Below are 69,345 nucleotides of genomic sequence, written 5' to 3'. Positions count from 1 at the left end.
GCTCCCATTGGGTTCCATTAACTTTGATTACTCCTCATTATTTACTTACAGCTCTGCCACTATTATTGCTTCACACACACACACACACACACACACACACACACACACACACACACACACACACACACACACACACACACACACACACACAGTGTACAACGAGGGCGGAGGGGTTGATTCAAATAGGGAAAACACATATACAGAGTTATATAGCAACAAACACATAAAGACTGAGTAAGATACGCATAACAGTAGCAAGTGTAAGTAATAAAGAGCAGCAACAAAAAAAGATTAACACAACGAGAACAGAGATGGCAGAACGTTTGCTCTGTGTGTGTGTGTTCATGAGAAGAAAATGATTGTAAAAAGAAAACACATTACATCATTACCGGCAGAACAGGGAACGTACATGAATGTAATAAGGGAGAGTTTGAGTCAACATGGAGAAAGAAACTGGACAACATAATATCACGTCTGTGGATCTGATGTGAAGCATCAGGCAGATACGGCACGGAGCCTCGTCTTACTTATCAGAGGCAGCCAAGCTCTGGGTTTTGCAGCTGTCAATCAAAACCCAAAGTTGAACGCTTTGTTTAGCTTTACAGCAGTAAAGACTCCTTATGACACAGGAACGAGCCCATTCAAACTCCTGAGCAAACGTTTTATTCACTTTCCCGACGACACTTGTGTGTTCAATGAACCCCCTCACCACACAAGCCCCCCCCCCCCCCCCCCCCCCCCCCCCCCCCCCCCCCCCCCCCCCCCCCCCCCCATATGTACTGTAAAGAGCAAACAGCGTGTCCAGACGCTGGAGTGGCGTTGGTTGTGGTTGTTTTGGGGCCGTGCCCAGTGCTCAGGGCCAAAGCCACCGGGGCCCAGACGCTGCGTGACACCACACCTGCATCAGAGATGCCACTGTTTCGCCTCTGAACCTTTAGACGACGACCGGAGAAGGAGCGAGAGATAAAACCGGGAGAGGAGGAGTAAAAAAAAAAAGAGCAGCGGGAGACGAACGGAGCTCTAAGGCCTAATTTCACCGCACTGTCCCTCACCTAATTGCTAAAATCCCTCCGTCTCTCCGTTCCCTCCCCGCCGCCTGTCTCTGCGGCGCTCCGAGGTAAAAAAGAAGTCGGGTTCTAATTTCATTTCGGTTTGTCTTAGGACAACTCTTAGATGTTTAATTCTATCCCAATTTCATGTAATCAGGCAGAGGACCTCCCTGGAGGCAGGGCCGCGCAGGCCAGGACCAGGCCGTGTGCTATTTGCAAATGTAATTGGTCCACCTTTATTCTCTCCTCCCTGATCTTCATTCGCAGCTCGTCCTTTTTCCCTCTTTTATCCTCCATTATCTCCATATCTTTTTCAGCAGCACTGCATTCTTTTCCTCCTATCGCTCCTCTCTCCGCCTCCCCCCCGTCCCTCCCCTCCCCTCCAGGCGAAGCCAGCGCGTTGTTATTGTGATTTCATATTTTCTTCTCATCCCTGTCTCTGCAGCCTCTGGACATTGACTACAAAATCCATTATCATTTGTATATTTTAATTATGCAAATGAGGATAGCTCAGCTGGCCTGTTGGATGCTGCAGGGGAGAAAGCAGGAACTCCATTGCGGGTGATTACAATTCATCCGCTCGTCTCGCTTTAATTGTAACAAGCTAATTACCTTGTTTCCATTTAGTTTGAACAATGCCAAAAAGAAAAGGGAGCAGTGATAGCTTTGGCTAGCTCACGCGGAGCAGCTAGCGGACAGGCCCGGAGACGGGATGGAGAGACGGCAGCGAGATGCCACCGCGGCAAATTATGGTCCGGGACCTTTAGGTGACATGAGAACCTGCGAACGAGGGCTGTGCAAGGCTTCTACCTTATATATGTATATATACAAATTTTAGTTTTACAGTAAATCTGTGTGGAACTGATAGGTGTTAAAAAAGACATCCCAATTGATAATGTCCTAAATATCCTCAAGCCTTCATTTCCTTGGAACAGGAAAATTGAGGATTAATGTCAGAAAACGTTCCCCTACAAAAACAGAACAAAGGGTATCATCCTGGGCTTCTATAGGCTTTTAGTCCATAACAGGCTTATGGTCCGTTTCAATCCCTCCGCTTCAGACCAGGTTTGTGTTTCTGCCAGAGGTGTCGAGGCTCGTATTCACTCCGTTCAGAGGTTTCTCACTGAAATGAGTCCAGGGCTTCTGGGGATCAGGACCAGGCCTCAGCTGAACAAGATCTCATTATCTCTCCCTCACATGGACCCTTGCACACACACACACACACACACACACACACACACACACACACACACACACACACACACACACACACACGCGCGCGGTGAGGTGTTCACACATGCACGCAGCCTGTCATGCCATAATGAGCAGCATGACACAATGAGGGACCCTGTATGTATGTCACAGTGAACAAGACACCCCTAATGTCAAACCAGTTCTTTTACTAGGTCTCACCTGCTTCTGCTTGTTCTTCCCTTCTTGCTAAGCAAAGCATCTTTATAGACGCCTTCAGATGACCGGGCCTGAATGCACCGAAGGCATGAACTGTGTATATCTCGTCCAGGCGCTTCCTTCTCGCCAGCTCCCACCTTCTCCATGCCTACCTACTTTGCAGTGCCATCAGGGAGAGACTTGAAAGGTATTTGAAACTGTCTTCCTTAATCATTTCCCGGATCCCACAGGATGCACTGTGACGTGACAGGGAAGGGACAGCGGGAGGGAAGGAAGGAGGACGACGAGGAGGGAGGAGACAGGTGGGATGCTGGAGATTAGTCAGGTCTTCTCCAAGGGTTCATGAGAAACGCCCACTGACTTAGATGGAAAGCGAGGAACTAAAACGTCCCTCCATGAGTGATTTTACTGTAGATTTCACTAGGAAGTATAACTATTTCCATAGTGGAGCTGCAGCAATGAATGTTTCCTCGGTCCTGATGTTATCCCGTTGAGTGAGCTCTAATCTGGGTCACAGGCTCTTTTTCTGCCATCACCTCCGTGTTTTACTAGTTGTGTTTTATAATGACATTAATTTAACTCATCGCGAGTCAAACCTGGTCACCATGGCTGTAGACCTGCACCAGCTGCTAAAATGAACTAACGTCATGAACCTGACGTGTCTCGATCACTGTCTACATCTTCACATTTATACCTTCTGCTGTCCTTCGCCTCTGTCCATGGTTCTGAAAAGTAAAGTATTACAGTCAACTGGAATGCAAAACAAATATTGTTATTTAGAGTTTTTGGTTTTAAAATGACCGTCCAATATATTAGTCCATAATACAACAATACAATACATACATAAATATATGCAGTTAAGATATAATTTTATTAATAGAATATATTTATTTTTTTCTCAACAAAGGCTTAGAAATTAATATAATAATTGTATATTAATACAACAAATCTCACAGCACTAATCAATACGAAAAACTAGTAATGTAAGTGTATTGCACTACAGGAGGATTCTAGTCCAAATCTGGAAAGTTTTCTATTTTTTCCCATTCAGTCGGATTTTCCTTTTTAGATGTGTGAAAATTTGCAGCTGTTCATTTCAGCATTTAATGAATAAAGACATTCTAAAGGAAAATGCTGTGATTACGCATTTACGTCAGTATGAAGACGCTTTGGTAATACAGTAGTTAAAGCTCATCATAATAGGTTTAACACGTCTTAATGTGCTGCACAGAGACAAAAAAGTGATGCAATATTCTTGATGAATATGCAGGAGATCATGCAGCTCAGCAGCTGAGTGACTTGATGCCTGTGACCTACATAGAAACCAGTAACCGTAGAATCCTTCTACTTTCTCTCTTCTCTGGATGAAACATTACAAGTGTTGGTAATTCCTTTCCTTTCCTTTGCTTGAGTGCTTTATTTTCACTCAATAACAAACAATCTCATTGTTTTTAAAATGCAGTTCATTTCCACAGCACACAGATCTGAATTTCAGAACATCTACGACAAACGTCCACTCGAAGTCACGATGAACCAATATCAAACCATATTGACTTGTTGACGGAGACATAAAACAGCAAGGCGGCCATTCTGTATTTGTACAATAAGCTTTACTGTCATCTCTTTAGCCACACAACACATCCTTACCCAGAAAAATATTACCATGAAATACTTTACCAGAATCTCTAATAGCTTTACATGCTCTTAAAGTGAGAGTATGCCCCCTGTGATTCAAATACAACTCAGAGGTTTATCACTCAAATACTATAGAAGGATGAGGATGAGGATAATCGCTATACTGAATGTTTTTATATTTAGAGCCAGAACTCAAAGAAGGGACATGTATCTACAAACTAGCTGGAGGTTTTTGCACCTTTTATACCTGGTTACATTTTTCTTCCTAATTCAGATTGATTTAAACTGGTTGACTTTGGTTTATTATCATTTCTGAATCTTCACAGACATGTTGTGCTCACACATAAACCTCAACTATTGCCTGTTGGTTCCATTCACAGCTTGAAATCTATTAGCGACCGTTAGCCATCTTAGTGAGGAAACCAGCAGACGGATCATTTAAAGATCTACTTTCTCTTAAATATCTTGTTTGTGGCCTCTGGGTTTCAAATACAGCTCAGAGGTTTACCCGCAGTTTGGGATCAGAGGAAGATGAGAGAGATTAAAATCTGTAATGTTCACTCCGAGGATCAACTTTAAACTATCCCATGAAAAATAACCATTTTAATCGCCTTAAGATTTTTTGCGCCACGGGATCTTGCGTTTCTTTGCTGTATTCACGATTTGTACAGTCGGAACTTAACTAAAGCCACAGGACGTAGTCACAACCAGGATGAAGTTTAAAAGCACTTAGATGAACACAGACTGGGCCATAAGATAAGATTGTTTGCGTTAATGCCTTTTTCCAAACATCTGTATTTGTGTGTATCACTTCCTGTTCCAGCCACACGGAGCACTTTCATTGTTTCTAATGCTCTGCTTTAACATTCTCATGATTAAACTTCTGGGCCAATCAGAATGGCAGGAGGCCTGGGATTACCGCCGCAACATCTGGGGACTTTGCTAATGGACTGCATATGTTTTTAAGGTTTAGATGCAGAAGTCAACATGTTGCTTTTAATTTCATCTCAGGGAGGAAGACGGGGCGAGAGAGGCGGGAGCCGGATGATAACTCTCTCTTTTAAAATAAGTAAATCACGGCATAGTGCAGCTGTCATCATTAACCAAAGTACCACTGATGACAAGAGACCCACCCAAACACTGTGTGAGTGTCTCTGTGCACTTAAGGAAACCCAAATAGCCCCATCTGTCAATTCTACACTCACATATCCCCTGTAAGTGTAATATTCTACAGGGATTTCATAAAACAGAAAAAACAAATACACACAATATAAGAAACACAAACATATTTGTGCTCTCAGCTGTGATTTTAATCCATCTTTTAGAGATAAACTGAAGAGTATTTTAAGAGAAATTTGAATATCTTCTGTGTCATTAGCTTTCAAGATAACGTATAAAGACAAATATCAGCGCTAGGTTCAATAGAAGCGTCTGCATTTAGCTGGTTTGTAACTTCTACATCTTCTGGAGCTGTATCAAGTTGACGTGTGATGCTGCTCTGAGGTCTCCTTCATGCCGGGCTGATTAGCCCCCTGCTAAAGCCACAGAGCAGCGCCGCCGCTGCCCGATCCTCCACCTGTAGCTGCAGACGTGGCGTCAGCGGTGATGAGCAGTGCTCGGTGCTCGCCAGAATTCACGCGGTGCCTGGAGTTCTGCCCGAACAGTTCAATTTGCGTCTCATCAGAGCACAGTTTTCCTCACGCACTTCTTTAATGCCATTTGACAAATGAGCTGTCATGTGTTTTATAGTAAAGAGGATTCTACGTGAACATAAAGGCCTCATTGATCGGGTAATGCTTCTTCTACCTCTGCAAACGGCTCCTCAAGTTCTAGACTGACTGCTTTGTTCTTGGACCTTTGACCTGAGGGTCCACGTACTGAGGTTCTATGTTCATTCACAGAGCGAATCCTGGGACCAGTATATACAAATATTAAAGGAATAGAAATTTGAAAAGCTCGCAAAGAGAACATTTATTGTATTTTGTTAATGTGGCTTAATTTTTTTTTTTTTGCTTAAATGTAATGAATCTAACGCAGCACAAACTGATGATGAACCTCTTAGTAGATGTTCAATGCAGTTGTTTTTATTCTCCTATTTATGCACAACATCTGTCATTTGGTAGTAAAAAAATAGATTATATTAATGTTGAAGAGGACATAATCCACCACAAACAAATATCTTGTAGAGTGTCTGTGTTAAAACCAGAGCATGTTTGTGCGTCTACTTAAGTCACTGAGCATGCGTTGAATGTGTGTTTATAAGTTTGTACATGATTTAAGCTTGTTTGTATGACACCACCAAAAAAAAGCACAAAGGCTCATATTTCCGTCATCATTAGTGCTGTCAGCTCAGTGGAACGGATCCTGGATGTCTCCCTTTCAGCCGCGCTGTTAATCCCCTGGTTCTCACGCGTTGTAGAAGGGTATTTACGCCTCAGTGGATCAGCAGTCATTCAGGGAGCAATCAAACAGAATAATAACAACAATAACGGAGGTAAGAGCTGTTTTGATGCTGATGTTTAATGTGGGATTAACACTTCAAAAACAATACAGATATCAAATCTGCCCATATATGGAACCTGTAATCCTATTTAATCTTATTTAGAAGATTCAGCAAAAGTTGTTGTGTCAAAAAAGAAGGTGTCTTGTTTGTTTTTGTTCATATAAAGTAACAAAAAAAAACTAAAAGCGATTAAAAATACACTAAAAGGTTTGAGTGATTTATTTGGTTATTAAAATAATCGAGTTGATGAAATCCAGTAGGTTATTTATCTGCTCAGTCGCCTGTTGGTGTGTGTGTGTGTGTGTGTGTGTGTGTGTGTGTGTGTGTGTGTGTGTGTGTGTGTGTGTGTGTGTGTGTGTGTGTGTGTGTGTGTGTGTGTGTGTGTGTGTGTGTGTGTGTTGCCTGTCCTGCATACATGAATTAACTCACACACTGTTGTCTGACAGAAACAAAGACAGCTAATATTCATTGTTATTTAAACACCAGTGCAGATAGGCGGCTGAACAATAATTATTTTCTGGAACAATAATTATTACCATTTAAATCTGTTGTTTACAATTTTGCCCGGTGGCTCCTCTTTAAACGCTGGCCTTTATCTATAATGGTGAGCCCTTGAGCAGAACTGCATTTAACACAAATATCAAATAATTAAAAAGCAAATCATTAAAAATATATGTAATTTTGATTCTGATGGAATTTTTCATTTCTTTATTGTGGAGCCTAAACTGTAACTGCTAATGAAACATGTAAACCTTTTCCAGACTCTGTTGTGTGTTTCTGTTTTCATGTTCTACAGTAGAATAAAGTGACTCCTCACTTTGTTTTAACAGCCATGTTCCTCCGTCTTTAATATCAGCAAATGTTTATTTGGACCTTTATTTTCTGTATTTCACTCTGCAGTTGTGGATTTTGTACGTTTGGGGGGATTACACGTCAGATGGTAGGATTACACATTTAAAGCTTGCCCGTGTAAAGGAAGGGCTGTAAACATGTGTCCGGGCTCAGCACTGTGAAAATGTGCTGACACAGGATTCGTGTCTTCTTCTACATTAGCGTCTGCCAAGTGATGGACCATTACAGGCGGCAGCTCAGCTCCTGAAGCTGATGCACAGGACTGGAAGCAGCAGAATTAGCTACTGTACGTGAGGTCTGAACATCTGGCCCCGACTCTCATGCTCCACCCAAGTGTCTGCAACGGGACGAGTATCAGGTGTTTGGTTCAGTTTACCTGGGATGGCAGCAGAATGCATTGTGGGTAGAACACACCCATGGCGCCAGTGTGTAACTTCAATAAAGGTGTTGTCCGAGGTTTAGGATGCTTCATGGGCCTGAAAGCCTTGTTGAACATCTGGATGCGTATCGCGAGGCCGCTGCTGCTGTGGTGTAACTTCTCCTTTGACTAAGTCAACACATGCGTAGACAGAGATGGATGTCTTCCACGGGGACCAATAAAAAGGGTTTTTACACATCCTCATGCTGCTTGATAATTATAGTGGATGAAGTCACTGACACAGGGGTCTAACTCTTTATCTCTCTGACTTTCTCTCTTTGGTTTCTGCGGTAAGTCCACTTATTTCACTGTATGCGTGTGCTGCCCCTCCATCATCTGCATCCCTCTCTATGTTGCCTGGTGATTAAGCGGTAGATTAACTTCCAGTCCTCATTAATAATAGACAAATAGAAAAAGCCCCAGTTGTTCCGCTTCCTGTCTGCAGCACTAATAGAGCCCTTAACGCTCGCATTAACATACCTCTTGTTTACGCGGCCAGATGGACGGACATGTCAGGAACATGGACGAGGAGAAGGACGAGAGGCGGACGCGTCGTGTGTCTACTTTAATGCACACCTGCGCCCCGTGAGGTCTGCTTCAAATGGACACGTCTTCTCTCTGCTGGGACAACAGCCTTTCCAGGCCTCAGGCAGTCAGATGTGTAGAAGGGATGAGGTCATGCAAGTCCTCCTATTGTTGGTCGGATGTCAGGGCTAAGAGCAACAGGTTGCGAGGTCAAAATAAATAACACGCACAGCTTTTTCATGTTAAATGCTGCATGTGAGCTGAAGCACAGTGCAAAGAACGGCAAGAAGCTGGTCCCTGCTTTTATTCCTCCATCAAATGTGCTCATAATTGTCTACAATGAGCACAGGGTTAATAACGAAGGAGCTGAAGTCGTGTTGAAAGAACAACCTCCCTCACACACACACACACACACACACACACACACACACACACACACACACAGAAAAACTACTGAGCAAAGGTCTTATGGGATGACATTTGTGGTAATTCATTCAGAATCCATTTTACCACATCGTGCAGGCCTAAGTGCCAATCTTCCTTTTTGGTGGGTTTCCATGATTTTATGTCCCATATAAAACGATACCGTTTGCTCCACAATGGCCTATTTAAGTTACATTACAGCCAAATATTCCCCAGTAAAGAAAATTAAGCCGCGATACTGTGAGATCATCTCGGTTAGTTATCTTCTCCCCGCAGAGATATGTTGCTTTGACGCCCCGCGGAGAACGGAATGATTCCGTTGGACGAGGGATAATAGCGTTATCCCACTTGCCTCCGATCTTTGCCTGATTCTTCTCCTCATTTTACAAACCGGATCCAAAAATTCAAGCTTTATGTTTTGTGTTAATGGTGTAAAGCACAAATGGATGAAGAAGGGATCAACAGAGTAAACAAGACCAATATAGTAACAGACTGTTTTGTTAAATCTTCCAGATATTTAAAAAGACTATATTTAATGTAACTATATAAATGTACCATTAGTTCTACTGACTTTAGTGGATGGAACATTACAGCATCACGTCGGTGGTTTTACATGTTGTAGCCCATTAACCTCAAATTGTATTGTAAACCATACATTACTGCCAACTGTTCTCTATAGCATAGCATCAGCTTTTTAATAGATTTCCCGGCTCAGATTGATATCAGGGCTTTCCCACAAGCACTTGAATGTAGAAAAAAAAGGTTGTTGTCAGATCAGACCTGCTCTCAGGTCCATTATGAAAAGAGGATAATGAATCGCTGACCACAAAGCGAAGGCAGCTAAATATTCACAGGAACACGTTTGACATGTCGAGCAACTGTTAAAGCTGCTGTTGGGAACGATTTGCATTGGATTCGGTGGACATCGCAAAACTCACACGTGGCTTTAACAGTGAAGCAGTGTTGTCGTCACTGTTTTACATCTTACATTCATCAAACACCGAGGTGTGTCCCAGAGAACTTTAAGCATCACACACACACACACACACACACACACACGCTGCCCTGCCCCCTCTGACCTTGCAGGCTTTCTGTGCCTTTAAAGCGCTGTAGCGCCCAGCAGTCTGTCTGCACGGCAGCTAATTGGCTTCAGCTCAGTGTTCACTGTTAACGTCTCATTACTCATTCCACTTAGAATAACTTGCACAAGTTTGCTTGTGTTCAGGGGTCATTAAAAGTCAAGCAAGCCTTTAATTATGAACCCAGATCGTTCAGTAAGTAAAGTCCATTGGGCAGCTTCAGTGCAGTGCCCTTCACAGCCCCGATCGCACCCAAAACACAACCAGAGTCATCACTTCACATGGATTCTGTAAAGACTCAAACACCAATGTTAAATTAGCTCATCATGGAAAACCACCATATATATTTATTCATGAATATTTAATCATGCTTCATCCCGATCTCTCAGTCCGGTTGTCTATATCTATTTGCACCAGTTGTGTACTTAATTTCTTAACTCTTAAGATGTTTTCAGTGTCTGCATGAAGCACAAGAATGTGATGTTTTTGTCTTATTTTACTGGTTGACTCTGTTTACAGTCTGCAAACACCGAGTAAATAATCAGCTACAGTCTCAGAGGACATTGTCTATTGAAGTGAGGAGATTGTTTAAATTAATATTGAGCAAGCAGAGTTTGTTCATATTGGAGAAGCTGCTTATATTGTGGTACAACAAGGTCTGGACAAACTTTAAATGAAATTCTTTGACTGATATTTCTTGGGCAAAACAATGAGACTGTCTCAGAATCAAGTAAAGGCTTCTGTGATTCTAAACCCATTCCTCTTAGAGTTCAGGTTTTATATTCTGTTTTAATTCTATAATTCTCATTCACAGTGATCTAAATCCCATTTTAAAACGTATGGCTGTTTCCTGTATTTAGGCTTTAATATTTCTATATTTGATTTTTTTACTTTTTCTTCTTCCTTTCTTTTAAAACGACTTTATCACCATCTACTTAATTATAATATATAAAATAAAACCAATCAAAACGTGAATTTTACAGTGTTACATTTAGGATTTAAGACCTGTGCATTCATGATTGATGTAAACACTTAAGCTTCTCTGAACATTGCGTCACGTGCATTTTTCAAAATGATCATTTCTTAATAATTCACTCTGGCTAATGTAGCAGATCTTCGATGAAATATGGGAATCTTTAGTGGTTGGTCTGCTGTGTTAATTGGTACAAGCGCCTCGGGCGAACTTCCATCTAACAGACTGAGGACAGCATCGTTCACAGCGCTGCGTCTGTTTGATGGGGGACGCTGCAAAAAAACAAAAAGCTGACAAATAAACGCTAAATTACGACCGTTGACGCTGCGTCCGCGTTTACTCGTGTTATGAGGAGACTGTTACATAAACGCAGTGTGTGACAGTGGGCGTTAATAAAACTAAATGAAACAGTAAAATGTCTTGATGCCACCGCGCAAAAACTACAAAATGCTTCGTGACAAACTTTATGACGAAACATATACGTCCGTTTCATTTCAGTGATGATCCGCGTGCACGGCGCGCCAGCAGCACGCGCACATCCCACTCCCCCTGTTTACATCCACAACACGACGTTTCCTCATTTAACGGAATGGGCGGACTCAAAACAACGTCATTATTATTTCCTCCAATTTGTCGGGGACGCGTGTTAATTGCCACGCGCGGTGAAGCTCCAGCTCGCGCAGAAGACTCCCATTCGGCAAAAGAGTGCAGCATTAAGTAAGGATTAAAGTGGGACACGCAGGGCGAGTGTGCAGCAGATTGTAGCCCGCGTATGCGTTTAAATGCACAATAAATGAATATGAGCTGGTGTGTTGTAGTCTGGCACACGGTTGGCAGACGCCTTTCTCTGGTGTAGACTGTGTCTGAAGGAGTAAATATGGGGAGTTGTTGGAATAATTTGCACTAAGGCCTAAACCAGAAGTAAAATAGAAACAAGCTCAGCCTGCTTTTTTTTTTACAAAATATCTATATTTAAAACTTTTGCAAATATTCAATTGCAAATTGTTCTTTTGTGCTTTTAATCGTGATGCAGTTCAGTGCAGCCATCGTTCACCCGTGGCATGTTTCATTTACTGACAAATGTGATGTTAAATGTCTCAAGCTCACTTAGTGTTGTACCTCTTAATTTATTATGTTTTGACGCTCTCTCTCTCTCTCTCTTTCGCTCTCTCCATCGTTCTCCCTGCTTTGACCCTCGCAGGTCACACAAGCAATTCTTTTTTTAAACGCATGATTAATTTCTCAGTAGGGCGACTGGCTAATGCATTATGAAAAGGAAAAAGGACGTGAAACGTATTCCAAAGGGGCTAATAGCGCTATTGTACAGCAATAAACCCTTTGCTGTTTCACATGGTTTAGACATGCTCCGCTTTTATTAACTTGTCACCGTTCCCCAACTCCCTCTCTCTCACGCACGCATGCACGCACACATAATTACGTTCCGCAGTATTTTCCTTATTTTATTTTCACGTAAATTCACAAATTTGAGTGGACATACACGTGTTTCTTCGTCATATTATTTGGATAAAAAAGTTTAAAAATCTAGTTTGACGTTGTTCAACCGCTGCAAACTAGAACAAAACTGAAGCCTTCCTAATATTCCACACAGAAAGGCTGCAGAGGTTTAACCTCAGAAGGCGTCTCTACCTGTTTTAAAAGCGCATTAAGAGATTATATTCTCTTGTCTTTCTATTGTGACGTCACCAGTCTCAATTGCAGTGGCTCGTGCCGCGCGTGGCTCGCTCCCGCGCCGCGACCCCCCCCCCCCCCCCCCCCTTCTCTTGTCCCGTGGCAGCGAGTGGCGTTCCTCCGCGAGACAAAAGCACGCGCGGCGACGGGCTAAATTGGTTTGAAAAGAAGCAGATGGGGCTCGTGCTCCCTCTTGTTCCTCCCGTTTCCTTACGCTGCACACGCAGATTTAAAACCGAGCTTAACAACCGTCGTGATTTCGAAATGGAAATTCCAGCCAATGCCAATATGTAACCGCCTGTTTAGCCAAACTGAGAATGACTAATATGGATCTGGCTTCCACTGTTTAAAAAAGCAATGAAAACAAAGTTAGGGATTTATTTCGTGTAGTTTTATTTAGTCTTAAATTATTTACAAATGTGTTAAAATGCATGTTTGACGAACTGGGGCACGTGGCTCCTCTCTGCAGAAATCCTTTTACTTTTTTTTTACTGTCGTCGCATCCTTCCATGTTTTCATTTGTCACTGGCTTCAAAATATACAAAACCTCAAATATTATGAAAAGAGACTACTTATAAAAAACAGTAACTAATATTTCTAAAGGTCAGATCTGAATAGAGCAGCCAGGTTCTCCTTCATGTCATTTCTGTCCCAGACATGAAACTTGTGCTGCAGAGGAGTTTGTTCTGAAAACAACTTTATTACATTCTTTTAATTAATGAGGGTAATCAGTATTTGAGAGAAGACTTAATTGTGTCGCTCATTCAGATTTAAAATAGGTCCGATAACTACGAGGTGCAGCTAATATCTGGGTTGTCGACTTTATATTTAGGTCTGGGCCGTTCATCTGTAATTTGCCTGCATATTTTTAGTGGGAGACATAACTGAGCAGAAACAGGAGCAACAAGCCTCCATTAGGAGCAGAGTGGGAAAGCAGCCATGGGACCCGTGGACCCCTGAGACGGTCCTGATCTGGACGAGCCGCACTGTCAAATAATATAACGCTTCCCTGGACTTTTTGAGGGTCGTCGTCGGGTGAAGTGCCGCTGCCTTTTAAAGCCCTGTGTTGTGGACTGGAAGCCACTCTGACCTGCAATTCATACAGATCATACAGTGCTTCCTGCCTTTTATCTCCAGGGAATAAGCTACACACGTATGGAGTCTGTTTCCAGAAGCCTCCTGTGCTCTGAACGCGTATCAGCTGTACTGACAGACGTTATTCTGACCCACACCGTCCGCCTGTCTGTCTCATTGCTGCCTCAGCTCCTTTTCCTCTTTCTTCTGCTCCTATGCCCAACTCTGCTTTATGACTGCGTTTAAATACTATATTCTTTTTCAGCAGACGCCTCTTCTTCTCGTCTGTAGTTACAGCTTGGTGGAAGGCAAACTCACGTGCAGCTCAGAGGCTGTGAAGCCTATAAAGTCTCACTTGTTTTATTTATTTAACTAAAAAAAAGTCCAGACATGTTGTTTAAGACACCAAATAGAAAGTGTTACACAGTAGTTTCTCCCTTTCTGATTCCGGATGCTCGTTTGGTTCAACCGCGTGTTCAGTCCGGGCTCGTGCGCGTCCTGCTCCGGTTTGACTTTCGCCTTGAGTGGCAGTTAGCCAGACGTCAATTTGACTCCAGTGACGAAACGGAGGAATGAAGTGAGTGAAGAGGCGCGCGCGCGTGGGTCGTGAATGGTGGCCTGAGCTCGTGCCACACGCCAATCAAACTGAAGGCAGGTGCGCGGTCGAGAGAGAGAGAGAGAGAGAGAGACGGAGAGGGGGAGAGAGAGAGATTACAGGGGCGCGTGGAGTCTCTGAAAAGCGAATAAAGCCGGCGCGAGCGCCGCAGTTTAGTCACATCTCATGAGCAGGCGCACTTGACACTTGGAGAAAACGCCAGGACCTGTTCTATGTGTAAAACGGAGAGTCTGCAGCTCAGCTGTGCGTTTTGTGTTCCGCGGTAAAATGAGTCTTTTAACGGTCTGGCCGTTCAGTTTGTCTCCTGACGCGGATATTTTTTGATGCGTCTTGGGAATGTTCTTCAGTTTCAGAGGTAAGAATCACATCACATCATCGCATCAGCCGTTCAACTGTCGGTTAAAATGCTGTAAATGTATTTTTGTACTTAAATGTCTTATCGGAAAAACCGTGGAGCAGGTGGAATGGTGGAAAACAACGCTAAGAGCGAGAATAACTTTCCTTTGCATTGCTAGTTTTATTTTATTATTATTATTATTATTATTATTATTATTATTATTATTATTATTATTATTATTATTATTATTATTATTATTATTATTATTATTATTATTATTATTATTATTATTAAATTCTTTGTTGTAAAACAAATCGTGTGGTTTGCGTTTCATAGGTCACTGTTCCCAAGTTAAATATGATGCCAATACTTTAAGGCCTGCATCGTTACTTTGTAAGCAAAACATGAATTCATCTGACGTTATACAGTTGTATATTATAGGCGCTCAAAATCTATTCAATGCATTTTAGATCTTAAAATCAAACAAAATCTCTCACAACTTTAAATGAATGTGACGTTTAGCCAACGCAGTTGAAAGTCCAAGCGCAGACTCACAATTTTCATTTTCGCATTTCAGCGTCAGTTTCAAATAAAAGCCTAAGATTGTCTGTAATGTTATTACAATAGAACTTTTTAAAATATTTAATTATTGACGAAAAAATGTAGCAGCTTATCTACATAAAGATATATTCTGAAATAGTTTGGTACATATTTAAAGCAGTTTCTGATCATAAAATCATAAATGTACAAAATACTGTATTAGTGATATACAGTTTTTTTTACCATAGTTACTGAACACTGTTACACTAAGTGATAGCCTAAAACATTTTAATGGGTGTGTTTTGTATTGAGCACTAATTTAAAGTGTTTTACAAGCAAAATACATTTTTTCAGGAAATCTTCTGCTGTCAAAAAATATGTACTGTAATTTTTGAGCTACATTAAAATAATATATAGTAATAATATAAAGCAATATTATAAAATAACTCATGGTAAAGTGATTCAAAGTTTGTCCCAGAAAAAATCAGCTGACATTTAAGTTCAATATTTATTGAAAAAAGTGCCTTAAAATTCTGTTTGTATGTTCAGTGTATGATTTAATCCAAATAAATCCCAACCAATGATCAGTAAATCGTAAGACATAATTTGTTGTGTTTCTAGCAGGTTCAATATTGTGCTTATGTAATAAACAAAATATTGTTTATCTCATGGATGACAATATACTTTGGAATACGCACACAAGATAAATCAGAAAATTCAGGATTTGGTTTTCATATTTATTGATGTGACGTCTAATCATTTATGTGTTAAGCATATTTAAATACTAAAAATAATAATAATTCAAAGTTAATGAATTTAGTCAGGTTTAAGTAAACATTTAACATTAAGTAAACAAGTTAACATTTTATTGGATTAAATTTTAACCATTAATTTACACACATTCAAAACAAAATTCCCTTATTCTGTAATCTACTGGCGTCTTAACGTGTTTACTGGACATTTCTGTCTCCTCTCTGTATTTTTCTAGTTTTCCTCCCACTATGGACAAAGCACACATGTCGAGCCCTAGTGACATTATAATGGCGAGCTCAACAGGCTCCTACCAGCAGGAGCCCCTGACTCCACCCAGGCCAACGCACCTCCACTCTTCGTCCTCCTCCCTGTCCTCCCCCTCTCCCTCCTCGTCCTCCTCGCCCCTGAAGCCCAACCAGGTCGGCCAGGTCATCCTGTACGGGGTTCCTATCGTATCACTGGTCATCGACAACAACGAGAGACTTTGCCTGGCGCAGATTTCCAACACGCTCCTCAAGAACTACAGTTACAATGAGATCCACAACCGGCGCGTGGCCCTGGGCATCACGTGCGTGCAGTGCACGCCGGTGCAGCTGGAGATCCTGCGCCGCGCCGGCGCCATGCCCATCTCGTCGCGCCGCTGCGGGATGATCACCAAGCGCGAGGCGGAGCGCCTGTGCAAGTCGTTCCTGGGGGAGAACGCGCCGCCGAAGCTGCCCGACAACTTTGCCTTCGACGTGACCCACGAGTGTGCCTGGGGTTGCCGTGGCAACTTCATCCCTGCGCGCTACAACAGCTCCAGGGCCAAATGCATCAAGTGCTCCTTCTGCAACATGTACTTCTCCCCGAACAAGTTCATCTTCCATTCCCACCGCACGCCGGACGCCAAGTACACGCAGCCCGACGCGGCCAACTTCAACTCCTGGCGGCGGCACCTCAAGCTCACGGACAAACACCCGCCCGACGAGTTGGTGTTTGCGTGGGAGGACGTTAAAGCTATGTTCAACGGCGGCAGCCGCAAGAGAGCGCTGCCCTCGTCGGCCCAGTGCTCCTCCATGGGCTCCATGAAAAGCCTGTCGGGTTCCGTGGTGCCGCACATGATGGGACCTGAGCTGAGCTCTCAGAAAAGAGCCCGCTTTGAGGACGACGACGATCTGGACGGAGGAAGCCTCTCTCCACATAAGACCCCGCGCAGCTACCCCGTCATCCCCGTCCCCAGCAAAGGCTTCGGCATGCTGCAGAAGTTCCCGCCCACCTCGCTCTTCCCCTCGCCGTACCCCTTCCCAGCGTTTGGACTGTGCCAGCAGAAGAAGGAGGACAGCGACGTGTCCGCTGGGCAGAAGGGCTCAGGCCTCTCTGGCCTCCTATGGCCTGGCCGCAAGGACACCTTCTACCCCCCCTTCTGCATGTTCTGGCCCCCGAGGGCCGCAGGGGGGATCCCCGTGCCCACCTACCTGCAGCCGCAGCCCAGCGCCCTCTCCTCCCTGGCAGACAACCCCTCTCTCAGGCAGGCCTTTCTGGACCTCTCGGACCCCAGTGAGCCCCCAGCAGTAGCCGGCACCGGTAACGGTGTCAGCTCGACCATGGCCCCCAGCAGTGGGACCCCCACGTCGAGGTCTGGGCTCTTTGACGCAGAGGGCTCCACGGTGATGCCCGAGCTTCGCCCTGTGGCCACAGAGGGCTGGCTCAAGCTCCTGGACAACCCCACCCTCCAAAGCAGGAAGCCCAGCTACGGCTCGGCCTTCCGCCCCGTCGTCAAGGACGCCGAGAGCCTCGCCAAACTGCACAGCAACGGAGGCGTCGCCGGGGCAACAGAGGAGGACTTCAGGGTGGCGGTGGCCAGGTCAGACCGCCAGCGGCGGCTCTCGCCGACGAGCAGCTGCAGCTACGGGAGCGAAAGCGGAGGCGAGGGAGAAGCGGAGGCCGGGGAGAGCGAGGAGGAAGGGGAGGTGGACGTGGAATCGTCCAAGCAGGAGGACGAGGAGGACGAGGGGAGCTTCGCGGTCAGGCCGCCGCACGCGCAGCCCAGCCTGTACCTCGCTGCTCTGAGCGACGGCGCCGCAGAGAGCCGGGGCAAGGAGCGAGGATACCCCGGCGCCTCCCCCCCATCCGCCTCGGAACCCGTTCACCAGGAGTCCCCTGGCATCCCCGCCTCACCTCCTGCCAGTTTGCCTCTCTCCAGCTCCACCCCACCTCACCGGGAAGAAGCGGCTTTCAAAAACGTAAATATCCCCCCAGGCCACTTTAGCTAATTATTATTTAAATGGCGCTGCAGCCGGGCGGTGATGGGATCTGCATAAGCAGATTGATAGGCCGCTTCCTCCCAGTAGAAATTGAAACAGTCACCCCACTCTGATCCCGGCTAATAGGCCCAGGCGTGGATTGTTTAATGACCATGGTGTGTTTGTTCTGCCTCTGTCATAACAGCCTGTTAGGGCAGCTCTAATCTTTAACCTGTCGACTCCCACAGAGAGAGACGAGGACGAGGAAGTGACAGAGTTATGATGAGCGTTTTTAACTAGAATATGTTAAATCCTTAATTCAGGGGCTTAACTGTAAATCCCAGTGTTGAGGAGTGGAAGCTCCACCTTTTATTATTGCAATTAAATGCCAGCAGTGGTTGATAAGAAGCAACAAAAAAAACAGTCATATGCCGCCTGAACTATATGAGGCCATTAAACACTAACCGACTGAATGTCACTTCCAGGTTCACAAGAACAGGGACGAAGGTCTTCCTGCGTACGCAACCAAAGACAACTGCAGCATCTCTGGTGAGCAAACGTTTGACGCAGAGCTCGTATAATTATCAACCACAAACACTCCTGCTCTTTGTCTCTGCACACTTAGAAAAGTTGCTGAAATAAAAAAATTACATTCTTGCTTCACACACACGATACCTACCTGTGTGTGTGTGTGTGTGTGTGTGTGTGTGTGTGTGTGTGTCTGCACTGCATCTCATCCCCTGCAGTTGTTTTACAGCTTTAGCAAATGTTGGAAGAGGCTTTTACACTTTTTCATCAAATAGCTTTCTAGTCTATTTCAGTACTCTGTTACACACTATCTGTTCCATCAGACAGCGGACTCGCTTGTATTATAGCAACTTTGTTTCATTTATTGTCTGAGTGAGTAGCTTTATTGTGTCTGTTTGTCCCTACAAGGCTCATATTCTTGTGACGTTCCATTTGCTCCTCTCATCTCCCACTCTGACCCTTTCGCTGAGCAAAAATGTCTTTTAGGCGGCGTCCTGCTCACAAACACAAATGGACCAGGAGACACACACGCGAGACACACACCATGAGCACACTTAGTTATCTCCATGTGTCTGGATAACCAGCTCAACCAATGGGCCTTACTGAGTCCTGCCTCCTCTCTTTTCTCTCTCAATTTCTCCCAGATGAAAACAAAGAGCAGAGTAGTTTCTTCGCAGCGGACAGTGAGACGTCGGCCCCCGACTACTGGCGTGAGAGCTCAGGTACTAGCACTCACTTGTGCTTGTTATTTGTTTTTTACTTTTTATGAAAGGTTCCACGGAATCTGCAGTGGGGCGGAAAACAACAAATTAAATGGTGAGGTCGAAATAGCAAAATGTAAAACTGGCTGCTTCCGAACGTATAACACTTAGTAAGACATAAAATACATTTGATTTAACTTTGTGGTAGTTTAAATCTATAACATTTATATTGGGAAATTAAATAAAAACATCTCTCAGATACCAGTAGATTGAGTGACTGTAACGGAAGCTTACAAATAAGCTTCACAAATGAAACAAAATTAGTTAAAGCTGAGGATTCGCTCATCAGTCTGCAGCTTCGCGGGCTTCAGCCGCCGCCTCCTCCTCTCAGGCAGTGAGTTAAGGGATTCATATAAATACATAAAGAGATGAAGCAGCGGAGGGAGGCGGCCGCTGCCACTCGCTGCGGCGGCGGCGCTCTTTAGCAGCGTTGTCGCCGAGCCTGTTACTCTTGGGGGGGCCGTTATAGTTCAACAAGAAAACATCAGCTCGGAGATAAGCAGCCGCGCTGGTAATCTCCATCCTAGACCCATATTGCCGCCAACATAATTGCCTTTTTTTCCCTTCTTCAGCGTAAAAACCCTTTCCCCGTTTGAAAAAGATCACAGCTTATTGCCTTTTTATATCTGTCAGGAAGACATTAAAAGTGCTTTATGACATCTGTGCCAACATTTATATCTGGCCCCCCCACTCCCTCAACCCCTACACACACACACCGTAATGATCCCTGTGCATAATGTATAATGTATTTCGAAAAATTACACGAAACAAATTAAATGAGACCACCTTTCCCCTGATTGCCAAACGTCTCCCTGGGCGGTGGGAAGCTCTACGTGATTAGAAGGCCTGATTCCTCAGAGTCCCACCAACCCCCCTCCACTGTCTTTAAACTCTCCCTCTGTTTCTAGGGAGAAAAAATAATCTAATTTTCCATTTATGTAATGCAAACCGCCTTGGCTTTGACTATTCACGGTTAATTGACTGTCAAACGAGGTTGTTATCCTCGGGCACTGTCTGCAAATTTGCTTGTCAAATGAGACAGAGAGAGCAGAGGAAAGGAGAGAGAGAGAGAGAGGGGCGAGAGAGGAGAGCTCTCTGCTCTGAATGAGAGAGAGAGGAAGCACAGAGAGGCTTAAGGAGCCGAGATATGAAATGACTAGAGGAGAATATACATATCGAGGGTGCTAGATCACTTCATTTAAGGCTTCCAGTGCTTCATTGTCACTATTCAGATGTTGGCACAAACAAGCGAACAAAACAATATAGACACTTTCTAACTGGTACATTTGACAACAGCATGTGATGGAGATGTTTGTTAAAGTAAAAGAAGATGGTGGTGCCTAAACGCAACAAGTGTTTAGCCTCCAGCAGCAACACACATCATTCCTGTGTATCTGTGATCTGTGCGTTTTGCATGCGCTTGGTGTTTCGCAGCGGCTGCTATGGGTCAGAGCGAGTCGCCTCATAGACAAGAATGTGGTAATGCAGCAGTCAGGGAGCGCAGCAGCAGAGAGTTGGGCTGCTTTACGCAAATTGACTTCAATAGTCTCACATATCTCACTGTTAAATACTGCAAACGGTTCCCTTTCATTTGATTTTTACAATAAGATTTTAAATAATAATTATATATTATTATATAAATAATAATTATCAATATAACCTGATATACTGAAAGAGGCCAAATAAGTGCAGTGCAACAAAGATCTTCAAGCTTCCAGGAAGCCACAATCTTACACTGACACCTAGAGGTCAGAGAGAGAAGTGCAGCCCTCCACTAGACAGGGAGCAGGTTTACACAGGTAGTGGGAAAATGCATGGAGGACACAGAGTAAACAAATCTGATCCAGCACAATAAAAGGGGTCATGTGACTCGCAATGATATTTTAGCTGGATGGATTGAAACTAAATAATATTTTGCTAAATGCGAACGTCGACCACCATCAATTACGCTGTTTCTGGGCCACAGTCAGACAAACGTGTGTCTGCATGTTTCCAGGTGATCAAAGCCAACGCGCCGCCTCTCCTGCGCCGCTGAAGAAGGACGTGGAGAACATGGAGAAAGGTGAAGAGGTTCATCTGTGTAAATGCTTGTGTTGCATTCTTCCTCCTCTGATGAACGGCCCTGTTAATCGGCCCCTTGGACTAATCGTCCTCTCGTCTTCTCCTTTTCATCGTCCTCCCTCGTCTCTGCAGAGGAGCTCCAGAAGGTTCTGCTGGAACAGATCGACTTCAGAAGGCGACTGGAGCAGGAGTTTCACGCTCTGAAGGGCACGTCGCCATTTCCTGTCTTCCGTAAGTCTTTTCCCTTCCTCCCCTCTTGGTGCTTTATTTCTAAGATGCCTTCATCCATCATCCTCTCTATTTAACTCGATCAGTTACTCGGATAATAATTCTGCGCAAACTAATCATAGATCATTACACTCGTTACAGATAATTTCCAGGACCAGATGAAACGAGAGCTCGCCTACAGAGAGGAGATGGTCCAGCAGTTGCAGATGGTGAGTTTACTACTCACGCTGCCGTTGCTGAACACTGATGGAAAATAAATATCACTGCTGCGCCTCTGAATGACAACTATGACGTTTAAAGAATTATGAATTTTAAAACGGCTGTAAAATGCGTCGTGGGTAATTTTAAGAACGGAGGAAAAAAAGACAACAAATACAAACTGAACACATAATGTTAATAAAACTCACTTAACAAAATAACAAGTAAATCATAATTTTGAGCTGTTGAGCGGTGTCATAAAGCTAAAGGAGAAATTGGAAGTGGACACTTGTGCTGTTGCTTATTTGTCCATCAAGAGACAGATCCAATCATCTAGTTTGTCTTTCATGGGTGAGAAGTTCCTCTGCAGCCGTCTAAGTGTTTCCGTCCACATCGATCACTGCAGCAGCTGGCAGACAGGCTGACAGACTGTGTTTGTCTTCGCTTTGTGACATATGCAACAACTGCACAAGCCTGTGTGCACATGATCACAAACAGTGAGCACGCAGCTCCACACACGAGCCGCCGCCTCCACGCGAGCGCACGCTCGTCGCATGTGCACGCACACACGCGTGAAGCGTTCAGATTTGACAAATGTGCCTGGAACGAGCAGATGGATCTGTCTGAGAGTAATGACACATTAATTTCACACAGGCGTTCAAATGATCTCCAACAAAAATTTATATTTATGATCCTGCAGCATTTAGACATTTGACTGAATAACTAACGCCAAACGCTAGAACCTCTCATTCAGTTCAGTGCGAGACTTGACACCTTTTTTCTAATCTAGCTCTGAATCACTCTTTGTTTGGACAAAACACTCAATAAGAAACTTTTTACCTCCTTATTTTTTTAAGAATTTGTCCGAAAAGGCAAAAAGAAAACACAAACCCTGTCCAATTGGCTGTGATCCAATATTATTTGTGAGACAATTCTAAATGTGTCCAATTATTGTGTGAATGAATCTAAGTCTTGTCTTTCGTTTTGGCTTCTTTCAGATTCCCTATGCAAACATCATCAGAAAAGAAAAGATTTCCCATCTCAACAAGTAGCTGAAAGGTCAGCGTCTCTTCATTCATAGGGAATTTTTGCTTTGTTTAGTATAGATTTATTTAGTGTTTTGGTATCAACTATTAAGACTCTTAAACAGAATAAGTCACTAATGTTTGTTTTCTATGCTTATTGTTTTACAGGCTTAGTCGACAGATTTCCCCAGAAAAGGAGGAAACTACTAGGATTTCTGTAAATGTAAACAGAGAAATGCAGAAGGGACACAGACAGATGGACCGTATAGTATGTACATACACATTCCTGTTGTGTTTCTGAACAGAAATCATTTGGCTGCTGTGTCCAGACTCTGCTCATAGCGCTGCCCTTAAGCTATGATAAGGTCATACTGCCGTGTCAGGTCACGCCGGTCAGCAGTTCATCCATGTTCCCTCGGGGTTAGTTTCCCAAACTGAATCAAAAGACAAACCAGTGACGTCAGAAGAACCCGGACCAGCGCCGCTGTTTTAGGCTCTCGGCTTTACTAAACCAGGACCAAAGCAACCACCGACTCCCTCCGTGCCCTGTGCAGGTGTGAAGACCTCCTGAAGGGAAGTTACAGACTTTGTCAGAACCCCTGAACGTCCAAAGCTCTTAAAAGAAGTGTGAGAGGATACAGAGACTGCATGTTATGCTCTGATGCCTGGCTGCAGGTTGTTTAATTGTACATACATCAGACTTTATGTGACAATGGACTCACAAGATTGAGGCTGTTGTCACTGTTTTTATTGCATCACCAAAAAACAGGAAAAACCTAAAGAACCATATTTTATCCCAAAGGGTCCAGTTGTGTTTATTAACTTAAACAGACACAACCCATCATTACCACCGATTATCATCACAGTTATTCATCGCTGAACAGATGAAATGTTGGTGGAGACTTAAACAAGCTGCATCTGTTAGATGTCCCAAACTTGAAGATGCCAGATGAAGAACAAAATAAAAGGCAAAAGGAACCAGAGCACAATGAATATTTGTGTTCTGGATTGTCTTTTCCCTAATAGTGCGATTAAACACGTATTTACACAGGATCGTAAGGGTGTCATACTTAATGCAAACGGTACTCGGGCAGTTTGCACTTCTACTGTATTATTTGGACGTGGTGTCTGAACATACGAATTACCTACAGTATTATGTTTACTGCTTACTACTGCAAATGATCGTGATTTTCCATTTTCTATATACAAGTAAAGGTTACATGCACATCCTGTGTCACATCTAGATTATATATATTTCACAAATCATCTTCCACTGTTAATCAGTGAACATATCAAACCGAGCAGCAGGAGAATGCGTTCCTTAGATGCACAACGTCAGCATCACATTGAACAGACTCACTTCCAACCTGAGGTAAATGTGTGCGTGTTGGCAGGTGATGAGAGGACATCCAGAGCCTCGTCATGTGGACCCGTGTGCTCTGGGTCACACAGAGAAAAGACTGACGCTTGTCAGTGTTGTATATTTACCTGTAAATGATTTTACTCAATTGTATAAAAGGTCATATTGAGAGCACTAAACATCACAGTCACTCTATTTACATGTGTTTTTGTTGTTGTTGTTATTTATTTGAGTAATAAACCTGAATGTGAAAATATTATTTATTATAGTGTTAAGAGAAAGAGACATGGTGATCATAAGTATGTATTCAAGAACAAAAATGAGAACTCACCCCCTTGTTTCTAAGATGAAATGAATGAATGGTTAAAGGTAAAAGTCATTTACTAAGAAAATTGTATCATTATAAACTGTCAATGCAGATGTATTTAAATATGTTCTTGTAGTTTCTCTACTATTTATGTGTAAATTAAAAGTCTATACAATACCCAGCATTGAATTATTTTGAGTTAGGCTAAAGTTTATAAGTTTGCTTATTGATTTTTATATTTAAATTATGACAGCTAATTTTAATTTGTTATTTAGGTTGAAACTAACAAATTCACTTTTAACATTTAAAAAGGGCAAATCCATAGCTACAACTGAATTATTTTATGATTGCGCTGAATTGAAATCGTAAATATTTATAATATTGGGTCAGTTTTTATTTTTGTCACAGTACATGGTTTTGACGCCCCACGAGACGTTTGTCTTGTATTGCACGACATTCGCTGCCGATTTACGGCAGCTGCATCTCTGGGAGTGGTTAAAAAAAGAAGAAGAAGAAGAAGGAGGAGGAGAAGAAGAAGAAGAAGAAGTTGCCAGCATGGCGTTTACTCTCTACTCTCTCATTCAGACCGCTATTTTGTGCACTAATGCAATTGCTGTGTTGCATGAAGAGCGATTTCTGAGCAAGGGTGAGTTTAGCGCCCTGTTTTCTAAAACGTCTATCACATCCTTGATATAAGGATGAATAACATACACTGATAAAGATGAATAACAATAATAACAGCTAGTTTTCGTGTAAAGTACACACGACTCAGTAAGTTACAGTACCGTTACGATATAAACTCACATCGGAGATAATATTTGTACGGTTGTTGGAACAGTAACTGCCTCCTGTTTGCGGCCTTAGTTGCGTGTTTGTCCTCTGTCTCTTTCTTCATTAACTTCCACGTCCCTGTCCTCAGTGGGCTGGGCTGTGGACCAGGGAGTTGGAGGCTTTGGAGATGATCCAGGAATCAAGGCCCAAATCCTCACCCTCATCCGCTCGGTCCGGACTGTCATGAGAGGTTAGAATGCTACGTGAAATATCACCTTAGAGAGCCTGATAATAATAAATAATATGCTACTGTATGTAATGTCATGTTGAGTAGGACTGAGTGTCATGTATTATAATCTAACACACTAAATTATGATTTTTTTTTACAGTTCCTTTAATAATAGTGAATTCCGCCTGCATTGTCCTTCTGTTATTATTCGGTTAACCATGACTGAACGGGCAGCCAGCGGACGTAGGAGCTTGTCAAGGGACAACGACAAACCACAGACACTAAACTTTCTGTTGGGAAAACAGAAGGCAACAGAATATAAGAAAAACACAACAGGCACCAAAGTCATCTTCTGTACTGATGATATATTATGGGAATAACTACACAAACTTGTGACCTTTGGTTATGTTTATAATTTTGTATCGTATTGTTATGAAATGCATCTGTTCCACTTCGGCATAACAGACTTGGACCAGGTTTGGTCCCAACACAAATTCAGCAGTGCTGATTTGTGTTGGTGCTTGTAAATAGTGTTTTCAGAAGTGATGCTGGTGGCTGTTAGAATATTTGTTTGCTTTAAACCTTTGACTTTCAGCTGTAAACTTGTTAAATAGACAGTTTCTGTAATGGATTAAGTTTACATGCAACAGCATTATTATAAACAGCACACATCCTGAAATCTTGACTTTTTTAGATGGTAAATTATATGTACAACCTGTTTAATGTTTTAAAAGCCAAACATGACCATAAAAATTCAAATAGTTTCTATTACTTAACATGACTCAGAACAGTATCTTTGTACTGTCTGCATATTGCAAAGGTTTATTAACTTTAAATAAAATGCTGACCTCACTCATTTGAACAGATTTTGTTTTATTCTCTCTGTCATTATTTGGCACCAGAGAAATAGTGGAAACATTTAAAGAGGTTCTGCTGTTTTCCATTTTAGTTGTTTTCTAAACCTCCTCTGCGTAAATAACAAAAATACACTTTTGCTCTTCATTGTTGGTCTGTTGGTCTGCCTCCTACATAATCTCCATATGTTGTGAATTATTATTTCCTCCCTTGCTAAGCTGCGTAAATATTTTTATTAACAGCACTTTTGATCCTTGTTGGGGGAGTGAGCAGGGAAAGGAGATCTACTGGAATTAGAAGCATATGTTCATCAGAATGATCTGCACAGCAAAGCCACTTTGATCTGTGATTAGTCAGAGTTTAGCTGTGGGTTCACAGGCGAGTGAGCCTGCATATGTATCTGCGCCTCACAGGTCAGGAGGTGGTGCGTTTGTGTCACTGGACTGGACTAAAAGTCAGGAGAAAAGTTACACAGGTTGAGCTGTGTAGACAGTTTTTTGTAATTCCTTAATGTGCAGCTTTTGTTTAAAATGCACATGCAATTGTAAACTGTATACAAAGAAATATAATTTTTATTTGATGAAGCTGATATTTCAAAGCACAGTAATGGTTAGTTTGGAAACTACAGTAGGAGTTTAAAATAGTGCAGATCAAAGCATTTACAGTCAGATTAGTGTTACAATGTCCTGTTTATCACAGTAGAGCTACACAACATTTATGCAAAAACAAGAAGCCGAAAACAACTGTGAACAGTGTTGTTCACTGTAGGTATGTGAAAAGAGGATTTGCTCAGCGCTGTCTGGCATCATGCAGAGAAGGGTCTTATTTTGATAATACCTCCCACCATAGTAAATCTATCTGAATACCCTAAAAAAAAAACTAATGCACTACATCTGTTAGTTGTTAGATGGGACACATATGTTTTATTATTATTCTAATGAGTGATAACATGGTTAAACGTAATCCTCTTAACTGATTACATATAGAAATAAAGGCAAGAGAAATCAACAACCGACCTAGCAAAAAAAGAAAGAAATATGTAAAAATAAAATAAAAAGTAAAATACTTCAATTAAGTAATTGAATAACACAATACTCAGGGTAGAAGTAGGTGGGTTTGAGCTGCAGGGGGCAGCATGAGGCATTTTGAAAAACAACAACCTTACTATCCACCGACGAAGAAGAACCTCAACAGAAACAGAAAACAAGAAAACCGGCCGCTAAAGGTTAGCAGAGCACAGTTCTAACTTCAGAAACTGGTTATTCGGTACCACTTATGCATTATTGCAGATACATTTTGTAGCATGAATGACGTCGCTTTGTTTGTCAGAAGTAGAAAGTAAAACGCTGTATAAAGAAAATTAAACCCATGCATGTGTTTGCATGTTTGGAGCAAACTGCAGGACCACAGGATAAGAACCGTCAATATTACAACTATGACGTCACACGACAGCTACATTTGCCCTTAAACCTCTTCAGCACACGCAAGCTGATAGGCAGCTTGGCCCCCCTCAGTTTCCTGTTATTACTGAAGCTCAATCCAAATATTAGAAACATAATCTACAATGTGTGTGTTTAAGATGTTATGAATTAAGAGCATTAATTGTACTCTCATATTGATAACTACAATACAGAAATCTAAGCATGCCTAAATAATAACAGGGGATCACACAGTCTAAAAGTCACATACCAATAAAAATCAAGCTCCAGATCTGTGTTCTAGGCTGGAAGCCGTAAATGCAAACAGGTCAATAATCCTGATCTGGGTTTGAACAGAACAGTAATCTGATAAATTCAGCCTCTACCGATGTGAATTATGATTATGGACATCTAATCTTGCAAATAAAAAGTTATTACGAAAGAGTAAGCTTTTTTAAAACTGTGTAAAGATCAGTTTAAAGCGGACCTTAGCCATATTTATCAGTTTCGAATATCATAATCAGACACTACAGTCCAAGTGGATGGTAAAGCTCTATGATAGTGAGCAAAAAGTCAAGTTTGTAATAAAATGAAGAGATTATGAAGCGTATGCTGACGTTTTGTGTGTGCTCCTTAAACATGCCAGTAGATTGTAACAGGATGGCGGGCAGGCGAGCTCTGAAGGCGGTGCTCATTGACCTGAGTGGCACTCTACATGTTGAAGACGCAGCAGTGCCAGGAGCACAGGACGCCCTTAACCGGTACAGAGTGTCAGAGAGTCCAGACGTCGGCAGGTTATCGCGTGAACACCAATCATTATTTAATTCTGCTTTCGGTTTTGGTGCCGTCAGGTTACGCCAGGCATCTGTGGCTGTGAAGTTTGTGACCAACACAACAAAGGAGAGTAAGAGGATATTACTGGAACGACTGCAGCGTCTAAACTTTGACCTTCAGGTTATATGAGTGAATGAATGAGATTCATCTTTTACTGTATGCCTCTAAACATTGAATTTAACACACGGCCAATGTGTGGTGTGATTCCTAAATTGTAAAACTGAACTTCACTCCGCAGGAAAAAGAGATTTTCACTTCTCTGAGTGCAGCAAGGACTCTTCTGGAGCAGAAACAACACAGACCACTGCTGCTGGTGGAGGACAGTGCACGAGAGGACTTCACAGGTACCGGGCTGTTTGTTTTTTCTATGCTAAGATCCACATAGATGGGCATATTCTTTCCACCACGTCGTCTTTCCAACTGCAGGTATCGATACGTCAGAGCCGAATGCTGTTGTCATTGGGCTCGCTCCTGATCAGTTCAACTATCAAACACTCAACAAGGCTTTCAGGTGGTAAACTGCAAGCGTACGGTGATAAATGTTGTCATAACTCTTAGATGAGATCGAAAACCAAAGGAGACATTACTGACAAACCTTAAATCAATTAGAAAACAAGTAGAATCTACAAAACTGGTAGATTGTATAAGCTCAACACCTACACAGATGCCATCACATTAGTTTAATGAGCAAACTAGGCCTGCAGCCTCCTGTATGAAAAACACAGTCAAGAAGAGAAGTATAAGGGGCTGTGACTATATTATGTGATACAAACAGCTCAGCCTATTAATCACGTGTATTTTTCTGCAGGATGATTCTGGATGGAGCTCCTCTCATCGCCATCCATAAAGCTCGCTACTATAAACGCAACGATGGTCTGGCCCTCGGCCCCGGGCCCTTTGTGTCAGGACTGGAGTACGCCACGGACTGTAAAGCTACAGTAGTTGGAAAACCTGAAAAGACCTTTTTTATACAGGTTAGAAACATTTATTTATTTATTACATTAACATGTATTGTTTTCCCTTTTATTGTTTATTGCAAGAATTGTTACTTAAAATGTCATTTTTCTTTCAGTGATCCATGTTTATGACCAGTTGTCTGTTTTGTGAGAATTGTCTGAATTGTAGAGTTGAGTAACACACTGGACTGACACACTTGTTTCCTACAAATAGGCTCTGTCTGATTTAGGATGTTGCCCCAGTGAAGCGGTCATGATCGGAGATGTAAATATATTATCACTGACCTGTTAAGCAGAGACTATAAAAGTCAAGGAAATTCTGCCTTCAATTATATTCAGTTCACTAAATGTTTACCCTATGTTAAATGTGGCCTGTGACAGTTTTGTCTCTTTGCCGTTTGTCCTTCTGCAGGATGCCAGAGACGATGTAGGTGGAGCTCAGAACGCAGGAATGTTGGGTATTTTAGTCAGAACTGGTAAGAAATAAAATCACCTACTCTGCCTTTAACATCTTCATTGTGCTTCATATTATTATTCTAACCAACATTTCATCATACATATTATAAATAATGGTGATTAAAGTTGTTTTCCCTCTTTGCCTTTTATGCCTCAGGTAAATACAGAGAAGGAGATGAGAACAAAATCAACCCTCCGCCTTATTTGACGTGTGCCAGTTTTCCAGAAGCTGTGGAACACATCTTGAAGAATCTGCTATAATATACAAAAATGACTGAATTCCAGAGTTTCCTTTTGTTAGGATCATAAGCAAACACTCCAGTTGTAAACGTCAGTAGCACTGCTGTGCACTGATTTTGTTTGAAAGTGGAGAGGACATTGTGGATCCTAAAAATGCATTTTAATTGATGGACTGAACAATGCTGAGGTGTTGGTGTTTTCCATCTGTCGGTCACAGACAAGCCACTATAGAAATGCTTTGCTTCATCAGGATGTTTGTTGATGCACTGTTCAGGTACATGTTTGTCCCATTATTTCAGTGTATTCTCCTTTTTCTGTAATGGAGAAAAATCGTGTGGAAATGTTGTATAAATGATGATGCAGAAATAATCTAAGGATGGTTTTAGAGGTCTCTAAGAAGTAAGTGATTTAAAACCTGTTACAGATATATATGTAACATGTAATGAATAAATATGGCTCCAACTAAGTGTAAAGTAGCTTCTCTGTCAGGTTGTGGAGTTTGTGTAAGAGCATGTGTCCTCATGCTAAAAGGTCAGTCAGACAGATTCATACTCCTTCTCCCACGCTGCATATCTGTCCATCAGGTTTCGGGCAGAGGGTTTGGTGTGTGCGATGACTTCCAGGCAGTCAGCTGTGGTCACCGTGTCTAGCTGGATTGCAGGCATGTTGGTGTCTCCTGCTGAGAAGGAGTCACATGTAAGTTTATGTAAATGTAGCGTGTGTGTGTGTGTGTGTGTGTGTGTTGTCCTACCCTCTTTATGTGACTCGAGTGCATCAAAGATCTTCCGCACTGGTCTCATGGCGGCTTCCTTACAAACCAACCTGATATCAGAGCCAGAGTAACCTTCTATGTCCTTCAATAACACAAGGGGCAAATGAGGCTTAGAAAAAGAATGTGTTTGCCTTTTCTTTCTTCTCAGTTAATGAAACAGAAAAATAATTATACAAAGGCGATACCTCAGAAACGTACAAACCTCTGCTAGTGTTTCGTAGTCCAGCTCTGTGCGTAGATCCACTCCTCCTGTAGAGTTAAGAGGAGGCAGCCAATGTGAGATCATGGCTTTGCGAGCTTGCAAGGATGGAAGACTCACTAGAATCCTCTTCTCGAGCCTCCTCAGCATGGCGTGATCCAGTTCCCTGAGAGAAGAGTCACATGTGTTACCAAGGTGAAGCCAAGTAAAGGGTAGATGCTAGGATGTTGTTTTTGCTGGGTTACCAGGGCAGGTTGGAGGCTGCTAGTACAAAGACCAGGTCCTCTGATTTTGCCAAGCCGTCCATCTGAACCAGCAGCTCGGTCTTCATCCTTCGACTCCCCTCATGCTCTCCTCTAAAAAAGTTAAAAATTAGTCTGCAGTTACATTAAATATTACATTACACTGGCATCCACATCACATCATCTGTCATTAAAGGCTATTTGCAGTGCATTGTATGCAGAGTAGCCACAAGCTGTGCCTTAATGTTCAGCACCACACTCCGTGGCTCAGCTCACCCTAAGCTGGTTCCTCTTTGACCCATCACTGACTCTAGCTCATCTAGGAAGATGGTGGAAGGAGCGTGATACCTGGCCAGCTCAAAGAGAACCTACATCCATAAAATAATAAATGAACTAAAATCCATGATGTGTGTCAAATCTGACTCCTTATATGTTAAAGTGGATCTGTGTAGTCGCTGGCCTACCCTGACCAGTTTCTCAGAGTCTCCCCTCCACTTGCTAACAATGCTGGAGGCTGAGATGTTGAAGAAGGTTGTTTTGCACTCTGTAGCCACAGCCTTGGCCAGCAGGGTCTTACCTGTACCTGTGAGTATGTAACACAGATGGGCAATGAACAAAAAGACTTGTGTGCAAGAAAAATCCCAAACATTGAGGTGTTACTGTACCCGGAGGGCCGTAGAGCAGCAGCCCCTTCCATGGAGACAGGATGCCTGTAAATAGCTGGGGGTACTATGGGGAAAATGGGGGGGGGGGGGGGGGGGGGGGGGTATATAACAATGAAGAATGAATAATAAAACGGAAGTTAGGATGCTTCTGTTCAATAAAAGGCCAGCAGGATAGGAGACACATCAGTCCTTATCAGCAGGTAAATGTCAACAGGATGCAGACAACCTGATTTGTTGTCATCGTATCCATGAGAAAGGTCCAGGTGATGATGACAGAACTGTATGTGTGCTTTCCTATATACAGAGGCAAATAGTGTGAGCGTGGCTATGTATATAAATTCTACATGGCATTCCGTCTGTGTGTTCCTTCCATCTATCCATCTGTATATGTGTGTGTTACCATAATATCCCTGGTATAGATTTAATGTCAGCCTAACAGACTGACCTGACCCCACCGGCCTCCGTCTCTTTAAGCCCTTTAAAGAAGATGTATTCAGAATCGAAGACGGGCAACCGGTGCTGAAATACCAACACATTGGGGCGTCCGCTGTTACCTTAATGGGATAGACGACGGCCTCTTTGACTAATCGCTTAGCGTCATTCAGGCCGATGATGTCCTCCCACCGCACATTGGGGCTGTGTAAATAGATGTCCTTTAGGGGGTGAAACACACAATGACACAGGGTGAGAGTGTGTATGGGAGAGATCGGCAGTGAGTGGACACACACATGTAATAGGTGTCATTTAGGATGAAACATCAGATAAGGGAAATAAATTGAACCTGGACCTTCATTAATACAACTGATCAATTCATCGGCAAAGCAGCTCTTCACTGCTCTCTAGTGGATATTTGATGAAGTACTTAAATCATATTGGGATATTTACATCCCCTCTACAGGTTTATTTTATACTCATCCATGTGTTTCTATTATATCCAGGTGTGTGTTTTTTACCCTGCTGATGATTGAAGCCAGTTCTCTCATCTCTCCACTCATTCCAGAAAAGCCACTGAGGGGCTTCAGCAGTCGTTCCTGCCACATAATTATTATTGTTAGTTATTATACCTAATGATTGTTAGGTGTAGCATTTTTACATGACCTGAATGTTTCAAAATGACGTTTGTGAATGTTTTACAAACCCGATTAACTGCACAGCTTGATTATTTGCTATTTCTAATTTCGCCATTGCTGCTCAAAGGCTCCAGTGTAATTACCATGTGGTCTGAGTCAGTGCCAGCTCCTCTAGTATCATGGATTGAGACTTTACCATCGATCACATGACCCTAAAGCAGACACAATGACAGGAAACAATCAACTCCATACATGCAGAAACATGCAGACCCCTCAAAGAATTAGCAGAAAATTCTCCCCATACCTTCCTGCTCACAGATGTGTCTCCAGCAGGACCATTTCTGATCGAGGAAACGTTGAGACCAAACTCTGATGACTCTGGAGGAACAGAGGAGCCATTCTCCTGGGAAAAAAAAAAAAAATCACGATACTGAGGTCACAATTGCCCACAGTTACTTAAAAATACATGATCCCAGCCCTTTTAGGTTTAACATTGTACATTTGTATGTGCAGCAGTGGCTGGCTTCTTTGCTCCGACTGCAGCAGACTGTGGGCTTTGAGATGGGTTGATTTTGGGAAGAGGTTTAACAGCTGAGCAAGGACTCCTGAGGGACAAGGGGATGTATTTCAGTGGAAGAAAGAAGGAGAACAATTCATAAGTACTGGTTGATGAAACATCAAACACACACTGACCATATAAAATTACCTAATTTAACACGTTTAAAAAGAATTTTCAAAATGACTTCAAATAAGTGTTTTTCTCTCTTTTACTGAGTGACGTGGGAGAGATCAGACTCACCTTTTTACTCCACCACTTTTAGCATATCTGTTCTCCCCTTGACAGGAAAAAAGGAAATACAGCTGAAGATATTGACTCCGTGCAGAATATAACAGCATGTCATATCATACTGGCATTGCTCTGGGTTCTGGCAGCAGTCGTGTACCTGGCTCTGTTGTTCTTCTGATGAGTTTGGGGTATTTCTGGAACTTGACATAGTGATAACTTTCATATTCCATCAACATCATCTCCAGGTCGATGTTGTCACAAACCTCGAACTTCTTCACGCCTCCATTCGTCTCCTGATCCAGAGCCACAGCTGCTGCCACGTAGCTGGTGGACAGACAGACGTTTTAAGATCCAAGAATGATGCAGCCACGTCTAGTTATTATATATTCATACGTTAAGGCGCATGTGCTTTATTTGTACATTTAAATTACACTGTGTAGCAGTACGTCACGTGTCTTCAACAGTTGATTTGTCATGAATGACTCAAGTATTTGACTGACCCTTGCCCCAGCAGATGTTGGTAGATGAGGATGAGGAGGCTCTTCTTCCTCATCTCAGTTCTCAGCTCATCCTGTCGAAAAACAACAGTCAGCGTTCACCACTGAGACACAGTTGTACTGTAGCTGCTGAGACCATTTAGCCACTAGAGGGCGACACACCACCAAAAATGACAACGACGGAGCCGTATGGTATCTAGGCAACCAGTGAACGCCGATTAATTATAGCCGACTCGGGATGCGACCTAAATTAGCCTTATTAGCACCTTCGATATAGCGTAACGTTTACTTTGAGCAGCTTTAATATATGTGGAGATTACTGACGTCCAGGCCTACATACCTGCTACGAACTGTAGTAAGTTCACACACACTTAAACTTTGTATTAAATTAGCAACAGGTGTAGCTTGTTAGCTAAAAGTTGGTCGTTTACCCGCTGGTGCCTGTTAAATTTGCTAGAACTCGCTTTCACTCACCGCCTCTCGGGCTTGATGAGCGACCTTCATGGATTGAAATGAAAGTTCCATCATGGTTCTGACAGTTTGGTGAGGCAGTTAAATTAGCCCTGAGGTTCTCAGCTGTTCTGCGTCTGGTCGCGTCTGACGTTTGTCCCTCGCGGCTACCGTACAATTGGAAAACGTTACGTCACAAGGTATAGACCAATTATGTCTCGTAAAAAAAGGGCAACTATGAGACTTAAAAATAGCATAAATAGTGTGTGAAGTACCACGTGAATGGTTTTGCACAGAACCCATATTTGATCAGATGCTAATATTAAATGAATAAATATTAACTAAGCAAATCTAATTAATCAAAGACAGTCTATACTATTTCATTAAGATGCAGCTTCTGCCAAGACTTACTGCTATTTCAGCAGAAGTCGCCTGACTTCGATTATGAATACATCTCATTTCAAAGTACCTTAAGAGAAGACGGGTTGTGGGGTCAGGCCAGTTTGTTAGGCTGACATTAAATCCATGTCTGGGATATTATGGAATGCGCACATAGATAAGCAAGACAGCGAGGAAAGATCAAATGAAAATATGTGCAAATAAAGGCACACGGCTTGGAGTCTGTGTGTGCATGCATGAAAACACACATGAAGCTCATTTGCTTGTGTCATCACCACCATCTTCCAGGCCTTTTGTGGATGCGATGGCAACAGATCAGGTTGTCTGCATCCTCTTGACATTTACAGACAGCGATGAAGACTGATGCGTCTGTGTTCTACTCTGCTGGCCGGTTTTATTGAATAACACCACCTGCTCGTGCAGCATTGCTCCACCAGGCCCAAATCCCTAACCTCATCTCTTATTTTTATTAACTCTCCAGAGTGTCAAACGCTGGCTTTGTGATTTGAATCACCAACGCTTTGCCTTGTTCTTTGTTCTTTCTGCAGGACAAGGGTATAAAAAACTAAAATAGCTTATTATTGGTATTTTTCTCCATAAATATGAAAAGTCAAGCATTAGCAAAAGCTTCAGCACAAACGTTCTTTTTGTAAACAGAAACACCAAACTTTTCCAGTCTATTTCAAAACATTTATTCTTGCACAGTCAGTTTCGATCACATTAAATTGCACATCGCTCATCTATCATTGGTTCTGTGCCCAACTTGCATATTTGCCCAGCCACCTGACAGCACACTGCTGCTAACACATTGATTCACTCCAGTTTTGGGTAATTCTGCTTTGTTTTCACTGTCCATGAGGCTGGTTTAAGGGTAGAACCTGGAGACGGGAGTTTATGCAGCAGTCATTTGTTTGTGCTTTACAGTTCATTTCTTCACCCTGATGGGCTAGTGCAAATTCCAGATGATGAACAGGCTGAAGACACTGTAGCTATGTAGCGTGGCTAGAATATTATATCCTTAGAGTTTAAGGGGTTGTGCGTTTTTTTTTTACTGCGTATCTGTATCACTGTAACTGTTTATAAATTACTGACAGATCACACTAGAGGCTTAAAGTACAGAACAAATTGCTTCCAAATCTTTAACAAATGTTAAGTATTTAACAGATTGGTAATGTAGTAAAGGTTCTACTTTGTCGGGGACATTAAAGGCCTACAGAAATAAAATAAATATACTGATATGAACTGAAATGAACAAAGCATGCTGAACAAAACCCCACAGTGTCTTAGCTGGTATAAATCTGAGGTTGGCCCATATAGGAGCAACATGCATCATGTTCTGGCAGTTTCCATAATTATCTGTGACATTAAAAAAAAAACATTTATTGAAATCATGAAATGGTTTCAATTAATAGAAGCAAACACTTCTGGATTCATATAATATCCTCAAATACTGAGAATAAACATGCATATACACTGTAAATGAAATCATAATCTACTAAGAAAAGTGTTTTTTAAATTTTGTATATTTTACAAAATTAAGTATTGCATCTGGGTTTTCATAATAATTTATTTGTCACCGAATGTACAAGCAATCAGCTATAAGTTTAACTATTAAACTTGTCACAGGTCGCTGAAGAAGTTGATACTCAAAAACCTGGTAATGAATATTACTTTATTATTCTCTGACTACTTGGAAGGTATTTGGGCTTCATGACAGATCTTCACAATGAAAATACAAAGAGGTGACTTACACATAAAAAACTAGAGCGATTTGTGTAGTGTGCTGAGGATGCTGAGGAGTCCAGAAGGACAAAGGGCAGGTGTGTAGATGTTTTAGAGTTGAGAGCACTGCAGCAGTGCCACTGCAGTGGCACACTGTGCATACACTGAACATACACTGAAGCAAATTTGAATTGTCAAGATTTAGATAAAATAATTAGAACTTGAAATGATCTAAACCATTATTTTTCTACAAACTAGATCATAGTGGTAGCTGGAAAATGGTGCAAGGTGAACTTTGATGTCACTGCTCGTGTTCGAGCTTTCCAACCTTGATGGTTCCTCAGAAAACTCCAGCGTCTGTAAGCAGCGTTCCAGCCTCAAGCAGCAGACCCTTGACATAGACACGTACAGTGTAGAACATTGTGAGGAAGTCCTGGGTGCTGAACAGCGTGTCTGCGAGGGCGAATCCCAGCGTGGAAGGGATGAAACCTCGACCGTACTCTACCATCCATGTCCCAGCAGTCCACTGCACTGACGTGGCCTCACCCACAACATGTACAATGTTGTCACCTGTGCGGAAAATGAAAACAAAGCACATATTAATTTACATTTATCCGTGCAAGTAACAAACTCTCAAAACTGGAAGATTTCAGATTAAAAGTATTACCAGGATAGTAAATTTCACTTTTGGTCGTCCCCTCTTTCCACTGTCTGAAAGTGCCGGAGATGATGGTATCAGATATCTCGGCCCAGTAGCGACCTGATAGAAACACACAATTAATATTGGCTTATGGCGGTTTGTACTTTAAACTGAATCAAAACACACAGAATGAGACATCAAGACAAAATGCTCACAATGTGTATGTGTTTGTAAGTGTTAGTCTATTCTTTACTTGATGAAAATGCATGCAATGACACAATTCCTCCGTCCTCACCTGAGTGCCCTCCTGTGTCCACCGCTGTGCCAAACAACAACACGTACTCTGTAAGTGAAGCATGGAGCAGACACATGGAGCCCATCCAGCCTCCAGCGTTCACAAACACCCACTGCAGGTCCTCGTCTGGCAGTATGTGTCCTGGATATCTGCAGTAATTCCATTGTTCTTTATTAGGTTATTATTCACAGACCTTCATGAAGTAATTTATTAACCTGTTTACAAGAGAAATGCTTCCTTGAGTGCTTAATGAGAAACTTACACACTTTCACTGAGCTCAGTTGTACAAATATTTAGTTTTAAAATCACTGATTTTGAACTTAATGTTTAACTGTTGGTGAAAACAAAACAATTAGAACGCATCATCTTCAGTTTTAGGACAGTGTCGGTTTTTGATTTTCTAACAGACAAAAACATTTGTGAACACATAAAATATGCATACCCGTGTGTTAGATTCACGTTTTACCAATTTGCCATAGTTTAGCTTCAAGTCGTAGATCTGCGAGATTAAATAAGACAACAGTGAACTTTGTTCTACAGTGTTTGTTACCTCTTCCTGAGCTCCACCACCACTTTAGAGAAGGCCTGCTCGTGGTCCTGTCCTGAAAACAGACACGTTTTAAACCACATACAGTACATTGGGTTTTGGCTTCTTAATTCACGCACGAAAATAACAAAACTCACCAGCGTACTGTTTGGCCAATTTGGCGATGTCTTCCCTGTTGAAAACATACTGCTTTGTGGCCATCCAGTGCCGCAACAGCAGCACGGACAAGACGGAGACTGCGACGAATGCGAAGAGCTTAAAAGTCGTTCTGACTACAGACATGACTGAAAGGAAACACACAGAGAAAAAGACGCAGAAGCAGGTTTGACTACATGTGGACACTGAGGCACACAGGTCGCTACAAACACGCCATACGCAGGAGGCGTCTAATCCAACCGAGAGTTACTTCCTGGTCAAGTGGGGGCGGAATGTCGCTGCTTAGCCAATTAGAATCAGAGTTTGCCGGTTGCCAGCATTTGGAAAAACCCTCTAAAGCGGTGTTGTCATTTTGCTGCATTATTAAAATAAATAACGGTAAAATAAGATAATATTTAAAAGTTAAATAATTAGACATCTACAAGTTAACGTTTTGTGTCGTTTTGTATGATTTGTGCTTTCGTATAATGTCGTTTGTTTTTGCAACTTTGTTTTACGTATTGATTTGCTCAAGGAGCACGTTGTTTCGCTTGTCAAATAACAGGAAGTGGGACAAGGGTTGCGGCGCTGCGAGGGAAAGCGTTGAATAAATTGTAAATTGACATCGGGAAGAGCTGGTGGTTCTCAAACAACACCCACCAAGATGAGCCGTAAAAAGGAAATCTCATTTGATCCCAAAGGTATGGAGGAATAATGAAGCGGAATGCATTATTCATTTGAAAAACCTACCTAAACTGTTACTACTTTACCCCTCTCAAAGTGAATAAGATTCACATTAAAATATTTAGTTTCAGTTTTTTAATTGGTATTTTGAAACAGAGGCATAATTTCCTCATTGATCTAATTTAATACACACGTACAGGTAAGTAGAACTACTAGCGTATTGCTTTACTGCTGTAGACAGTGTTGGTCCCGTGACTTCATTCTTTGCTGCTTCCTGTACAAAAACAGCCTTCCCTGCATTGCACAGATGTCTTCAGCCATTTGTGAATGAATAGTGTTTGCTGTGCTAATTGCTTTTGTTACCATTTTATACTTTATCAGGTTCCTGTAGTTTCCACACTTTTAGGTTTAACACAGCCATGGCTTATTTTCTACCTTGTCCGCCTCAGAGCACCAGCACATACGCTATAACCCCTTGCGGGACAGCTGGGTCCTGGTGTCAGCCCACCGCATGAAGAGGCCGTGGGCCGGTCAGGTAGAAAAGCCTCCAGAGGAGCACGTACCCAGATATGACCCCTGCAACCCGCTCTGTCCCAGAAACACCCGCGCAAATGGAGAGGTAGGAACACATGGACACGCAGCTCTCACACCTTCAGGTTCAGCCCTTTCACTAAAGCAAAGTTCAAGCAACGGTTTACCACGTTGCCATTTTACACACCATCATGTCTCTGTGTACGTGTCTCTATGTATCTCCAGGTTAATGAAGATTATGAAAGCACATTTGTCTTCGATAATGACTTTCCTGCTCTTCAGCCAGATGCTCCAGATCCCGGTGAGTGACATTCCTGTGTATCTGAAATGTAAATTATAGATGTAGCTTTTCCTGTAGGCTTAGTTTAAAGAACATGTTTTATGCTTTTACAGTATATGCAACATGCAGTTGTTGCAGCATTACTTAGCAGAAATGAGAAGCAGATGTAGTCGTAAAAGTGCATTTATTTCATGTTTTACAGGTTCAGATCAGCATCCATTGTTCCGATCTAAAGCTGCCAGAGGTGTCTGGTAAGAAAGAGCTTTTCATCTTCATATAATAAATATATATATCTAAATATTGGAGTTTTTTCATAGAATTAAATATTAACAGTGTTATAATATTCATTCAATGCATAACTAGTTTCATATGAATTCATAAGTTCAATCAGAACAATCATACCAAGCAAACTTTAAATCACTGTTATCATCATTCTCATTATGATCATTTATTAGGTGAAGCTCATTTTATTAGTCAAAGCTCTTCATGCCACCCGGTTTCAGGACATCCTGATTTAAGCCAAACACGAATCACTAATAGTGACTATAAACAGCTTGAGGCACATGTTGCCAATATGCTGACAGTAGATGGGGATGTTTCCTCACTTCTCCTCTAGATAGGAATTATGCTGAGTGATGATGTATTATTAAATTGTGTCCATATTTGTTTGTACATATAGCATGTTTTCCCCACTTCCTAGTGGCTGTTTCAAAAAAAGAGGAAGGTGCGAGCTGAACAGGATCACGTTGCCCTGCAGCAACATTCAGTTGACCAATTAGGGACAAAGCAAAATGGGAAATGGGATTGTGGTGATGTGGGTCAGTGGAGACAACAAAGGAATGGGGCGAGGAGAGAAGTAGGAACATTTCCAAAGACATAATCCATCAGTGTCTAATATGTTATTCAATTCATAGTTCAATATGTGTTTTATCATTTATTACCGTACAGTCCAGTTTGATTTCATTACTCTTTCAAGGGTGGTGGAGTCAGTTCACACTCTATAATTTTATGCAAGGTGAATGTAGACACATGAACACACACTGGAGTCTCCTATGATGCTCATGAACAATTCATAAGTGCAACCATACAGTTTTGCTCTGAGCATCAACACTAAAGTCATGTTGAATTATTGATCACATACTAGGTGCTTGGGCCCTAAGAAGAGTCAGACTTTTGGTCCGTAGAAATTACATTTTCCTGACTCTGACAGCTGCTTTCCTTAGGTGATATACGGAGGCCTGGCAAACATAGATATCTCATGTTGTCCGACTACATCTGGAAAAAAATCCTCTTGATTCCAAACATTTTCCATTTTGCAACAAATGAGGCCATCGAGCTTCTGGGAATGCTCGATCTATACCTCATCACAGTTTCATCCCTGAGGTCTTCAGAGGTCACTGGACCTGATGGGTCTTGTGCCGTATAGTTTATATCTGGGCTGTACATGCGTGTCCTTTCAATTTAAGGCGTGCAGCCGGATTCCAGTTAAATTCCAGACACATCAATGATAATTAAAGTAGAAGTGCACATGCATGAGTCTATGAAAACTGCTTCATGGACAAATGGGAGCTCACCAAATAGCATTTGATGGAGATCCAAGATTCAATAATCCAGTGAAAAAACATTGATAGTGTCTATGGAATAGCATTTTATAATTAAGCATGTAGGATGCTGTGATATGTGGTATAATGTTATAGCGGTTACTACAGTAACTAACAGTCCTCCTGCCGTGCTTTCATATTTCATATATCTATTTTTTCAGTAAGGTCATGTGTTTTCATCCATGGTCTGATGTCACCCTGCCGCTCATGAAAAAAGACGAGGTCGTCAAGGTGATTGACAAGTGGTCTGACATTGTTGAAGAGCTAGGTGCTACCTATGCCTGGGTTCAGGTGGGGGATACACACATGCACAATAATTTGTGATCACATTTACACTTCACTGATTTAATATTTCCCACGGCTGTGTACCTGTAACATTTGTTACCCTGTGCTCCAGCGACGCTGATCATTCGTTTTCTTTGCCCTTTTCAATTTTTCATTTTAATGCGTCTTGTATTGAATTGGATGAAACTTTAATGATGCCTCAGGGCAAACTTCAACTTCTGACAGCAGCAACACAGAGAGGATATGAGTTAGAAAGCATGTCACAATCTATACATCTGGTAAATAAATCTTTCTCCTATCTCAGGTTGACAGTATTACACAACCAAGGATATTTTATAGGATGGAGGGGTTACCAGCTGATTATTGTGATCTAAACTGCTTTTCTTTTGATTTCTGTTCTCCTTTTAGTGTTTTTTGGTATTTGGTTCTGTTATCCACAGCTGAGCAACACAACACCTGACCTGTTATTTTTTCATTTCAGATCTTTGAGAATAAAGGAGCCACGATGGGCTGTTCAAATCCACACCCTCACTGTCAGGTAGGAAATATTATTGTCAGATCTCACATATATGAAATCTGATGTGCAGAGAAAAACACTAGAAGAGAAAAAAACAAACGGCCAATTTATGCATCTGAGCTGATGTTGTTACAGACTCACTGTGACAATGAGACGGAGACGTGTTAACAAGAACTCAATTAAGAATTTTAAATAGAAACACAGTAAGTGAAAGTTGCTCCTGAACGTCTGTCTATAATTTTATTGGTGTGATTGCCATTTTTCTCTTTCACTGTTTCCCTTGTGAAGTGAAGTAATTCAGGCAAGACTAATATCTCAGACAAGGCATCAAACTGTCACCTCACAGTTTGATGTGGAGGAAAACAGAAGGAATGCGTAATTGGATCAGACAAGTAATATGTGGAAATGAAACTGCAGCCGTGCAGTCACTGATGCTGTAAAGTCATGGTAATGATGTCAGCAAGTAAAGTAGAACACAAACATGGTTAAAAGATGAAAAGAGCACAAGTCAACAGCCAATAACACATCATACACAAAAAAGACCAAAAAGCATAAGACCAACTTCTGACTTCAGTGAAGTTGCTCTGTTCTGAGCATGATGCTCAGACAACTGTGCAAAGATTCAGTATAGTACAATACAATATAGTGTAAAGCTTTCATGTGCTTAGATTGAACCACACAAGACGCTACCATTGACGTGAACAGCAGAGGGCAGTAAATGACTTCACAATGTGAGTCTTGACTGTGGCTGTATCAATTTGTTATTTCAGGAACTTTCTTCTAGTAGAGCTACAAGCTACAGTCACCATGAAAGGAGTAACTTCCTCATTTATATGCTATAAAATTATTATATCTATTCAGATACTATTGAAGTCCTGTTTTCATACGACCTGAGTCGAGACTTTGATGGTGAAGTTTCAGCATTTCTTTTTTATTTCCCCTCTTTCTTAAGACATCAAAGTCCAAGAAAAGAGTTGTGTTAATGTGTGTTCCAACAGCCACACAGCCCCTTCAGGCCTAAACCTACAAAGCAGAGCTCTAAAACTTTAAAGGGTGACTAAGAGAAAATGTTAATCATGTTCTGGAGGCAGCGTTGCTTCTGATAAATGTGGTCTCAAAAGAACAGAGCAGTGCAGGAAAGAAAACACCAGCTCTGCATATTATGCTACACACTCAATCGAATTATTGAGTTTGCAGTTGCTCCCTAAATAAATATTCACTCTTGTATGTTGGAGGGTAGTCATGAAAGTGGCAGCAGTAATAGTAGTTTTTCTTCTATCATGAGACCCACAGCCTTCAGAGGAGTCGTGCACTAACAGACCCACAGCTACAGATGTTGTCAGGCTCTAATCGCACATCTGGAGACGAGCCTTTACCGCCCACGTTAGCCACGTCTGTTCATGAACTCGCAGCCCTCAGCTACAGTCCAGTCGTTACCATCATTAAGATAATGTGGCGTTCGCTCCCTTTGCAGTGATTGTGAAGAGACTGTGTCACAGATTAAGGGTAAAAATACCAGGAAACAATGAAACGTCCTGCTTCATTCATAAATAAACATCCTGGATGATGTGACGCTCATGAATGAACCGTTATATAACCATTAAAATGCCATAAAATGCAAACATAAACTGTGCTGATGTTCACTGTTATTCATAGAAGAAGCTTCCTGAAAGAACGTTACAGTATGACCATCGTTGTATAGCTTGAAAGTGTTTATTTCACCACCGTGATTGAAAAGGAAGCTGTAGGAGTGAATGGAACGACCCACGGCCGCTCATGTGTTCAGGGCGTCGAGCTCTTCGTCGCCTCTCGGGACGCTCACGCTCGCTCGCAGTCATTATTAGCGTCTAATTGGAGCGATGACACCAGCGAATGCCGGGCGCTCGCTGATGAGAGCAAAGTTTTAACAATGTGTTTGTCTCTTTTTTTTCTGAGCGATGTTAATAATGTCAATCAAGGGGCCAATGTGCTGCTTTGACATTTACAGTGTGTTCACAGAATCAATTGTTGTGTTGTATTTGCATAAATGTGTGTCTCTACATGGATTTTAATATAATAGACAGTGGTGGTAATTATTGTAGACATTGAGGAGAATGAATGAGGAGGCTCACACACACACACACACACACACACACACACACACACTCCGGTAGAGAGTCGGGTTGAAGGCAACAGAAGAAGATCACAGCCCAGCAGCAGGTTGGTGAGGAGTAAGAGGGAGCAGCTGCAGTGTAATGATACTGTAGGTGAGTGACTGAACAGGCCGACGGCGGAGGAAGTGAAGGCTCCAACTGGACAGGGAAGAGAAGGACTTGAACAAGAGTGATGAAAACCTGGTTCTGTGTTTGTTGCTGGACACACAGCTGCAGAACGAGCCGCTCTCCACCTCTCGATGGAGCTGAATCACAGGTGTAAAATGAACTCCTACAGCTGAGCCTCTTGTGACGTTGCAGGTCTGGGCCAGCAGCTTCCTGCCCAACGAGCCGGCCCTGTCGGACCGCTGTCAGGGGAAGTACTACGCGGCTCACAAGGAGCCGCTGCTGCTGCATTATGCTCAGCAGGAGGCAGAGAGGAAGGTAACGTACACACCGACTCCACAGAAAGTCATCGCTCGTAGCTCGCGTCGCTGAAATTCAGATTTCACCGCAAAACATGAGGCGTTATGTCGTCAGTGGAGTCATTTCATCTCAGCGAGAGTTCGACGTTATTATGAACCCCGGTGTTTCCCAGCATGCCTCTCTCTGCCTCCTCTCTCTCTTTCTTCCATCAGCAGCCTCCACCTGTCTTTCAGCCAGTGAAGCGTGTGATTGGACAGCAGAGATGCTCATTAGCATAATGCTGCAGCATTTATCTTCAGCCTGTGTGAAGTTGAGAAAGAGTGTGTTGCCAATGAGTGATCGGACCTTTAAATGATGCAGGACAGACCAGTGCAAAGTGTAACAAACGCTGATAACCTCCAGCACCGCTCTCCAAAGCTCTGCATAAATACAGTGTATTTGTACTGTGACCTTTTCTAATATAAATACCTCTGTAGCCTTTTCTGTCTGTACAGAATGTCAACTTGCTTCCTATAGTTTGTATGAGGAAAGATTTCTCTGCAGAAGGTTTTTACGCATCTGCTGAAACTCCAGCATTCACGTTGAACTGAGTGATGTCATCTATATTGATTCATGTACACAGATTTGCCAAAGCGTTATAACTAACCTGATGAATTTAATGCTAGTCCAAAGAGACATCTCTGCAGTTTGGATCTAAGACTTTGTCTGTATTTTTCACTTCAAGTCTTATTTTTGTAAATTGTTGACTTGAGCAGCAAATGAAAGTCCCCCTGTTTGCTGATTAGCTGCACAGAGCTTAAACGCACACAGGCATCAATCTGAGGAGAACCTGATGTTTTCCTCCTCCTGAACCAAAGCTGATTCTTTTGAGCTGCAGGAACAGCGTTTAAATCTGTTCACAGACTAGCTGGAGAGAGAGCATGTGCTATTGATAACAAAGGATTAACCGTAAGGAGTTCAAGCTCAAAGAAACACACGAGGAGATGAAGGAGGAGAACAGCACAACACAAGTGATTGGAAACTAAGTCACAGAGAGAGAGAGATGTGCAGGTAAAGAGGAAAAAAGAAATCACACAGCCAGTGATTCATGGGCTGATACCTGCTCCTCTGGGAGTGTGTGTCTGTGTGTGTGAGAGAGAAAGAGAGAGAGAATAGCATTAGGGTGTCGAAACGAGCAGAGAAGACGCTTGAATCTCGTAGACCGCTGCTCATGGGGACTGACCTTTATAAAGTGTGTGTGTGTGTGTGTGTGTGTGTGTGTGTGTGTGTGTGTGTGTGTGTGTGTGTGTGTGTGTGTGTGTGTGTGTGTGTGTGTGTGTGCGCGCGCGTGCGTGCGTGCGTGCGTGTGCGTGCGTGGAGGAGTGGCTTAAAGTAACTTGTGCGTGCGTGCGTGCGTGCGTGCGTGCGTGCGTGCGTGCGTGCGTGCGTGCGTGCGTGCGTGTGTGCGTGTGCGCGCGCGTGCGTGCGTGCGTGCGTGTGCGTGCGTGGAGGAGTGGCTTAAAGTAACTTGTCCTTGTGCGTGCGTGCGTGTGTGTGTGTGTCTGTGTGTGTGCGTGTCTCGTCTCTCTGACCTGAGGTTAGGACCATAAATTGGCACACTGCAGTGTTTGGAGGAGTCTGAATTGAGGTTCGCCTCCCGAGTGACACTCCTGACTTTGAAACAAAAACTTTCGATGCTAATTGAATAAAAACTCTTTGGGATTTTCTGGCTGTGATGTGTTTTAGTAAATCCTCCTTTCCCGTCTGTATCTCTTCACCACGGTTCTCTCTTCATGCTGACGCTCATATTTTGGCTCCGTTTTAATCCTGTTTGGGCGGAGAACATTTAGGAAACACTGACCTTAAAAGAACTGTTGGTAGAAATGTGTAAAATCTATAATTAAAAAAGATTCACTGTACAGAAAAGTACAGCATTTTAGCAGCGTAGCATTTCACTCTGCACCAAGTACAATCCTATAATGTCAGTGCACTTCATTAAGACGATGAAACTCTTTGGGGTTCTGCTAGATTAGTTTGTGTTCCCTTCACAGATATTAAGCACCACAGGGTTCCCCGTGGATCCCTTTAATTATGCACTAACGCCTTCCTAGACGAGTGTGTTTAAACCTCTGGGAGATTTATCTCTGATCACGCTGCTCTCAGTTTAAATACCAGTAGCACAGACCAGACGTCTTCAAGAAGTAAAAATTCCAGTTGCCACTGAACAGAACGGTTTACTCTTCACAACAATCAGCTAACAAGATCCTGTGGTGAACATCCTCTGGGGAAAGTAGACATGTATGCAGAATGCTGTTGCTTTTTGAGGTGAACCCCCTGCTGAGTGTGAGCTGTCTCATGTCTGACATGTTCCTGCCTCCTCTCAGGAGCGTGTGGTGGTGGACAGCTCCCACTGGCTGGTAGTGGTTCCATATTGGGCGACGTGGCCCTATCAGACACTGCTGTTGCCACGACGACACATCCTCAGGATCACCGACTTGACAAGGGAGGAGCGGGAGGGTGAGTGTCCGGGTGTGTTTGTGTTGGTGTGTCTGACGCTGACAGAGTGAGTGACTGAGAGCGTGATAAGGCACTTAAGAGTGGTCTGAGGTGACTCAGCAGATCGGAGGGGAGGCTGCAGGGTGGGCTCCCAGCCACAACCCCCGTCTCAGTGTGTGTACAATCACCTCTGGGTCAATTCAAGGCACACACACCATTCCCATTGGAGGGAACCTTTCACTTTGAACCCCTCCACAAGCTTTTATGTCATTCAGATGTTTGTGGATTTTAAACATTGTTAGTGCTTGTCCCCATAGACAACACTGTCCTCTTCTTGTTCCCTGTTTCTGTAATTATTGAGCTGGTGATTTGATTCTGTTCAGGTCCTTTTTAACATGATGGGGTTTAAAATCAAGGGCGTCTGACTGAGGACTCCTCAGCATCTCAGAATGAACGCCTTTAAAAGACATTAGTGACAGTTTAATCTGTTTAGCAGGTGGAGCTTGTGTCGTTACAGCATGAAGCCCAACACACTCAGATACGAGGCGTCGCTGCCTCATCACTGCTGTTCCTGAGACTGGGTTCTCTGGGTTTAAATTGATTTTAGTAAATGAGACTCTGAGAGAGTCGGGTTCTACCGCCTTTCATTTCATCCTCTGCTTCCACAGGTCACTCATTTTTACCAACGTCTGATTGACTGTGTCTCTGTCCCTGTGTTTTCCAGATCTGGCTGATGTTATGAAGCGACTGCTGACCAAGTACGACAACCTGTTCGAGGTGTCCTTCCCCTACTCCATGGGCTGGCACGGTGAGGCAACAAGCAGGCAGGGAACAAACGTGAAGGAGCTGATGTTTGACGCATGTCCTGGAGCGTGACTAATAAAGACCAGGACAGATGGAGCAAAGGTTTAGACATAAGACCGAGTGTGCTGCTCCAAACTGGAGGCTCAGCCCATCATCGCAGCCATAAGCTAATGCGCTCAGACAGTTTAACATGCGAACGAGCTGCTGAAAGGTCTGAAAGCCACACGTTGCTCTGCGGCTGTAATCTGATACTAAGCCACGCAAAGCTGGGGAGTTTTGAAGACTTACAGTGTGAATAGGAAACATTCAAATGCCGTCACACATCACCTGCGGTGTCTCACAAGCCAAGCTCTCACTAAACCTGAACTGAGACGGTGAGAAAAGCAGCAGAAGGAGAGCGACGTCACCGTGGCGACACTGAATAACGGCTGCGGCTCAGTCCCGGCACCAGCGACATCCTGCTGAGCCGTTGCAGGTGAAGAACGAGCGTCTGGAAGAAAAAAACTCTCTGAATGAACCTCTGTGTCTTTGTGGACACTGGAAACATGAGCTGCTTTTTAATATTTAAATTTCATTTTTAGAGCAGGGCCGCATGAAAGATGTATGCATAAACCTACACCAGCACAGAGACAGAGGAAAGAGAGCGTCCGAGGACACGGCTATCGACTCCCTTTCTTCTATTCTATCAGATATAAGACCTTTGAAGTTAAACCTCAGTCTAACAGTTGCCTGTGGTGAAGACTTCTACAGATCTCGTGTTAAGTTCTGGCTTTAATCTTCAAGTCTGTTTTATTTCTTCGAGACAAATCAAGGCCTACAACCAGTGGACAGGTTTTTTCTGTAGTGCCATAGGAAAACACCTGCAAAAGCAGAAAATACAAGTTGAGGATTTCTGGATCTGTGTCAGTCTCCAATATCTACAATGTAGTAAAGCCCACAGTCTTGACAGGCTTGAATTCTTCCAGAGCAATGATACTCGAGACACATTCAAATCAGTGTTTTCCACTGTATATTAGACACTCATGTCTCAATGCAGTGGTGCTTCTTTAGCCTTTTCAAGTAGGATTAAAGGCAAAGAGCCCGGGTTTAATGGAATAGCTGTGCAGCACAAAGCCACGCACGCCCTGCACTCTCTGACCATCTCATTTTGAAACGCGGCGTCTCCTGCACACAAACACCATCAGCCCGCTCACATAATGAGCTGTGTTATCTCCCATCTGTGTCTGTGCTTTATTTGGGCTCATTTAGGAGCAGCCAGCTTTTATTTAGAGCTGTGCTTATTAGAGGCAGTGCGACTAAAGGAAAGTGGGAGGATAGTGTTGGAGTCACCTGGGAAATCTGGGCTCAGATAAAGCTACCTGTTTATTTCTTCTGAAGGGAAACACACAAGACTTTACAGACAGTGTTAAGGGCTTGTATGAAGAACCAAGGCACAGGGATAGAAGGGAAACAGTCTGTATCAGGATCAGTCTGTACATGTTACACCAGTAACTCACAGCAAAGCTAACGTGCCCATTAACAATTAAAACCGGTAATTGTCTGCTAATAGAAGCATCTGTTTCTATTCATTCCTTATCGAGGCTTTTAGCCTTCACTTGTCTTCTCCTTTTCTTTTCCCATCCATTAGTTCCCCTAATGTCACCCTCCTGAAGCTACTATCTCTGTGTGATCAGCCTCTTTTGTCAGGAAACTAGCTCTAAAGGAAGTGCTCGCATTGTAAATACACCGTTTCCAGGGATCTGTTTATTTCTTTCGCCTCTTTAGTGTTTTTTCAGAAGAGATGTGTCACAGCTTTTCCCACTTCCCGCGTCACCTCATTGCCTTTAACTCAGATCGGGACTCGGCACCGGCTCGTTGCCTGTGTAAGACCTGGATCCTCAAGTTCTGTCTGTTCTGATTCCTTCATCCAGAGCATGTTATCTCCCAATGTGACTCAGATGCTACAACCTCACTGATCTCAGCCCACGGCCACTGAATTGTGTCACGTTTTTAACGGTCACTGCTTCTGGTTTGCTGCTTCTCACCAGCGGGTTCAATCCAGTCTGGTTTTATTGTCTGCTTATGAGAAAAGGTGGATGGCTCCATCCAAAACTATAGACAGAGACCCGAAACAGCTGCAACTTGGCAGTGGATAAAGTAAATGGCTTTCAAATGCGTTCAGCAGTAAATAACAATTAAATAACATTTGGGCAAATACAGAGGTGACATTAACGGCTGAAACATGAACTTCCAGGTCCTTATTAGTCCTGAATGACCTTCTCATTTCCCTCTACAGTAGATGTGAAATCAGTACGGTACATTGTGTTGTTCTCATACTTAAGGAGCCCCCACCGGCCCCCATTTGAAGGAAGATTACTCCCACTGGCACCTACACGCTCACTACTACCCTCCTCTGCTACGTTCAGCCACGGTTAAGAAGTTCATGGTGGGATATGAGATGCTCGCGCAGGAGCAACGAGACCTCACACCTGAACAGGTGAATATCAAAACAGACCATACAGGTTTTCAATCACTTCATTGGATGTTTGAAACCTGATTGCACCCAGGACCAAGTTATAGTTTTCTCCTCTTTCTATTTGATTAAATCTTGCAATGTCACACACACATTACCCTTGTACCCAGTCAGATGCATGCATTGTTTTTCACCCCTTGTTATCATCAGGCCTTCTCTTCTGATTTTGTCTAAACTCAAAGCTCATGGTGCTGTGTTTGTATTTATAGGCTGCAGAGAAGCTAAGAAACCTACCTGACGATCACTACAAAACCAGATAGAACCTGGGAGCAGGAAGCTGAGAAGAGTGAGAGGGTGAACTTGTGTGAAAGTAGGATGAATGGAAAATATGCAGCTTTTACATCATCAGTGATGATGAAGAATTAAGCAGGTGCAAATTTGCCTGATAATATAAGTACTGTAAATCAGCTCAACCAGCAGAGATGGACTCTACCTGACCTGAAAAGCCTCAGCTTTAGTTCAGCACCACGGACAGCGACAGAAGTTCCTGCCTCCAGGATGGATCCATAAATGTCACTAAGTCGCAGCAAATGTTCACAGGCCCATTTAAATCTTTAATCACGAAGGTTAAATAATTAACGGGGAACTAAATCAACACTTCCAAACGCTGTGGCGCAGTGGACGTGTGAATTAGAGACCCTGTCGATGTTATGATCCTTGTGGCTTCAACCACATCTGTAACATGCAAAAAAATCAACAAGCTGAACATCAGGCAGTGACAATGGTTTAAAAAAAGCCAAGGTAGCGGTGAACATGTTAAATGATGTGTGCTCTCAGAATGACAACAGCAGATGGTGGTGTTGTTTAAAAAGTGAGGTAGATGACCTGGAATTAAGTTGGAACGATGACTCTGTGGCATATTCTAACCACGAAGCTCCACTGGAAGCTCAGGATCCTTGTTTTCCACAGTAGCAAGGTCATAGATGAGGAGATGCTCTAGAATATGCCTCTACATAGAATGAGTTGTGTGCTTTGTGTTGTCAGTGTCAGTTTGTGTCATGTTCCTGTTTTACAGAACACCAGCTCTCTGTGTGTTGTGATAAGAACTGGTAAAGATCCTACCTACACATCTGTGATTCTCTGTTTTTATTACCTGCTTTGTCCAAAGGGTTTTTTGCAGCTACTTGCACCTTGATGTGAAAACAATCTTTCATAAATCCCGGCTCATCACAGCCAAACGTCACGTCTGCTTTAATTTCTGTCAAAGACACGTTGTTTCTGTAGCAATCCTCTGCAGACGTGTCAAAATCAATCTACACTTTAAAAGGTAATTCCACACAACAATAATGAAACTTTGACAGAAACACATCATAGCATCTTTTCAACAAGAACAGATCAAATGGATGTGAATGAGATTTATTGCACTTTATTGATTCATTCTCTCTGAGCAACAAAGACAATTGATAGTGATTAGACTCCACTGATGTGAAGTGTCTTCACTAAGCGAAGGCGCATATGAGGACAGGAGAGGATCCCCAGAGTCTGGACGCTGCGTTTGCAGCCTGAGTGGCTAATGGCCTTTGGATGCCGTCCATCGTCACCGTGGAGATTATGCTGGTGATTCAGTGGCTCCTGCATAAATAGATCTGTGGAGCAAATGGGCAGAATTGCAATTATGTTTAAATAAGTGTCCGGTGGACGAGTCGCCCGAGGGAAGTGATATGATGTCATGCGCTGTTTGGATTGTTAATGGAGGGATTTGGGTGTGAGAAAATCTGAAAGAAACAATCTTCTGTGTAAAATCGAAATATTAATATTAATTTGAATAACTTGTAGGAAGTCACACAAAAGTGACGCACAGCTGTTTTAATAGAACGGATCCTAACTTTTCAGACGTTACTAAACTTATGCAACCCTGTACTTTGGACTCAGAGAGTGTTTTGCCTGCGTCTGAAGATGATCAGCGTCACGGTTCGATTTGGCAGCATGTTGTACACAATGTCTAGATTGTTGTGGATCTTGTTTCTATGAATCACACTTGTATTGTACGCTATATTTTCTCTTTATTGCTACTTCTGGCATGAACTGTGAACGGTCTTTTAATCATTGTTGCATAACCAACGATCAAATGTAAATCGGTTTGATCTTAATTATAACATTAATTATAGCGGCGTGTAAAATATTATTTTGAGAATCCTGGCCTGTGGAACTGCCACATATCAGCAACATCCAGGGGAACATTTCAAATACTGCAGAAGTGTACTGTAATATGCAGCGTGACAGGGTTTCTATGGGAGGGATAGGTGTGTGTGTGTGTGTCTGTGTGTGTGTTTAAGTGCATAGCCTCTTTTTATTTACTGTGACAGACCTCATTCATTCAGGTCAATATTTATCCAGTCCTCCAGGCTCACTTGGGATCCTCTCTCATCTGTTTCATCACTCCTCAGAGACAGCGTGCGCATATAGCTCTCTATGTATTTTCGTATCCACATAGCGACAGAGGAATGTGTGTCCTTGTGCCTGCGTCGGTTTGTAACCCCCGCGTATCTTCTCGCAGGCGCAGGAAGACGGAATCTCATTGCTTGTCTTTTCTGGTTCTGAACTAAAATGGAAACTTGTTCTCCCAGTGAAGATAATGGTGCCAAATGTGCTTCGTTGAAGGTGATTTGTGAAATCTTGCATGTCTTTGTTGTAACAGCATCTTGTGCAGTTTAAAGCACACAAGTATCCAGTTCATGCTTTAACTCATACAGGGAGTTAAAGGGTCATTAACATCTGAGCTGAGGTGGTGCATTAGAGAAAAACTACAGTAGTGCAGTAATGTGTAATGATAATCTAGCAAGCTCCATAGCACAATATTAAATGTGATAACAGAGTTCATTAATGCACATGGCACAATGTAAATCTGCATAACGCTGCGTTGCAGTGGTTGACAGCTGAGGTAAACCGGTTTCCTTCATAAAGTTAACATATGCATCAACAGCCTATACATCACTCAATATTCACCTTCCTCTGTCATCCATGCATCTTTGAAGATGCAGAAACCAAATACCAATTTAACCGTCCCACGGGCGTGATGCTGTCAATCACCTCAGCACCTCTGAGATGCTGACCTTTTCAGTTCACTGAGGTTGTGACAGTCCAGCTGACATTAGTGTAAAATGATTTATTCTCCTTTGGCCGACCAGACAGAGTGAGATAGATGCAGGCAGCAGACTCCAATTAGAATGAGGCGTGAGTGAGCCTGTGTCCTGGCAATCTGTCACCTCGCTGGGTGTTGTAGTTTGGGAAGAGCAGTGAAGGATGGGGAGGCGACGGGGCGCTCGTAGTGGAGAGACGGAGGCTGAGGTGGAAACCAAAAAACCCCAAGTAAAATAATAACAAGCTTAACGTCACCATAGCATTTCTGGAGCACCCTCAATAACAATGTTGTTTATTGTATGTGTGTATCTTCATTTCAGTGCTTTTTTATGAGACTCAGCTCCGATGCTTTATTGTTTTAAGCTGCTATAGCGTTTGCTGTGGTCAGAACAGAACCACGTTAGCATCCGTTTGACGTCCGGTACCTGCATGTAGAGTGTTACAGCTCCTTCAGTCCAGGTCCGTTTCATTATTTAAAGCTTCCCTCTTTGACGGCTTCCGTACAGACACATTGCCTTCAGCGAACCCGTGTGAGGAGGTTTTTAGTGGTTGCAGCGGGAGCCACCGAGGCTTTAGCTGTTAAACTGAATGGGCAAATTAACAGCCACAAACTTGGAAATAAAGCGTCCCCCGCGTGTGTCGCTTGTGCATCACTTTTAATTCCAGGGCCAAACGTGACTTATCTCTGCCTTGAGGCTCAATTTGAAAACAGATCTGCAGCAGAGTTCCAGTGAAGCTGAAACTTTCCCATTTGGCTCCAGAAACCATGCAGTGCTGCTAAAATCCAACTAAATAGAGTTGTTGATAATTGAAATACAACCGTGCCCTGATTAAAAGGCCAACACACCTCTGACCTTACAAACCTCCTGAAACTCCACCTGATCCATAGATGAATGTGTTGAATCAAGCATCCTTGCGTGCATCGTTTTGGCCTCCGTTCGCCTCCGAGCTCCGTTTTAAATCAGACCAGCAGCAGACTTCAAACGAGGCTGGAAACCCTCACAGTTGGGTCCCAGAGTCTTGCAGCGCGGCTGTAATGAAAATGAACAAAGACTGATGGTCGCATGTCATGGGGAGCGTCTCCAGCGCGACAAAGAAAAGCAAACACTTTGAAAACCAGACGCACTCCAGCGGCGGCGTTATCGCTGTGCTGATGATTCAGTGAACAACAGAGGGCAGCAAGAGACAGAAGAGCAGCAGGAAAGAAGCGGGCAGAGAACAGGTAACGGAGCAGGAAAAGCTGAGAAACGGTCGTCTGTTCCTCCATCTGTTACTGTGGGCAACAGTCCGTCCACTTTCCAGCACTGCTGCTGAAGACAGGGTCTTGTTGCTCATGGATCTGCTGGAGGTTCTGCTTTATGGGTCTCAGACTGTAAAACTAATAGGTTATATGGTGTGGCATACACTAATCTGTTTGTCCTAAATGATCCTTTTTGTTATTTAGTTTGATTTTTCTGAAAACCATAATTTGGGCTCATCCAATAGTTTGAGATATTTGACCAGATTCTCAAATGTCCTGAAACAAGTTTCTAATTATACACTTTTATATTCTTGGACTGATTGTAAAGATCCACCATGAGGCCTGAACTAGAAAGTCTCTGGACAATGGTTGGTGAAAGTTAATGCCACTACTTTCGTTGTAATGCAACAAGTGCTGGTGAAACTGATTAAAATCACCACATATTAGTGATTTGTGCAGATCATCTGTGTAGGGCAGTATGAATTTTAATAATTGGTCGCTCTATGGGAAATGCATTGCAGTCTGAGCCACAGCAGATATTCAGATTTACCTGCCTTTGCGATCACGCTTATCTTTTATTATTTATTACTTCTCTCCATTCTACCTTCCCCCTATTCTCCCTTTTATCTCATCGCGTGTATCTCTCTCCCTTTGTCCTCTCCTCCTCATCCTCATCCTCCTCCTCCGCCTTGATAATTTATCTGTAGAAGAGCTGACCATGCAGTTGGTGTTATCACACTTAAAAAAAGAAAAAAAAAACAACATTGACAAGAGAAATAGATACGATCAACAAACCCACAGGGTCATGTGGGAGTTTCATGGCTACCAGATGGATTTCAGGAACTGAATATTAGCTGCTGCAGCTCAGCAGAGAGCTGCGACTCCCCCAACTCCACTTCATAAAACCGTACGGAGCGCTGTTAGATTATAATATTTATTAGCGTCTGCCAGATAAACAGGATAAGCATGTGGCTAACATCTCTGAGCTCCTATTGGAGAAGAGGAGGGAGGGTCGGAGCTGCGCACCAGGCGGCTGTGTTTTCTTTCCCCATCAGATACTTGGACCAAAGTGACATTAATGTTGCTTCAGGAGATAATGAAACACATATTCACACACAGGGAGGATGGGCTGCGAGTGATAACCTCAACTGTGGTCATATCAAGATAGGAAAGATTGAACACCGTAGGACTGGAGTCGTCCTCCAGGTCTCTGAGATGCAACAGCAAACAGTCCTTTATCCTGTTTGGAGCCGAACAAACACTTGCTAACCTGAGCTGCCCACCGCTGTTATGTGCATGTTATCTTGCTGAACCCTCTGTGTTGTTTACTGTGTCATTTATTGTCTTGTAGAGTTTTATCATGATTGCTCCCCTAAGCAGACGGATAAAACCTAATTCAAAACCGTAAAGGGGATATGATTGTGGTTTAAACCTAAATCTTTCTGCAGGTTTCACTTTGGCAAGTGACCTTTGTTATCTCACCAGAAGAAGGATGTCCACCCACTGTAAAGTGCTGTGGGAGGTTTGAACCCACTGTCTGGTCGTCACCAGGTGAATCAGGTAAATGAAACCACAGAGTGAAAGTGAAACGCTTCCTCTACCTGAAAGAAAGCTAAAAGGTTAGTCGGGATCCATAAATCTGTCAAAATCTCCTGGTGCCAGTGCATTGAGCATCGGGCCAAAAGTTCTGACACTGGCTCCTATTTTAAAGCCCAGTCTACTAGGAAGAATGTTCAGCGGATCACATCGCAAAGCTCTTGTTAATGTTTGGCACTTTCATATCCCTGTGGAAAACAATGAAGTAGAAACTCTGTGGCATTATGTGTCCGCTGAAGCTGCAGTAGATTCTGATAGCAGGACATATTTCTGCTCCTTCCAACAACAGCTGTAAATGTCACTTTGTGGCGTCGGTCCTGTTCTATCAAAAAATACCAGAAACCTTCACATTCAACCATAATACGACACCAGACTCATCGCAGATCACAAAAAGAGTGTTAGATTAAATTATTATTATTTGTGTGTGTTTCTCTCTCAACAATGGCTCCACTCTCAAAAATCAGCTCATGCTCATATGTAAAACTGAATGTATTCATGAATGTATTCATTTATAAATAAATAATAGATTACTTAAATATTAAATATTTTTACTCTCTTGAACCATCGTCCTGCAGTAAAAAGCCACAGTGTCCGATAATCCTGCAGTAACACAGAAAACCCCTTTCAGGTGTTGCTGGCCTGTAATTATGCCCAATGTTCAATGATTTTTCCTTCACAGTGGAGACAGCTATACCATAATTCACTGTAACCACTGTAATTAACTACATACTGAACGTTTGAGCTCCTGTGAGCAGACGACTGCGCGGCCGGCGCTTCACAATTTATACCTGCGAAAACAAAAGCCTTATTTACAATTTATGCTTCAGAGACTGAGGACCACAGACAACGGAACAAAGTGATGAAACATAAATTGGAAAAAAAACAACAAGGAGAACGCGAAGAAGCAAACCAACAACCAGAGGAGGCACAAAGAAGAACGTGCAGCAGCAAAGGCTGAATATGTGTAAGTACAAGTCAGAGCGGATCTGCAGCTCTCACTCGGCATCAGTTTAATAAAGACGTCATTTTACTTAATTATATAGAAATCATCAGCCACAGATGTTGGTGAAACCTGTCCACAGCGTATGCACTGACTCATTCCTCCTCACACAGGCTCCATGCACATAATGTCACCATTTCTCACCTGATCCCAGTCCCTGTTGAGGCAGAGGAACGTTTTTAGCTGCTGGTACCTTCTACCTGCTGCTCAGTTTACGCCGCACTAAATGCATTTCATGTTTTTCTGGCTCAGTTTGTGGACACGCGGAAGATTAGAATTCACACTGCACAGCATGAAAGACCTCCACACACATTTCCTCCACAATGTAGGTCTAGATACTTGATGTTTTTATAGCCACTCTCCTGCTGCTTGGCTCAGCGGTAATAAGCATAAATGTACCATGTACAGGGGCGTGAGTCACATCAGCTGTGTTTGACTCGGCCGTAACTGCGTTGTTGGCGGCTTTGAAGTTCGCCTGCTCTCATTTCCCCCTCTGTCCATTTCAGATGAGAGAAAGTCAATCAGTGCAGCAGCAGCAGCAGCGGCAGCGGCGGCCCGTCTTCATCCCTCAACCTGGCAGCGGTCGGTGAGCGGCCTGTGAGCTGCTGTTCCGGCAGCCAGCAGCCGGTTAGCAGCCATCTGCTCGGCCGGTGCCGGTGTCCAGACGCCGGTCCGGCAGAACCGGGACGCAGGTTCAAGGACGACTTGTATGAGGGAAACGGAGCCGGCGCCGCAGCAGTCGTGGTTGAGGATGGTGAAGTTGGCTTTTAATTAGATGTGATTGGACCGACGGGACGGTTTCACTGCTGTGAGCACGGCAGCAGGTCCAGTTCAAATCTACGTCAGTCAAAAGGGGGAGTGAAGGAAGCAGCAGCTTCTGCTGTCATCATGTTCCAGGCAGTCAACAAACCCGTCAAGCTCATCACTGTGTGCACTGCTTTGTTAAGGTTCTAGTTTATGCCATCACATTTAGCTAAAACCCACAGAGTGAAGCTAAACTATTAAAGCTGTGATCACACCCCGTCCCTGTTTCTGATCTGAGCCGCTTCCTTCTGAGTGAAGCCCAGGAACAGATGGATATTGGCCTCAAACTGTCCATTCATTCTCCCAACAGCTCGGTTCGGCCCAGTCTGCTGTGCGAGGGAGCAACTCCTCGGTTTGCGACCTGTATGTCGATGACAGATGTTCCTGACTCGCTTTGGGAACCTGCAGACAGCAAGAGAACAGTTCTCCTGCAGACAGCAAGAGAACATGCTTTCATGCTTCGCCATCTTCTTGTGCATGAAGTCCCATTCTCATTTCCAAAGGAAACTGTTCAGGAGTTCATCACCTGTTTGTGACAAAGATCCCAGAAATCAAGCTGACAGCCTCAAACCACAGAGTCTCCACAGCAGCTGTTAGTGCTTCCACACTGTCCAGGTTCATCAACCACTTACTGCTCTGAACCACATTCTGTGCAGGACGTTGAAAAGGGCATCAGGCAATGACAAAGAGGCTTCACCTTAAAATGTATCATTTCCTCTTTGTCCTCGTGACCATGCTGTGAATGTGTCCCTTTAAATCTTTCTAACAGTCGGGTTGATTAATTTTTTTTGTTCAGACACTCGTGTTGTAGGTGAGAGCAACTCTTTCATTAACTGGAGGATGTTTTTAAATATTTGTCAGATTTAAAATAAAAAAAAAAAATTGAATTGCGTGTGTGTGTGTGTGTGTGTGGAAGATAAGAGCAATAGTGAGTGAATTTAATTTTTCAATAAACAGACCATGAAATAGTTTTTTTTAGAATCTGATGGCTCTGATCTCTGATGGAATCTGATGGAAATACTGGATATGTGTGGATGGGTTTTAAGTCTGGAAGTGTGTGTGAGACTTTCCTTCTGTAAAGTGAGTGAGTGAGTGAGTGAGTGAGTGAGTGAGTGAGTGAGTGAGTGAGTGAGTGAGTGAGTGAGTGTGTGTGTGTGTGTGTGTGTGTGTGTGTGTGTGTGTGTGTGTGTGTGTGTGTGTGTGTGTGTGTGTGTGTGTGTGTGTGTTTGTAGCCATTTCCTTCAGAGACATGTTAGATTCAGAGACAAATCTTAACTGAGCTGTTCAATGACAAGATAACAGCTCTACAAACATCTGGACTGGAACCCCAACAGTTTACCTGCGACATTAAAGTACGACATGTAAAGTGAATCAGTTTGAGGAAAACACTGAGGAAACAAATCCTGGTGAATGGGCTGATCTGATGTTCTGCTCCTCCACAGTGTGTGTACTGACTCTTCTTACTGACATTATTGTTGACTGTAGAATGGGTTGCAACAGCACAACTCACTACCCCCCCCTCCCCCATCCAGGCCTCTCCAGTATTTGTTCCTTTCTCTTAAGGCAGAAGAGTTCACTAAAATAAACCCTTTCACCATGAGATGGGAGCTTGGTTTTGTTTGTGCTGAAATTAGAATAATTTAAAATTATGAGTGAGAGCGATGGAGCTGCCCTTGGTGCTGAAATTCAACCCAACGCTACCTACTGAGTTTTTCACAGTGTTGCCACAGACTGTTTAACTGAATTCCACTTTTTTACAAGGTGATAACTTCTAGTATGATTTAGATTATTGAGGTTTTAGTGAATTTATATTTACTGTACTGCACCTATAACCACAGCTAGTTAATTAATTTGCTTCTACTTACTGTGTCCCTTCCTGTTTTACTGTAGTCAGATCTTGCAAGATAAACTAAAAATTATAGCAAACCACATTTGAGCTATTTTCAGCTTAATTTCTCTTATATTATCTGCTACAACTGAAACGTATGAAGTTACATATAAACTAAAGCATATGATGCAACCAGTCCCACAGGAGGCGACCAGCAAGCGCTGAAACTTCTGTATCTACAGTGTTTAATTAAAACCTTATCATAGCAAACACGCTGGAGTCAGAGTAATGTCCAGTTAATTGATTTGTACTTGGCACCAGCAAGTTGCAGGGAATCAGAGTTAATGCACAATAAAACCATTAATGGATCAGGGCCAAGAGCCAAACTGCTTTTTGCATACAAATGCGCGGCAAAGTTGTGTTTCTCAAGTGGAACAAACAAGTTCATCTCATGAATGTTGAACATCATCAGTCAATCCTGGACACAGGTGTTTTGTAATAATGTCTTACAATTTATAAGTGAAGGAATATGATTGAAAAGTAATTTGACAGACTGTAACTCAACAGCATCATTATTTAGATGTCAGATACAGGTTGATTGACAGATTTTTGTTTTCCTAACGCCGACTTGACACTAGAAGCATATTGAGCTTTTTGAAACGCTGCCAATAATTCATCTTGTTTTTAAAACAGACATTTTTTTTAATTTAAACCACCCCTGTGTCGGTTAAAGCTCCTAGAAGAAATGAAGAAGTCGGGTCAATGTCTCCCTCTTTTGTCAATAGCGTCTGTCGATAGCTTTGTTTCATTTAAGCATCTTGTGAGTTGGTAATTTTAAGTTGATTGACTTTGTACTTTGCTGTTGACCTTTCCTCAAACACTAACGTCTGAAAATGAAATACTTGGAGGGTTGTAATGTTTGAAGAACTGAAGCTATGCGAAAAGTGCCTCGTGTCATAAAAAACTAACAAACCAACACTTACATGACACATCAACATAATAAAAAGGATAAATATTCAGACAATGATCCAAAGATTTGTTTTCTTGTCACTGAATTGACAATATAGTGGCAAAATACAAGCCACGCTCCAACCAGGAAGGCTGCTTTGTTTTCTCCTTTCTCAACCAGTTACTGCTGAAATGTTTCCTCTCTGTGTCGTTTCTGTTTATTTCAACCACCCAATGTGCCACAAATTTTAAGTAGCACTGACTAAGCAGCAGCCCAGAGAAATCAGCACAGAGAGAAATTCACACAAGCACAGATGCTGTCTGTTCTCCCGCTGGCAGAAACACAGAGGCCACAGGAGAAGAGAAGTCTTCGCTGACCTGGAGTCCAGGTTTTAATAAACACATCCTCATGGATCCTCCTGCTGAGCTGCTGCTAAATGGCGTTCATGAGGAATTACCAGTAGGCAGGATTAATTGGCTGCCAACAGAGAAGACACGGAGACGAGTAAAGGAAAGAGGGAGCACAGGTAAAAAAGGAAGGAGAGCGACAAAGACTAAGCAGAGCACAAAGAAACTGCTTGAGGAAAGGACAGAAATATTATATATGGAAGGAATGTGGAAAAACTTTTAGATTCATGGTCACTGGGAGGAAAGCTGATGGAAAATTAATAACAATGTCTAATTCATCATTAAATATGGATTAGAACGTCTTTATGTTCCATTTATCACGCTGCTTCTATGTCTGTGGCAGGAAGTAAAAAAGTGAAAGCTAATTCTAGTCCTCAGGGACGCGTTAAGAGAGACTTCAAAAGGCTTTTCTTGATTGGTCCTACAGCGTTCTCCATTCATGGATGCATCACATGAATAGGTGCACTAGAACCGTGGTCTTCACATTTTCTGCGTGCTCAGTTTGAAGGATGCTCAAAAAGGGGAGTTTTGGTGATAACAGCCTCTGGATGGCAGTTTTCATTAAACAGGACAGGATTTTAGACCCAGTGCCTCGGTTGTTTAGCAAGATGTAATTTTACAGTTTGTTTTCAAATTTTGGAGGCGTTTCACATTTAAATGATGGTACAACTGTGGCGTGAGATCAAAGTCATAGATCAGGTCGAGGGTATAGAGCGCGTTTGGCTCCCAGTGGTAGAGTCGACCATCTGCTCAATCGCAGGAAGTGACTCGTGAGCTCAGGATTCACTGTAAAGTAGCGCCGGAGCTTCTGTGCAACGAGGGAACCCACAGGATGAACCGCCGCCTCAGTCACATCAGTGGCAGAGCTATGTTTGGAAATGATTGCAGATTACAGTAATTGCCATAACATGAATTTGTACAGTAATTATAGTGGCATCAGGCTGTTAACTCTGTACCCAGACAACCTCTAGTTTAAACATTAATGTAATAATAATGTCACACATTCACTCTTGAAAAGCATGTGTGTAAAGTGAGAACCGTTCCAGCCGATTACCTCATCAGCCGAAAAAGAGATCGCCATGAATGTGCCAAGACTTAAAATATGAAACATATTCTAGCTGGTTTTGTTTACTTCATAATTCCATCTGCCGTCTTTCACAGTGTGAACAAATTAACACTATTAATACACAACGGAGGAAGTAATAAAAACGAATCCCAGAAGGAGACAATGTGCAAACACTGGATGTGTAGTGTTGGTGTCGATCCAATAAAAGCCACTCAAACCTTAATACAGAATGTGTGAAGTGGAGACATATAAATAGTAAATACATTTACTAAAGGTGGTGTTTTTCCTTAACAGTAGCTTTTCAATCTATTTCCTAGAACGTAGCGATGGAGATGATTGTTTAGAGTTTCATTGAGTCCTGTGGTTAACATGCTCGCTGCCTCTAGATGTTCCAGAGCGTTGTGTTTCCTGACAGTATTCACGCCACTGGGTAGTAAATGAGGCCTAGAACATCCCCTCGCTGAGACAAATAGGGTGCTAAACCAAATGGGGCGCTGTTCATGCACCAGAGCCCCTCTAAGTTAATAAAACATGACTAAGCACCTAGCGCCATGCTAACAGCTGAAGCTAATGTCAGCGTGTGCTCCACAACACAAGGCTAATGACGATCAGCGTTTTAGATGCACAGTCTGATCATCAGAATCATTGTCAAGGTAACTTTACTATTATATTTAATGTTGCCAGTGTTTAAAGGAGCTCATGACAATGTATGCGACTCTAAACAACTAGAAGAATGTGATGAGTCAACACATATCAACACATAGTGATGCAGGTGGGAACATTTCCTGCTGTTTCTTGTACAGCGCAGCGCTGCTTAATACAGACGACATTGAATGTGGGTCAGATGTTCTGGTCACAGGTGACTGAACTGCTGACTCGTCATTATCTTTATTAAAACACCGGAGGAACAGATGGCTTCGTCTGACGGATTACGCATTTACACAAGCTCCCGACTTGCCGGGGCACCGATGAAACACACAGCAACGCCTGTAAATGGACACACACCCCAAATAAATAAAGCCAGGATTGCGGTGACAGCTGTTAAGTGTGTACTATCTGATCTTTGTCAGTGTGTGTGTGTTTGGATTACACCAGTCAGCATGTGTTCAGATCCGCTTCATCAACAGATGGCTAATTGCTTTATCAATTAGCCATGAAAATGTTAATGGAGTCATATGATCAATTATTTAATTTGATGTATTCATTATTAATCAGACACAGTGTAAATTGCCACTGAGTCAGGACTGAGTGCAGTTTAAAATGCTGTGTGTGTTTAAAGTGTTTGAATAATGTAAATGTTACTGGAAGCCCAGTGTTTGTAGGTGTCTGTGCACAATATCCACATGATGAACATGAGCCTCTGTCATTGACGCTGATTCACATTGGACTTGCTTCTGATCTTTGGATGTGTTGGTGTTTGTCCTAATAACTGTTGTATAATAGAGCAGAAATATATCTTTTATTGCTGAGAGCCTATTACTGGCTTAGTCTTCACTGAGATTTATTACTATTAGTCCAGAATGATGTCAAACATGTTAATGAGGGCGGTATTTATCACAAACCCAGGACTTTTCTTTATATTTACCTGCAGGTCTGTGGGGAGAACAGGCGTCTGCTTTTCAAAATTTGTTTCTACTGGCATCAAAACCAAAACAGGTCTCTAATCAAAACTATCTTTGTGCATTTGTGCACATGAAGATTCCTGTCAGCAATCACACAAGCGTTTTCTGAATTGCCTCTTGCTGTTATTATTTTGTTTTGAATTGTTTGATTTGACATAGATGGAGGCATTGGCTGGAAATTAACAGAAACCCAATCAATTTTGCTCGGATTAACCCTGACTCTGTTTACGGTACACACTTCCCAGAACTGGGAGGCAGAGAAAGCCTGGCATCAACTGTTCATCCATTTAGTTCTCGCCAGACAGTTATTGTTCACCAAATGAAGTCTGGTGGAAAATTAAGTGTCGAAATGGTGGGATTCTGATTTGAACACAAGTTTCCAAAAAAATTAAGCCTCGCTGACACTCCTCCAAAGATCAGTTCATTTCTCCAAAGTTAGAAATACAACATCTTGTAGTAACTTATTGATCAAGTGCCTTAAGGAAACAGCAGGAGAGCACGGAAGGAGGGTGAAAAAGCTGCAGGAGAAAATAAAACCAGAGTGATTATACAGGCGTGTGTTCAGACAATACCAGCCTGTTTGCATACACAGGTTCCTTCCAAGCCCCTATGTCTGTGTTAGTCTTCCCGGCCGCCGAGGACTTCAAGGACTTGGTCTTCATCCTCCCATTACAGGCGGCGTGCTACAGGGCGCAGTCCCAATGACTGGTGCAGCTGCCAGCAAAAGCAGCGCCTGCGCCACCAGAGGAGCTCACTCACGAGTCTCTTCATGCAACCAAAGAGCCAAAGGCTAATATTTCTACAGTAGCACCAGGTTCAGCCAAAATCCTCAAGTCAGTTTATTATCCAGAGCCAACAGGAATGAAGAGTCTTATTTATGAGGCATTAAAGGAGAAGTATTGTCTCTGTGACTGCAGTCGTGTTCCTCGGCTCCCGTCCACCGGCCTCGACAGCCTCGTAGCAAGGTGCATTGACTGCAGCGGGAAGGAGTCACGGCCGCGGCGGCGGCTCGGCCTCGTTGACCTGCGTTGACATATGCAGGCTTCAACTATGGGTGTGAATAAATAATCAAGGCAAAGGTTAGGCTCCGCGTGAGCCAGGTAGCAGCGTGGGCGCCGGTGCCCGGACTACCGATGAGCACAAAGGCGAACGTGTGATGCATGTGTGTTGGACACAAACACACAAACGCACACTCATGTGAGTGAGTGATGCTCGGGCGCTCAGCGATTTGCCAGCAGCGCTCAATTCTGTAGCAAACAAAGCAGACATCAAGCAGTTGCAGGTAATAAGCGTGTGCCCTGAAGACTACCTATAGTAAATACTAGCACAGCGACCTGAGGGGCATTATTCATGAGCTTTAATGATTTTAGTGTTGTACACACACACACACACACAGAATAATTGTGCTATCAAACACGCTACAAAAGGCTAATTAAGAATATGCATAGCCTGGACTTAACAAGCTCATTTGTCTCTCGCCATCCACACGGCGCTAACAAGGCCCACTGCTCATTAAGGCCTTTAAGCTGCCGGCCAGACAGCCCCCTGTCAGTTAGCTAACAAGCTAAATGAAGGAGGCAGTCTGTGTTGACTTTTCCTGGAAGGATGAAGGTGGGAGATTAGCCCGCTTGACTCTTCACCAAGACAGCGGGGCAAGGTTCGAGCGACCCCAGAGAAGCTCTGCCGCCGTGATCGCAGGGGGGCCGGCGGTGCTGCTGACGGGATGACTCATGCATGCGTATGTGTGCGTGAGCGTGCACGTGCACGTGGGAGGTTAACTAGACTCCTTGACTCATTGCTGCCAAGGCAAAGATAAGCCGAAACGTAACAAGGTCGAACAGTGCGGGGAAAAGAGAGAAACTTAGCTTCATTTATCTGGTTCTTACTTATCTGTATTTACAGTAGGGGGTAAAGGCTCCAGATTGTTTTATTTATTTATTTATTTTGAAACTCATGCATCACTTTGAAAAATGCTCAGGTTTTTGTAACAGCTTTGAGCCACGGTGTCATCCATGACCCTGAAGCTTTAACTGTTAGCGAGGGTGCAGCTAACGGCGGCTTGAGCCTCTGGTCAAACTGCGTTTCATTAGTGTGACAGGCTGAAGGAGTGTGATAAGTTGCTCTCACCTGTCAGATCAGCAGCGAGGCAGAAGCGGCCAAACCATCAGTATTCTCAGGCAGTGCCTCCATGATCTCAGGGCGAATCCGTCCGCTTTGTGTTCCGCTGCTACTAGTGACTGTTTAGCTCAGAAAAAGCTATGTTTTATTTTTCTAAGTGCAGTTTTCTGACAGACGGACTCAAAGCCCTGTGGCTTCCAAAAACCCATAATAATCCCAGGGACATTAAAGCTTCTTTACTCAGTGACACAAGGAAGAAATACACTCCTTGTGAGTCTCATATACAGATTTATTAAAACATATTGCCAGTGCTGCCACCTAAGCTAAGGCTCAGACACATTGTGTGGGCCATGGGCCTATTTCTATTCCTCTCCCCTTAATATAGCAAAAGTTCCATCCCGCCTTAATGAGGCTGGGATCCAAAGCAAGATAAGGTAAGGCAACTAAACTTCCCTGATCCCAGAGGGCCTGGCAGACCGGGGGGACTGAGTCAGTGCCAGAGCGAAACAGGGAGGTGTAGGATGGAGGACAGAGTAAATAGGGCAACATGGCAGTGCACTGCAGGGACGAGACCCGGGATGAATGCGTCTGGGTTCAGGCTCCTGGCAACAAGAGTCAGGAATTAAACACTGCTGCTGCTCAGGGTAACAACACATACAGTAGGTTTGTTTATTAAAGCCCAGACCTACTGACGTCGACTCCCTCCAAAGAGCTGCATGACAAACAGCAGCTGATTCCGTAAACAGAATCATAACACGATTAGAAAATCAAGAGCCTCTACTGGAGCCATTTGGAACTCAATGAAGGGAAATGGATGCTCCTGCAAATATCAGAACCCCTCCATCCATCATTCTGAACACTTTTCTTCTGCAGCTGTCAAGGGTAAAAGGTGGGGTTCCCCCTGGAGAAGCTGGAGGAGCCCTGGCGCGTTAGAATCCCATGCATATTAGGAATTTGTTTTGGCAACAAGAACATCTATGCAGGTTCAGTATTCAGCATCCACACAGCGTGATCACGTACTGTAGCTAAGGACTGTAATTAATGCACACAGTATTTCCTTTTTGTCTCTGGCTCTTCGGTAAGTTAATGCATTCATAAACCTCACAGAACAATCTGTGATTGAATTAGATGGAGGAAAACGCGCTTGATTACTGCCGAGGAGCACGGTTCCATGTGTGCCTGCATTCGGGAGCGAAAAACAAAAGGCAAATAGACAGACACGAGGAGAAGGACGTGAGGAGGGAGCGCTGATAAGGCGGCCGGAGGGGGGGGGGCGGTCGTGTCCATTGCCTCAGGCTGTGGTAAACGAGCTCCGGTCCGACGCCCCGCCTGCAGCCGCTCAGCGTTTGTGCTCCGCGTCCTCCTGGTTCCAGCGGCTTCAGCTCCACTGGCTGTGTGGACGGTGCTCTGACCTCCTCCTTTCAGTTCAACACTGGACCCACAGTGATGTCTTTATAGATACGTACAAACCAGTGCTGCTGCTATTGGATTCAATAAAAACACTGCCAATGCATTGTTCATAGTGGGACAGTTCCATTGAATTGGCCCAGACGTCTGCAGACTTCTCATTGTGACCATTTGGCCTATAATTAAACTGTTAGCCCACCTTTACACGCCACAAAGGCCCGGAAACAGCTTGTTCCATTCACGCTGTTATTATATCTGCATTGCAATGTGGAAGAATGTAATTGTCCCATTATTAGAATCCACTGAGCACAATGTCGCAGTGATTGGGTTGAATCAAATGACATTTTTCAAATCAATTACTATTATTTTGGTGCAAGTATCGAGGCCGTGTGGAACCCTGTATTTATGGAGCTCATGGGCCGTGCAATCATCTGCATTATGACGACTGACGTGGCACCAAAGATAGTTAGATAAGAGCAATTTATCCCATCGTATCAGGTGACCTGGCCTCTGCAGCCACCGAGTCTGACGTGGCTCAGGATCAGCTGGACGGGATGAGAGGCCGGTGTTCACGAAGCGCCTCCAGGAAGCGTTCACGACCACCTGCTGAGGCTGCGTCAGCAGGCTGCAAAGCTGTCATCAAAGCTAGTCGGAAGAATTGAAAATATCCCAGTGAGGTAGAAGAGCCTGGCTGTGCATGTAACATCAGAGCGTCGCTCCCACTATTTCCCCACATACGCTGATTGTGATTTGCTTTTTCTCCTTTCTTGCTTCAAGCTTCTTTTCATCTCCGTCGACGTTCTGAATGTGAGTCGCCGCTCGCGACATTCCTCCAACCACGAGTGCAGCCTTTGTTAGTGACACATTCTAGGCGGAGCCGCTAATTAGCCGACTTGTCAACACCGCGGCCCGAGCTCCTCTTTATCCGTGCACGCACGTACACAGATGCACAGTCACGCATGGTGCACGGACGAGCTGGTGAATACTACACATGCACCCGTGGAACAATGGTGTCAGCAGCAGCTAATTAGAAGTAGTTAGAAGTGATGGAGAAGAGATGAACAAGAAAGTAAGATTCAGCTGGAGTGGGAAAAGGGATTTTGACTGATTGTGACTTTCAGCACTTAGAGCCCAAGGTTTTGTGGGACTCACAGAGAGAACGTCTCCCTTTATCCAATTATAACACTCCCACTCTGAGGAGTTGTCAACCACAGCAGATAATCTGAGCTCTGGAA

At 43.1% G+C, this 69,345-nt stretch overlaps 6 protein-coding genes across 12 annotated transcripts; 4 read left to right on the top strand and 2 right to left on the bottom strand.

Moving 5' to 3' along the window:
- Positions 1-14,334: 14,334 nt before the first annotated feature.
- skor2 (SKI family transcriptional corepressor 2) lies at positions 14,335-24,737 on the top strand. The gene is made up of 9 exons (XM_029169955.3): positions 14,335-14,601; positions 16,112-18,098; positions 18,584-18,647; positions 19,271-19,348; positions 21,384-21,449; positions 21,581-21,679; positions 21,818-21,885; positions 22,873-22,933; positions 23,068-24,737. The coding sequence occupies exons 1-8, from the start codon at positions 14,570-14,572 to the stop codon at positions 22,924-22,926; spliced, it is 2,448 nt and encodes an 815-aa protein (XP_029025788.1). The 5' UTR covers positions 14,335-14,569; the 3' UTR covers positions 22,927-22,933; positions 23,068-24,737.
- A 316-nt stretch (positions 24,738-25,053) lies between these two features.
- Positions 25,054-26,418, top strand: ier3ip1 (immediate early response 3 interacting protein 1). The gene is made up of 3 exons (XM_029168835.3): positions 25,054-25,212; positions 25,486-25,587; positions 25,727-26,418. Exons 1-3 carry the CDS (start codon positions 25,122-25,124, stop codon positions 25,780-25,782), a joined length of 249 nt encoding a protein of 82 aa, XP_029024668.1. The 5' UTR covers positions 25,054-25,121; the 3' UTR covers positions 25,783-26,418.
- A 987-nt stretch (positions 26,419-27,405) lies between these two features.
- On the top strand, positions 27,406-30,792 carry hdhd2 (haloacid dehalogenase-like hydrolase domain containing 2). Of its 3 annotated transcripts, none has more exons than XM_029168833.3 (9): positions 27,406-27,646; positions 28,489-28,600; positions 28,691-28,793; positions 28,912-29,017; positions 29,100-29,184; positions 29,482-29,647; positions 29,844-29,894; positions 30,042-30,105; positions 30,243-30,792. In XM_029168833.3, exons 2-9 carry the CDS (start codon positions 28,500-28,502, stop codon positions 30,344-30,346), a joined length of 780 nt encoding a protein of 259 aa, XP_029024666.1. In that variant the 5' UTR covers positions 27,406-27,646; positions 28,489-28,499; the 3' UTR covers positions 30,347-30,792. The 3 variants fall into 3 exon arrangements, with proteins under 3 accessions (XP_029024666.1, XP_029024665.1, XP_029024664.1); XM_029168832.3 differs by having other exon boundaries at positions 27,409-27,646; positions 28,486-28,600; XM_029168831.2 differs by lacking the exon at positions 27,406-27,646 and having other exon boundaries at positions 28,479-28,600.
- katnal2 (katanin p60 subunit A-like 2) lies at positions 30,692-35,195 on the bottom strand. Of its 4 annotated transcripts, none has more exons than XM_029168826.3 (16): positions 35,032-35,195; positions 34,561-34,631; positions 34,218-34,384; positions 34,073-34,109; positions 33,773-33,878; positions 33,578-33,676; positions 33,417-33,485; positions 33,157-33,234; positions 32,758-32,856; positions 32,204-32,267; positions 32,003-32,121; positions 31,815-31,906; positions 31,542-31,652; positions 31,300-31,462; positions 31,077-31,179; positions 30,692-31,004 (listed from the first exon to the last, which is right to left on the bottom strand). In XM_029168826.3, exons 1-16 carry the CDS (start codon positions 35,083-35,085, stop codon positions 30,862-30,864), a joined length of 1,575 nt encoding a protein of 524 aa, XP_029024659.1. In that variant the 5' UTR covers positions 35,086-35,195; the 3' UTR covers positions 30,692-30,861. The 4 variants fall into 4 exon arrangements, 2 of the variants coding, with proteins under 2 accessions (XP_029024659.1, XP_029024660.1); XM_029168827.3 differs by having other exon boundaries at positions 30,692-31,001; positions 35,032-35,194; XR_008696283.1 differs by having other exon boundaries at positions 30,878-31,004; positions 31,077-31,147.
- Positions 34,768-52,059, top strand: galt (galactose-1-phosphate uridylyltransferase). Of its 2 annotated transcripts, none has more exons than XM_029168830.3 (11): positions 34,768-34,912; positions 39,879-40,048; positions 40,186-40,261; positions 40,443-40,491; positions 42,003-42,132; positions 42,608-42,664; positions 45,097-45,219; positions 47,565-47,697; positions 48,401-48,484; positions 50,802-50,956; positions 51,202-52,059. In XM_029168830.3, the coding sequence occupies exons 2-11, from the start codon at positions 39,941-39,943 to the stop codon at positions 51,250-51,252; spliced, it is 966 nt and encodes a 321-aa protein (XP_029024663.1). In that variant the 5' UTR covers positions 34,768-34,912; positions 39,879-39,940; the 3' UTR covers positions 51,253-52,059. The 2 variants fall into 2 exon arrangements, with proteins under 2 accessions (XP_029024663.1, XP_029024662.1); XM_029168829.3 differs by lacking the exon at positions 34,768-34,912 and adding an exon at positions 39,307-39,446.
- sigmar1 (sigma non-opioid intracellular receptor 1) lies at positions 37,060-39,026 on the bottom strand. The gene is made up of 5 exons (XM_029168834.3): positions 38,748-39,026; positions 38,614-38,665; positions 38,064-38,212; positions 37,796-37,888; positions 37,060-37,698 (listed from the first exon to the last, which is right to left on the bottom strand). The coding sequence occupies exons 1-5, from the start codon at positions 38,890-38,892 to the stop codon at positions 37,469-37,471; spliced, it is 669 nt and encodes a 222-aa protein (XP_029024667.1). The 5' UTR covers positions 38,893-39,026; the 3' UTR covers positions 37,060-37,468.
- Positions 52,060-69,345: the final 17,286 nt, after the last annotated feature.

The sequence above is a fragment of the Betta splendens genome, chromosome 12 (assembly GCF_900634795.4).
Source record: "Betta splendens chromosome 12, fBetSpl5.4, whole genome shotgun sequence".
Taxonomy (NCBI): domain Eukaryota; kingdom Metazoa; phylum Chordata; class Actinopteri; order Anabantiformes; family Osphronemidae; genus Betta; species Betta splendens.
Note: the sequence above shows the minus strand (reverse complement) of the source record. Positions and strands in the feature narration are given on the sequence as shown.

Coding starts and splice junctions, on each gene's coding strand:
- skor2 (XM_029169955.3), top strand. CDS start 14,570: ATGCGTCTTGGGAATGTTCTTCAGTTTCAGAG. Junction 14,602..16,111: donor AATGTTCTTCAGTTTCAGAG/GTAAGAATCACA, acceptor GTATTTTTCTAG/TTTTCCTCCCACTATGGACA. Junction 21,450..21,580: donor CGTGGAGAACATGGAGAAAG/GTGAAGAGGTTC, acceptor TCGTCTCTGCAG/AGGAGCTCCAGAAGGTTCTG.
- ier3ip1 (XM_029168835.3), top strand. CDS start 25,122: ATGGCGTTTACTCTCTACTCTCTCATTCAGACCGCTATTTTGTGCACT. Junction 25,213..25,485: donor AGAGCGATTTCTGAGCAAGG/GTGAGTTTAGCG, acceptor CCCTGTCCTCAG/TGGGCTGGGCTGTGGACCAG. Junction 25,588..25,726: donor GGTCCGGACTGTCATGAGAG/GTTAGAATGCTA, acceptor TTTTTTTTACAG/TTCCTTTAATAATAGTGAAT.
- hdhd2 (XM_029168831.2), top strand. CDS start 28,479: ATGCCAGTAGATTGTAACAGGATGGCGGGCAGGCGAGCTCTGAAGGCG. Junction 28,601..28,690: donor GCACAGGACGCCCTTAACCG/GTACAGAGTGTC, acceptor TGGTGCCGTCAG/GTTACGCCAGGCATCTGTGG. Junction 29,648..29,843: donor AAAAGACCTTTTTTATACAG/GTTAGAAACATT, acceptor TCCTACAAATAG/GCTCTGTCTGATTTAGGATG.
- katnal2 (XM_029168826.3), bottom strand. CDS start 35,085: ATGATGGAACTTTCATTTCAATCCATGAAGGTCGCTCATCAAGCCCGA. Junction 34,110..34,217: donor CAGAAGAACAACAGAGCCAG/GTACACGACTGC, acceptor TTTCCTGTCAAG/GGGAGAACAGATATGCTAAA. Junction 33,879..34,072: donor AAAAGTGGTGGAGTAAAAAG/GTGAGTCTGATC, acceptor CTTGTCCCTCAG/GAGTCCTTGCTCAGCTGTTA.
- sigmar1 (XM_029168834.3), bottom strand. CDS start 38,892: ATGTCTGTAGTCAGAACGACTTTTAAGCTCTTCGCATTCGTCGCAGTC. Junction 38,666..38,747: donor ATTGGCCAAACAGTACGCTG/GTGAGTTTTGTT, acceptor GTCTGTTTTCAG/GACAGGACCACGAGCAGGCC. Junction 38,213..38,613: donor GTGGTGGAGCTCAGGAAGAG/GTAACAAACACT, acceptor GAATTACTGCAG/ATATCCAGGACACATACTGC.
- galt (XM_029168829.3), top strand. CDS start 39,410: ATGAGCCGTAAAAAGGAAATCTCATTTGATCCCAAAG. Junction 42,133..42,607: donor CTACCTATGCCTGGGTTCAG/GTGGGGGATACA, acceptor TTTTCATTTCAG/ATCTTTGAGAATAAAGGAGC. Junction 50,957..51,201: donor GAGACCTCACACCTGAACAG/GTGAATATCAAA, acceptor TTGTATTTATAG/GCTGCAGAGAAGCTAAGAAA.